At 41.9% G+C, this 72,089-nt stretch overlaps 1 protein-coding gene across 1 annotated transcript; it reads right to left on the bottom strand.

Annotated features, from left to right (window-relative positions):
• Nucleotides 1–15,054: 15,054 nt before the first annotated feature.
• LOC102934045 (glutamate decarboxylase 1) lies at nt 15,055–49,501 on the bottom strand. The gene is made up of 13 exons (XM_007066718.4): nt 49,265–49,501; nt 48,206–48,296; nt 43,617–43,729; nt 42,470–42,585; nt 37,013–37,092; nt 31,263–31,317; nt 27,438–27,554; nt 25,823–25,887; nt 25,167–25,245; nt 22,501–22,650; nt 21,639–21,746; nt 20,172–20,261; nt 15,055–17,717 (listed from the first exon to the last, which is right to left on the bottom strand). Coding segments are annotated over exons 2-13 (1,149 nt in total). The 5' UTR covers nt 48,208–48,296; nt 49,265–49,501; the 3' UTR covers nt 15,055–17,543.
• Between the last annotated feature and the right edge of the window lie 22,588 nt (nt 49,502–72,089).

Genomic DNA, 72,089 nt, shown 5'->3' on the forward strand with positions numbered 1-72,089 from the left:
GGCACAAAGAGCCTGATCCTTCTCTTTTTGGAGTAGTTGGGAGGATTCAGTGCTCAAATGCATTAATAAGAGGCAATTTTGCTGCTAGAAAACATTCTCTGCCCAGGTACAGACAGGTACTGACCATGCCAGGGCTGGAACTTACCTGTAGCTTTACATTTTGAAACTAGTTCAATAACAGGTTCAGTCAGAGGAACAGCAGAGGCAGAAATAGTTCAGATGGTGATAGGGCTTATAACCACCATGCTAAAGGAACAGACCCACCCTCCCCTATACAAACTACAACCATGGTATGCTCAGGTTTCCTGTCAGGATTTCAGCCCATTTCTAATGCTAATTATTGGGGACAGCTGACTACCGTAACACATTTGCTGAATACAATTCTGGCCCTAGAATTGCTTGCTGACTATTGTTGACTATCACTCTGAAAACGTTAGGCTGCTGGATAGTTTTTTAATCCAGCTGTAAGTCTGCTACTAGCAGCTGTGGAGTGCTGCTATATGCAACAGAGTAAAGCTAGCAGTTCTAATGAAAAGAGTTGGATGATAAAAAGGTGGACATTTATGATAAAAAGAAGTCTGTGTGGTTCCCCACCCATCCCCCCATTTAAAGTTTTCAAAACATCCACCAGGTCCATATTTTAACCAAAACAGGAGGGAAAAAATCATCAAAACTAGAGCTGGCCAGACAGTTACTTTTCACAAAAATTTATGAGGTGTCAAAATGGCCATTTGCAGACTGAAAAGGACAGGTTTTCAATTCAGCTGTCTCTGGTCAGAAGCGACCAGAAAGGTCACCCCAGAAATCTTCCTGTTGAAAACTCTGTTGAAACCAAAATGCCTTCACAAAACATTCTGGTTTCAAGGAAATAGCATATTGGGGGTGGGGGGAGAGTTAAAAATGCTCCCGCCAGCTCTAATAAAAAAAATACTAAATTGTGTAAATTTCAAATGTCATAATTAAAAAATGTGAACAATTTTGATCAGCTGGACTAATTAGGGCTTCTGGCTCTGCCTGGCTGGCCAACAGGCCACGTAATGAGGGAGCCAGGTAAAATAAAAAAAACACCCTGGTGCTCGACTTCTTGTAGGCCCTTGTAGGTGTGGCAGCAAAAGCCACCTTTGTGGCCTTGTCTTCCTTCTTGTCCGCTCCTTACCACCCTGAGAAGGGGCAAATACTCCCCTCTTGGCACTTCTCACAAGGGTGAGTGGGGGAGAACAAAAGCCTGTGGTTATCATGGTAATTATTTTTTGTCACCACCCTGCTGATGGGGCTGGTTTCTAGAGAGATTGAGAATTGAAGAGTCTTGCCTGTGGTGCCTGACCCTGGCTAGCTCCCAAGGGAGCTGTAAATGCAGGCCCGGGGAGGTGAAAGAAAAGTGAAATGAAGGATGATAGCGCTTCTTGAGAGAACGCAGTGTCCCCAGCTCTCACAACAGCAACAGCTTAGGGGACTCCGCCTCAACCAGGCAACAATCAGAGCCTGGCAGTATGATTAGTATGATTATTACTGAAATAATGGGCTCTTTCCCACTTGAATTATATGTATTTTCCAAAAGCTGAGAGATGCATGAATACCAATACGTTTGAGCCATAATTATGTCTTAGTTAACCTAGATGACATTTAAATAATATTGTTAACCTTCCGCTAAAGCTGACTCTTTATGTGGTAGCTTATCTTTATCTGACTGACCTTTATTTCCTAGCTGGGATTTTCTGTTCAGTATACGAGGTGTCTGATCAGCTCCATATATACACAGAGCTTGTAATTAAAATAAGTGCCAGTATTCCAGATTAAAACTTTCCCCTTTTATACAGAGTTTTAAAAAAAATGCAATGGGACTTGCGAGCAGTTGGCAGTGTGCAGTCAGTGCCGTACAGGATTGAGACCTCAAAGCACAACATCCACCGTGTGTAGTGATGGCCTGACCCTGCACCCCTGAAGTTAATGGGAGTTTTAGCACTGGCTACAATAGGAGCAGAATCAGTCCCTGAGTGAGGTGGGTGTGCTGTGCTGCTTTTTAAATAATTTATTAGAAGAGACACTTTGGAAGGACAGTGCAGTCTAATGGACAGGGCACTGGGCTAGGAGTCAGGAGACCGGGGTTCCACTCCTAGCTCTGGTCTGTGACCCGAAATAAGTCATTCCCTCCTTTCTTTCCTCTCCCTCCCTTTGTCCTGGCTATTTAGATTGCAAGCTCCTTCAGGCAGGGCCTGTCTCTGCTATGTGTTTGTATAACGCTTAGCACAAATGGCTGATGCTATAATAAGTGAAAAAGGGTTACACACAAAACAATTGCTCTCTGTCTCCCTTTTTATCCTCACTGCTTAATAAGTGCACCCTGCCTCATTCACTGCCCACCGTTCAAGCTGCTCACAAAGAGGCATTTTTTTCTCCATGATAGCCATGTAAATTCAGAATGATGGGTAAAGCTGCATTTCTGCTGTTAAAAGTGGAAAGAGAATTTGGCCCAGAGAGATAGAAAGAGCCCTGCCTTTTTCATTGTTCAGTGACCAATCTGTACACTCATTGTGACTGGCCTCTGCCCGTGTGCAGTGGAGCCTGCGTGTGTGAAGAGCCTCCCCTTATGCATATTGCAAATGAGCTAATCAAGCACAGTCCCTTTGTTCTGAGAACTGGGGCTGCTACCTCTGTGTGCCCTAGAGGGTGCACTTCACTCCACAGGAGGTGGGAGGGTACAGTTGGGATGTAGTCCTGCTTCCCTTCTGCCCTAGCCTGTAAAGTACACTGAAAGCCACCCCCAAACTAGGGATTTCAGAGAGAGACAACGCCTCCTTTGGGGTGAGCAACACCTTAAAGGCTCAATGTAACCGACAGTGTGGTTAGGGTCCTGCAGCAATAGTAGCCTCTGATGAAAGTCAGGAACGCAATGCCTATGAACAAATGGGTGCATGGCTTTGGAATGCTTTACTTTGCAACCTTAAGTTTCTGTTGATGCTGGGTCTTCTATTCTGTTTCCTTTTGGGTTTTTTTTCAATTGTGATTCTGAAAAGAGGAAACTAAATCCAAAAATTACAAGTATCTCCAGTATTTGCCTACACCACATCAGAATTGCAAAAGCAAAACCGGGTTTGCAGGAGATCATGTTGTACGTGTCCTGTACAGAGAGGGTAAAATTCTTGCCCCATGGAAGTCAATGGAAGTTTTACTGTAGACCACAGTGGGGCCAGGATTTCACCCAGACTGGTCAGTCACAAAGGCTCCCAAATTTGCACATGGAAAAAAGGTTGTTTTTACTTCTCAACAGTCCTCCTAACTGTATGCTCTTACTAATATACTTTGGATAGTTACACTGGGCAGAACTCGTAAACAGCCTTGTCTCATTTGCTGCATAGCTACTCGGTGGTGCAGCATCCGGTAAAGAGTATGCTTACTGCTTCCGTGTCTCGGCTTCTTTTAGAAAGCATTATCCTTATGGCTCCGTAAGTACCTTCCAACTGAAGGTACGCAGGTTACATAAACCCCCTTGCTCCTGTAGTTGTTTTCTTGTATAGTTCCAAGCTTTGCAGGAGAGGGAATGCTTTGCATCTGTATATTTTTTTTCTGTATATGTAATCCTTCTACCAGGTGGCGTAAGCAGCAACAAGGGCCAGGTTCAATATCTAGGATTCCTCTTAACAATACAAAACAGAACCGCCTCAAATCCCCACCCAGTAATCTGGGAAAACTAAACAGCAGCCTTGGGCTCCGCTAAGGGACAATACTTCCCCACTCACAAGCACCGAGTCTGTGTATAACAAAGAAAACCGTTATTAAAAGAAGTAATCACAGCATTAATTTGAAGAAACATTGCAGCAATGACTTGAAAGTATGCAATCAATCAGTAAAGCGTCTGTCCCACAGTATATTGGGCAAGGTCCTTTTTCTCAGTTTACCACCGTCCCACTCTTTCTCTCCACTGCATCCCGCTCACAGTTTGTTGTCAGCAACGTCCCGGGAGTTCAGGGATAGATTTGGGTGGGTTTGCCTCACACCCCTGAGAGGAGAGGATAGTTCAGTGATGCCTCTGCTCATCAATGTTGCTGCAGTCTCTGCCATTGCTTGTTGCTGACTGCCTCTGGCTGCAACACTGTGTTCTGAGGTTCTACCACTTAGCCCAGGTCTCAGTGCTGTCAGCTATCTAGTGATTTCACTCCATAGTGGGGAACCTCTACTGCTGCCTCTTCTGCGTTGTCTTTTCATTGCAACACTGTTTCCATACTATGTTCAGTGTTCAGCCTCCTCAGAGCAGCTTCTCAGCCAGTTCAACTCTACGCTGACGAAACCTAGGACTCTCAAATGAGTCTAGCCATCTCAGTCTTTAAACACTAGAGGAAAGCATCAAATAGCACCTAGGACCCTTTAAACAGGTGACCACCACCAGGTAGGACACCTACCCGCACTGCCTCTGATTTTAAGTTGCATTTGGTATCACTATGTCAGAAGTAAAGCTCCTGGCACCATAATGAGCCAGCTAGGCTGCCTGACAGACCACCATGCCTGATTCCTGAAGAAGCTAGCCGGCCAGTTCTTAAGCTCAGCAGTAGCCGTAGCTCACTGGCTGCTCAATGCATGTGCTCATGGAGTCTGTCATATCTCTTGACAAACACTGCTCCTGCTCTATTCCTCACAGCTCCAGCCTAGATCCTGCCCTGCACCAGCCTTGCTCCCATCTTGTCTCAGCCTTGCTCCTGCCTCAGAACCAGCCCTGCTCCTAAAATTCCTTGACTCCTGGTAATGTGGTTCTGATTCCTGACTCTGACTTTGTCTCTGTCTCAACCCTTGGCTCTGGCATTTAGACTCTGACTCCACATCTGACGTTTGGTTCTGTTTTCTGGTTCTGGCCGTCTTGACCTCTGGCTCTAGCATTTGAACTCCAACCACAAGGCCTGACCCCTGACAACCTAGTCTCCTGACACCTTACCCCCTTCTTAGCAAGTGAGGTTCCAGTTGTGACCCCCTCAATCAAGGCAAGCTAAGTACAGTTCTGCTGCCCTTTACTCATACAATAAGAAAAACAATATTTCATTACCCCAGCATTCAACACTGAAAGCCAAATTTGATTACTATGGCATGCAGCTTTGTCTGCTGAACACCTGGGCAGAATAGGTGTGTCTCTGCAAATAGGCACACTGCTCCGGAAGACTTTTCCCCAATTAATCACTAGATGGCAGGGGAGAGTTCATTGTTTATTATGTGTATACACACACACACACCATGTTTATTTGATCTAATTGGGACCAGGGCCAGATCCAGCAGTTAAAAATTTAGATAAGTTGGAGAATGGGAAAGTGCAAGGTTGCATCACCATCTAGTGGTCACATGAGAATATCACCTGCTTCTGGACCTGTGTGCACTGGTTGTTCAGTTAATATGGAAAGCCGGATAATGGAGGGTCAGACAAATGGGGTTCTACTGTGTATATATGTATAGACACACACATACACAGAGAGAAAGAGAGGTTGAAAAAATTATGTCAAATAAAGTTACTTTATGATATAATAGTGGAAAGGTGGCTAAGGAGACTGGTAATGGAATGAAGCACGTGCACAGAGTATTTTACAGTAAGAATTGTATTATCTCATTGTTTCTTTGTACTCCGTGTCTGGTCTGTCTGGATCCACTTTGTGTCTCTTCCACTTAGATTATAAACTCTTGAGAACAGTGACCTGGCTTTTTTCCCTGTTTTTACAGCATCTAGCACAATGGGGTCATGCTCTATGGCTCCTAGACTCTATGGTAATATAACTAATAAATAATAATTGTACTAAAGATAAAATTCAGTAAATAGTGTTTTGCAAATAGTACAAAATATATGGAGATTTTTTAAATCATCACAATTGAAAAAACAGGCTCCACGGAAATAAAAAAATCTTACTAAATAACTCCACTTTTAGGTCCCCTTCCCAGCTGGTAGGATGGATATACAAAACTAGTGACTTGAACAAGAGGAGCTTTCTGTCTCCATTAATGTTTCAATAATATTTACTGCTTTACAGTTACGTTATTTAAGCTTGAGTGCCATACCGTGGCACTATACAGGCTATGCTTTCTAAAGTATTTTAATAATTGTCAAATGTTTATATCACATTACACCAGAACAGTATGACTGCATCAGACTTTATTGCTCATGAACAAGCTGCAGCTAACTACAGAAATTAAATATAGTTCTCTAGAAATCACTCTTGAAAACCTATGGAAATTAACTGAGCATTATAGCCTTAGCATTCTAAATGCTGATTTAAAAAAATTAGGGAAAGTTTATTATGCTCTATTAAATTTTATTACTTTTTCATCAGGGATGGGTAAAATTTCCGTACACCTAGGTGACTTAGGAGCCTAAGTCCCCATGCATTTCAGTGGGATTTAGGCTTCTAAGTAATGTAGGCCATTTTGAAAATTTTATCTAAAAACATTTGGGCCTAATTTTCCACATGCGGCCGCTGATTTTGAGTGCCAAACTTGAGCCACCCAGGGCTTGATTTCCAGAAGTGCTGAACACTTGCAACTTCTTCTTGCAAAGTCAGTGGGAGCTACAGGAACTGATTATTTCTAAAAGATTAAAGGTCGGGCCCCATGCATCTCAAGTTGGGCCTTGGTGCTCATGAAAGGTGCTAACGCACAGTTCTAGAAACTAAAGTCTTCTATTCATCTGGAGGATGTAATGTCAGTTCAAACTTCTCCACAGTTCTGTGCCTCAGCTCTAATCGTGAACCAAGAAAGAGACCATCTTTAGGTGAGAAAAGACCTGCTACAATATCCCTAACTATTTCAGCACAGGTGAAGGGAAAGAACTGGAAACAAGTTTTCCAACAGTTGCAACTTTTCACAAAGAAAAAGACCAAGACCAGCAGATCCTTTCACACAGACCATGGGCTGTTATTATTGTTCTAGGCCAGCATGGAACCAATGACATAGAAGGGAAGAGACTGATTCCCTTATTGATTTCCTTGGCCATCTTTCCATCACTGTTATACTCCAACGTAATTTTATTTGATATAATTTTTCACCAATGGCCTCATTTTTATAAGTACCCAGCCATTCCTATTGAAGTCAATGGGACCTACAGAAATATAAACTTCACTTGGTTAAAGGCAATCAGTTATCAGCACAAGCAAAAATATCCATGTTTAGCTTTTCTTCATGTTTCCTCCCACATATTCAACAATTGCATGGAGCCAGTACCTCTAAACAGATACAAAACACAAAGTTCACACAATTTCTGACTTCTTCCCTTATGCCCAGCAGAAGCTTCTTAAGATGAGGAATGTGAGCAAGGTGACTCAGCTCCCTGTGGATATTATGGAAGGCTGCAGGGTAAATCAGGTATTCTATCTGCTACCCAACATCCATAAACCTGGAAATCCTGGATGCCCCATCATCTCAGGCATTGGCACCCTGACAGCAGGATTGTCTGGCTATGTAGATTCCCTCCTCAGGCCCTACGCTCCCAGCGCTCCCAGCTATCTTCGAGACACCACTGACTTCCTGAGGAAACTACAATCCATCGGTGATCTTCCTGAAAACACCATCCTGGCCACTATGGATGTAGAAGCCCTCTACACCAACATTCCACACAAAGATGGACTACAAGCTGTCAGGAACAGTATCCCTGATAATGTCACGGCAAACCTGGTGGCTGAACTTTGTGACTTTGTCCTCACCCATAACTATTTCACATTTGGGGACAATGTATACCTTCAAATCAGCGGCACTGCTATGGGTACCCGCATGGCCCCACAGTATGCCAACATTTTTATGGCTGACTTAGAAGAATGCTTCCTCACTTCTCATCCCCTAATGCCCCTACTCTACTTGTGCTACATTGATGACATCTTCATCATCATGGAAAAGAAGCCCTGGAGGAATTCCACCATGATTTCAACAATTTCCATCCCACCATCAACCTCAGCCTGGACAGTCCACACAAGAGATCCACTTCCTGGACACTATGGTGCTAATAAGCGATGGTCACATAAACACCACCCTATACCGGAAACCTACTGACTGCTATTCCTACCTACATGCCTCCAGCTTTCATCCAGACCAAACCACACGATCCATTGTCTACAGCCAAGCTCTACGATACAACCGCATTTGCTCCAACCCCTCAGACAGAGACAAACACCTACAAGATCTCTATCAAGCGTTCTTACAACTACAATACCCACCTGCGGAAGTGAACAAACAGATTGACAGAGCCAGAAGAGTACCCAGAAGTCACCTACTACAGGACAGGCCCAACAAAGAAAATAACAGAACGCCACTAGCCATCACCTTCAGCCCCAACTAAAACCTCTCCAACGCATCATCAAGGATCTACAACCTATCCTGAAGGACGACCCATCACTCTCACAAATCTTGGGAGACCAGGCCAGTCCTTGCTTACAGACAGCCCCCCAACCTGAAGCAAATACTCACCAGCAACCACACACCACACAACAGAACCACTAACCCAGGAACCTATCCTTGCAACAAAGCCCGTTGCCAACTGTGTCCACATATCTATTCAGGGACACCATCATAGGACCTAATCACATCAGCCATACTATCAGAGGCTTGTTCACCTGCACATCTACCAATGTGATATATGCCATCATGTGCCAGCAATGCCCCTCTGCCATGTACCTTGGTCAAACTGGACAGTCTCTACGTAAAAGAATAAATGGACACAAATCAGATGTCAAGAATTATAACATTCATAAACCAGTTGGAGAACACTTCAATCTCTCTGGTCACTCGATTACAGACCTAAAAGTTGCAATTCTCCAACAAAAAAGACTTCAAAAACAGACTCCAATGAGAGACTGCTGAATTGGAATTAATTTGCAAACTGGATACAATTAACTTAGGCTTGAATAGAGACTGGGAGTGGACGGGTCATTACACAAAGTAAAACTATTTCCCCATGTTTATTCCCCCCCTCCACCGTTCCTCAGACGTTCTTGTCAACTACCAGAAATGGCCCACCTTGATTATCACTACAAAAGGGTTTTTTTCCTTCCACTCTCCTGCTGGTCATAGCTCACCTTAAGTGATCACTCTTGTTACAGTGTGTATGATAATACCCATTGTTTCATGTTCTCTGTGTATATAAATCTCCCCACTGTATTTTCCACTGAATGCATCCAATGAAGTGAGCTGTAGCTCATGAAAGCTTATGCTCAAATAAATTTGTTAGTCTCTAAGGTGCCACAAGTACTCCTTTTCTTTTTGTTCCACTATAGACACCACAGATGTCTCGCTGGATATCTGAACAAGAATTAATGCTGACCCAAGCAGCAATAGTGCCCAGTAGGTATGCCATCAGGGATGGATGCAACGCCTGTTGAAGTCAGTGGAGAGACTGGAATGGGATCAAGCACTTTGGCCCAGATACTGAAAGGTATTTAGGCATCTAACGCCTCAGGTTTTCCACTTGAAGTCAATAGGATTTAGGTGCCCCCAGATACACAAACATACTTAGATCCTTACTTCCCTAGTACGCAATCAATGGAAGTTAGGAGCCTAAATACCATTATGGATCTGGGCCTAGGTGCCAAAATATCTTTAAGGATCTGGGTCCTCCTGTCCATGTAAGTAGCAACATGGCTCCTGAGAGTGATGTTTGGGCATGGGGAAAAGGGGCCTGGGGAGCTTTGAGGATGCACTGGGTCTCCATGGATATCCTGAGGTTTGTGTGGATCTGCTGGTTTAGGGGGCGTATTCCTGTCTTGTCATTGGGCTGCAAACACCCATGTCCTCCCTTCCAATAGAATGAATGGGAGGAAATTCCATGAGCCGACACTGAGAGTTTCACGCTCCCTGCACTTAGTAGTATAATCATAAATTTTCAAAAGACTAGTGATTCCAGGTGCCTAAACTGAGACACCTGAGAGGAGCCTTATTTTCAGAAAGGGCTGAGTACTCACCCTCTCAAAGTCAGGCCATCTTAGGGTTTCTCAAGTTCCGCTTGGGGCACCCAAAAATCACAAGTTACTTTTAAAAATGTTGACCATAATGTAAGTACAATGATCACCACTGCTAACATTAAATGAGACAGTGGCTCTATTTCCATGACTCTGAATATGGAAAGTGCCAATAGCTAAAAGTGTAGCAGTCCAAATTTTTTCTCCCCTCAGTTTGAGACATTAACTATCAGAAGAACAGAATTAATTTGCCCAAAGGTCACATTGTAACCTCTCATGTAAATGACAAAACAAGAAGAATTATGTTGAAACTCCTGACTGGTAGACAAAGCCTTTCAGACAATTTCAACAGCATGTAGCTCGCCCCAGATCAGGCCCTTTTTTTGGTACTACACTACTGAAATTAATGAGTCTAGCCACAGGTTAGATAAGAGAGAAGCCACTTGCTGCCTTCAAATTGCTGTTCAAGCAGAAAAAAATCTCCTCTGAAGCTACTTCAAGAAATAAAATAATGGCCTGCCGGCCTTTCTCCAGGATTTAAGGATATGTGGTAACACAGTGCACCATGGAAATGATGAGTGCATTAGGTGAGTTTATTTTTTAAACAGGGAGTTCTGTTTAGAGCCTCTCAGGTCCTCAAGAAGCAGTGAATAAAGTTGCTGAAAGATGATGTCCAGATCAAAAGGAAATTGCAGATGAAGACTAAGAGCTTGTCTACACTGCACTTTCCTCGGTAAAACTTTGGTCATTCAGGGGTGTGAAAAAACCACCTCCCTGAACGACAAAAGTTTTATGGAAGAAAAGCGCCGATGTGGACAACGTTGTGTCGGCAGAAGAGCTCTCCTGCTGACAAAGCTACCGCCTCTCGTTGGGGGTGGCTTTATTTTGTCAGCGGGAGAGCTCTCTCCCGCCGACAAAAAACAGCTACACTGCGCAGTTTTTAGCGGCACAGCTGTGTCGCTAAAAGGCGCATAGTGTAGACATAGCCTAAGGCCTGGTCTACACTAGAAAATTGGGTTGGTTTAACTGCCTCCATCAGGTGTGTGAAAAATCCACACCCCTGAGCAGTGCAGTTAAGCTGACCTAAGTCTCCATGGAGACAACACTAGCTACCGCCACTCAGGGAGGTCGATTACCTACACCAATGGGAGACCCTTCCCCTCAGTGTAGGTAGTGTGTACGCTGAAGCCTTTCAGCAGCACAGCTGCAGTGGTGCATCTGTGTGCTGCTGTAGCATTTTAAGTGTAGACAAGCCCTAAGAGGAGGAGAGAAGGCAAGTAGAAAAAGAAGACAGAAACAGCTGAGCCTATCTTTGAAAACCAGAAAACACTAGAATTTAGAAGTCAATCTGATCTGCTGTGAGTAGTCGGGGGAAGAAAAACATTCACTTAAAAAAAATAGAGATTACAATGTTGCTGACAGAAGAGATCATATTTCTGAAGGAATTTATGGGATTTAAAGACATGTTTAGTACATTCTTAATGAGGCAATCGATACATATTTCATACTTGCCAACATGCCAAATATTTCCTGGGGAATAACCTGTTTTGTTTTTTTCAGATTCCCTTTCATTTGCCAAGACCCAAGACCTTTACATCTTGCCTTGAACTGAATGATGGAAAAACTTCAAAGGCTCCTGCCTCACCTTTTTAATAGTATTTCAAGGATCTGTGGGTGAGTAAAGGTGATGTTGTGATTATAATAAAGATTTTTTTCATTCTTTATAGTTCAGCCATCAGCACTCAACACGTTACATCGAGCTACAATGCCACATTCTGCTGACTGACATAGTTAGACTCAGAATTAGGGTGGCTAGCAAGTTGGATTATTAAAGAACCAGACTAATAGAATCACAATGCTGGGATTCTAGACAAATAATTTGCTATTCTATCCCGAGTGTGGCTGTCCAGTTAGTTGGAATTAGGGTGTTTTCCTGGCTTGGCTTCTGACCTTAAATCAGTCGCTTCCCCTCTCAGTGCCTCCGTTTTCTCTCCCACCATTTGTCTGTCTTGTCTAAGTCACTTTGCCCTTTTGTGCCTCTGTTTCTGCTCTTGTCCTTTGACTGTTTTGCTTATATAGACCGTAAAGTCATCGGGCCAGTGACAGTCATTCATCGTGTGTTTGCACAGAGCAACGGAGCTCCAATCTTTGTTGGATCCTCTGAGTGTTACTGTAATACAAATAATAATAAATAACTACAAACAACTCATCCTGAGCAAACTCTGAATTTGAGTAGCTAACCACCCCTTACCTCCCTGGCATGGGGTACTGGAAGACCTGTGCACCCTCTAACTAATGGACATTGAAGATGGTGCGGGAAGAGCTGTGCAGGGGACCAGGGTTGGACACAGAGGGTGGAATAGCAAGGACGAAGAGACATGGGTGGAAGATGGAAGAAATCAGTGGAAGCATGTGGGTGTGTGTATGGAGGGGAAGGTTCTAGGTATCCAAAAGATAAGGACGTACAGTATGGGGTACTGACAGAGATCAGGCTGGGATAAAAAAAGTGGGAAAACTTGAACATATTTACAATTTTATCAATATTAAATTGTAAGCACTTAAAGTTTGCCATGTGGATGAAAGTCTCCCCTGCTTTCCTTCTCAATATTCACCAAGCCACATATCTAACACGTGCTATGAACTTACTAAAAGCTTCAGGATGGGAGTTCTATGTTGGTGGGCCTCATAAAATTAGTCAGGGCAGGGCCACCCTACTGTTGACCGTATACACCACCTTGATTTAAAATGTTGGTGCTCATTCAAAAGACAGGGAAGTTCTTTAAATAACAACTTTTTTAACAAAGAGGGAAGGCTGAAAGTATGCTGTAAAGAAATGCATCTAATATCCCTCCTTCCCACAACATATTACATTTCTTTACAAAATATCTACATTTTCCAAAAAAACCCCAAAACCAAAAAAAACCCCAAAACCTCCCAAAACAAAAACAAAATTTGGAACATTTGGAAATTAGCAGCTAAAGAATTCAGCAGCCTCTTCTCTGTTGTCTTGTAATTCTATATCACTCTTCCTCGCCCCCCTCTAACTCAGGTTACAACACAATATTTTCATTTTCTTTTCTATATTCAATCACCCATATTCACTAGGTAGTGCTTTTTCTGGGGACAAAGAAAACTTGTAAAGTTCCTGCCCACCTTTGTAAGGTAATAGGATTTTGATGGGAGTTTTGTCTGAGTAAGGAATTCAGGATAGGGCCCAGGGCCAGTATAGTGCAGAAAAACCCTTCAAACACTCCTGGGAAACTAGTTTAGGGAACGTGTGCTGTTTGTAAGTTTCAACGTTTTAAAGATTTGATCAGTTTTCTCCAGGCTGTGGGTGATCTGTTCCCTTTATCCAGCTGGCATTTTCTATTGGGAAACTAAATGTAATTAACCTTAAAACACAACTTTGTTGTTCCGGCTAATTTCAGTAAATTTAATTTGTTCTCTTGTTGTTCAAACACAAATAACTACGTTAGTAAAAAAAAAAAAAGTGCCTGGCAGTTTTAAGGATATTGAGTTTACAGTAACCTTGGTGCCATAGCAATCGCACAACACGATCAGGAGAAATATCCTATAAATGAGACCTATTAGATGCTAGCAGAGTGCCCCAGGGGAAGGAATATAAATGCATCAATTTGCTAAATGCATCAATTCGCTAAATTCAAAACAGACTGGCAAGTATGCCTGTAGGACACAATGCTATACAACCCCTGGGGACAGGAGTAGATAATTCCAGGTCAAATGTCTATTATTCATTATCAGCGTTCAAAAGATTTAACAAACACATTTACTGCACGTATACACACCTAGTTTAGGTTATAAAATATACTTCTTCTAAAAGGACGGTCTAGTCATCTCTGAAACACCTTTCCAAGGGAAATAGTGGAAGCTCTATCCCTTCTGATATTTAAAACACAATGAGGCATAGCACTAAAAAAACCTCATCCTTTATTTCTACATATTTTTTTAAAAAGATGACCATAGATTTCTCTCTGACACCTCATATAACCATGTCCATCTACCTGTGTGTCATGGGAACTGGCAGCTGCGGCCCCCCCTTGTTGGTGTCAGTATTGCTGGGGGATACCCAACTTCATCCAGCAGTGCTGCCACAGCATTTCCTGAGGTGAGACTGCAGCAGTGAGGGCTTTACAGAGGGTTTTAAGAAGTGACAACAGCTGTCACTGGTGCACAGGACTCAACCTGCCTTTCACACACATCTTTGCTACAGTGTCCCCAGTCTGAATAGGACCAGATTTTATTATCTTTGCCTGTGCCTGTTAGTGCCCCACTCAACACAATGATCTCTCCCAAATTCCCCGCAACCAAGCACTAATGACTCCTCCCAATTAACCCCCCGAAATAAGCCAATCAAATCCCCATAATGAATTAAACACTGATCCCCCCCCCAACAAAAATCAAATCAACATCCCTCCCCAATGCGAAATATATCCTCCTGCCATTCTCCTTTACACGTTCTTCTTAACAGAGAGCCTGCTGCTCAGCTTCCTGAACTCAGTGCCAACTGCAGAGACAGACTCCTTTTCACCCTCACCAGCGATCTGTCTATCTACCAGACACGCGTCTTCCCAGCAAAGGCAGAAGGTGGCTGTTATTGCCCCTGCTCACCTCCTCGGTCCTTCACTAATGCCTATATGCCTCAGCATTGCTGGCACCAGCAGAGGGAGTCAAGTAGCTGCCAGTTCCTATGCCACACAGGTAGATGTGGGATGTACCTGCCATGTGACAGGATATGAGCATTTTTTAGTTAGGCCCTGAGGAGCTTATTAAGGGGACATATAAACACAGGGGGCCTGACTTATTTCAGTAGGGTTACACCAGCATGAAATCAGAAATCTTCTTTGTTTTGGGAGGAAGTCTATATTTTTAATGGCACAGGTCAGCAATTGTAGGCTTTGCAGATATCCTGAGTTCCGAGACAGAGTTGGAAGTAAGGAAGGCAGGTGTCTGGTACACTGCAGGAAGGAGGGGTTCCCAAGAGTAAGAAGTAAGTAGCAAACTGTGATTCTAGTAACTGGAAAAGCAAAAGAAAGAGACTTATATTATGATTAAAAGTACGGAAGCACTGTGTATGGTTCCTATTGTGGACTCTACTGAAATGAAGGACACTTTCACACAGTAGGCTGAACGTAAGTGCAGTGAATTAGAGCTTTATTCAACATTAGTCTAGACAGTTGCAGTTTTGCTGTAGCTTTGTTACAATGTAGCATAGATCTCCCTTTCTCGCACACATGCACAGGCCAGTGTTTTAACGCACCTTTTTCTCTACTTACCAAAGGGAGCAATTCTCAAAATTATATACACATTTCAGCTACAAATCTAATCTCCTATCGTGTTTCATGGTTTAGTGGATTCCCTGTTCATGTGCATACTTGAAATGCCTAATACCATAGGGCTAAACAAACAAAACAATACAGCACAAAGGTAAATAAATATAAAACAAATGCCACAGACCTTAAAATAGAAAATTTTAAAACTATATCCTTCATAACAAAACCTTTAGAAAAGTTGTCTAAATAACTGAACTTATTACCAATACAACGTACCCTGTGTTAACTTTAGTGTTATCTGTAATGTAAAATGAGAATAAAAATGAGATAGAAATAAAAAAAAACCCTGTTAGGTCATTTATTCTACACAGTGCAGGATAGTTCTCTACAGTATATTCTCCAGAGAGCCTTGTTCAGTTATTACTAAGTAATCCACTTGTTGATCCATGCACCCAAAGGTTCTCAGGAATACATACAGTGGAGGAATTAAATAAATCTATAGCATTCCTTTATATTCACTTGTGACAGAGCCAGAGTCAAAGTCTATGGCTGAATAGATCATAATCGCTAAGGGCTACACTGTGACTTTGCCACAAGCCCTGAGTCATTAGCAGTGTGTAGTTATCTGGTCCCTAGTTGCCCCTTGTTCTAGACCAGAGGTGGGCAAACTACAGCCCGTGGGCCACATCCGGCCCCCGGGACCGTTCTGCCCGCCCCCTGAGCTCCTGGCCTGGGAGGCTAGCCCCCGGCCCCTCCCCTGCAGCCTCAGCTCACTGTGCCACCAGTGCAATGCTCTGGGCGGTGGGGCTGTGAGCTCCTGGGGCAGTGCAGCTGCAGAGTCCGGCCTGACCCGGTGCTCTGTGCTGCATGGTGTGTGGCTGCCTGTTCTGGTGCAGCCGCGCCGCCAGCCACCAGTGCTCCAGGCAGTGTGGTAAAGGGACAGGGAGTGTGTGTGTGTGTGGGGGGGCGGGTTGGATAGAGGGCAGGCGAGTTTGGGGCGTAGTCAGGGGCCGGGGGTGTGGATAGGGGGTGGGGCGGTCAGAGGACGGTGAACAGGGGGGTTGAATGGGGGCAGAGGTCCCAGAGGGGGGCAGTCAGGAAGGAGAGGAGGGGTTGGATGGGGAGGCGGGGGGCAGTCAGGGGCGGAGGTTCCGGGGGTGGTCAGGGAGCATGGGGGGTGGATGGAGCAGGGGTCCTGCGGAGGCAGTCAGGGGTCGAGGGGGGGGGGTCGGATAGGGGGCAGGGCCACGGCTGGCTGTTTGGGGAGGCACAGCCTCCCCTAACCGGCCCTCCATACAATTTCTGAAACCCGATGCGGCCCTCAGGCCAAAAAGTTTGCTCGCCCCTGTTCTAGACAGTGAGCAGGGAGTAATCTTGTGCCAGTCCTATACACTGTGCAGAATACTTCGCTCTTTGCACCAGCTCAGCTGTGCTGGCTGGCACAGTGGGGAGCAAGAGGGTGGAAGGGGGAGTCCAGGCCAAGGCTCTATCCATTTGCACCAGAGGGAGAGTAAGGGCTCCACAGAACAGTCTACGCTATAACAGTAACCAGTACCAGAGAGTAATGCCCTTCATGTTCTTTTATTCCACTGCATGGACACATAGGATGAATTACACTATTACTCTAAACTCGAGATGTCAAATGCAATGTAAAAAGGGGAGAGTGAAGGGAAGCTGCACAGACGTGTTTACTAAACCAAAGCAAAGCGAGTGATAGAAACCAATAAAAGGTGCAAGCATCCAAACAACACTTCCTACTAAGTACTAATGTGGCTTGACAGAAAACAAAAAAAAGCTGTATTCTAGGATAATTTTTGACTGCCACGAGTAGCTATGAAGTTTCACACACACTGTGATGAAGAAAGCTTTGAGCCAAAGGCTCTTCTGGAGCTCCTGCCTCTGTATTCTGCTCTCTTTAACTAATGACAAAAGAGTGCTATATTTATAGGGCTTAAGACCCATCAAAGGAGCCTATGAAAGCAAAGGTAAACCTTAATCTTAGTCCACTCTGCTGCAGCCCAGAAGGCATATGAAGCCCCAATACCGCTCTGCTAGAAAACAAACCGGGGTGGGGGGGGGAGGAGGAGGAAAAAGATACAGTTAAGAAGGTGACTCTCAAGCCCTGTGAAACGATGAGATCTCTTGTCTAAAGGGAGTTCCATTAAAAAAAAGGTTGAGCTTTCATTACTCTAGGTACCTCCAGTAACTGCAGTATCTTCCTATCCTTAGGACAGGAGGTGCCATTATACATTAAACTAACATGGAGTAGCAAATGTAACATTTTTTAATGGTGCCCACTCTGGCAGCACAAAATTGATCCCATTTCAAAGTGCAGCATCAGTTATCACAAGTCCTTGCCAAGCCTTTCAATTTCTTCAAGGAGGAAGTCAACATCTGATTTCCTAGTAGCTGGGTTAGAAAAGACCATTCTGAAAAAATTCACTTTGTCCCCATGCGGCTGGTAGCTAACCATTGTCATTCCTTCTTCTATCATCCGTGCTTTTATTTTTGGAGCAACCTGTATACAAAAAGTCAGCCATCACAATTATTTTCCTTTTACATTTGGAAACTTTACACCCCTCTCATTACAGCCAGTCTTTGCAAGTCACAGAATAACAAAAAAGCTAGCATGATTAAAACTTCATAAGACTGTTGTCATTGACATCAGTGAGAGTTCTGCTTGAATAAGACAGAATTTCAGGACTTGTCCTTTTGTTTTTAATTTTAACATAAGATACAATGTTAACATTACATACAGTAGGACAAATCCTGAAGTCCTTACTCAGCTTTTACTCACTCCCTACACAGGAAAAACTCTCATTGATTTCAGTGACAACATCCTTATAAAATTGCAATCCTGCTCGTTCATTTGTTATCCCTAATTTTGTGCACTTAAAATTTTAGGTGCTTCTATTCTGGGGCTTGTAGATTTTGGTTGGTAATATGTCCGAGATAATGGATGAACAAACATTTTGATTTGCACGCAAACATGTAGCACAGTGTTGACTTGTTACTTGCTTGATTTGTGGATGTTATCAGAGATTCTCAGCACCCAATGGTGGGAACCCAAAATCAGAGGTTAGATTACTTTGAAAATCAGGCCCATTCAGCAAAGTTTCAATTTGCAATAAATAGTGAGTTTTGCATGTGAGCTCTTCTACATCACTTTTTATACCTTAAGTGGAGTTTACTAAAGTTGCCTCCTACTCCTTTTTTCCTTATCAACTTTCATCACTTTTTAAATATGTTGCGATGAGAAAATCAAGGTGGGGTTTTTTTCTGCATCTTCATTATAGTTGGCTGTCTGATTTATGAGTTCCAACTTTCTTCTATTTGCCATCATTGCAGGACTCCTACCATAATATTGGGAAGGCAAAACAACTTTTCAAGGCCACTATCAGTGGCACTTCCTGGAAATCTTGATCATTTAGGAAAGATGAGCCCTGCACACTAACTCTGGATGTTAACATGCCCCCTCCTTATTATAATACATGTGATCTCTGGAGTGGGAATTCTGACTCCAAATCATGTTTTGCATGGCACCCTGCTGCTGCCACAGGGCCAGGCGTTATTTTAGCTGTGTGTAATATACATGTATATGCTACATTGTGCATTTTTATTAAGAGGTTTTCTGTTGGTAGATTGTACATTTACAGAATTGAAAGCAAACATACAGAATCCTCCCATTGGGATTAAAAATGCTTGTTACCTGGACAACATTTCTGAACAGCCCTGCAGCCCAGATGAATGAGATTTGAAAACTGGAATTTGGTAGGAAAATAATCCTTACTGAGGAAGAGTGCAGAACCTTGTTTTGGATGACTGTTTGTTTGATTTGACCAAGATATGAGCATTTTAAAAGCACGTAATGACTGTGCACAGTAGATATTTTTCCCTTTTAAGTGTTCACCTAGGGCAAGTTGTCCTGTGTATCTAGGTGCAATAAAGTTAGCTTTGCTGTCATTAAACACCATAAAATACGTCAATCGCTCCCTATACGAGTGCCTCAACTCCCAGGAATTCTGTAAGCTAAGAAAAGTCAGAGGAGGGCTGACTGACTAGACCTAGGTAAACTATATAAAGTGAACACTTCTTCATGCATCTGAAGAAGTGGTTTTTCACCCTCGAAAGCTTATGCCCAAATAAATCTGTTAGTCTTTAAGGGGCCACCGGACTCCTCGTTGTTTCTGTGGATACAGACTAACATGGCTACCCCTCTGATAAAGTGAACAAGTTATTCAATTAATGTAGCCCTTTTCTCTGCTTACACAGGGACTTGAGCCAAGATTTTGAAGAGTGATAAGTCACTTCGGTGCTTTAGAACCCACCCTCTGAAAAGTTAGGCCCTTTACATTGTCTCAAGTTGGGCACCAAAATATTTAGGTCCACTAGATTATTAGTCATTTTAAAAAAAATCTCAGCCTTCTATTTTTGCATATTTGAAATGATCTGATGAATGGTTTATGCAGACATGTCTCGGACTGGGGATTCTTTGAAAACTATTCACTACGACTATTGATTTAGGTTCCATAATTTAATATTGGTGCTCTATGACTGGTCACTTAAGTCTCATGTCATTGTTTCTGTTTCCTGATGGCATGATTTCCAAGCCCAAAGAGAACATTTAAGGGGGCTGCAGATACACTTGGAATAATGGTCTGTAGTCATTCTTGTGAGTGGTGAGTCACTCCTACAAATAGTCAGAGAAAACTTTTCTCAAACACATTCAAAGGACTCTTTTTATTTGAATGAGTGTTCATAATTTTTAAGAGCTTGCTGTACTCTAATTCTGACACTAAGGCGATGTCCATGACATTAAGTTTTTTCTTGTTTGGATGGAACACAAACTGTAGTATTTGAGTCCTGATTAAACAACAAGGTTGTATGAAAATATGGAATACATGAAGGCTGAGAACTATCAGAGACCTTATTAGTCACAACACCCTCTGAATGTCAATACTAGAAATCTTACCTGATGAAGTAATTTCTCTCGTTCTGGCCCATTTGGTATTCTTCTAAGATTTGGTGGAATGTACCAGAAACACACATTGGTGAGTTCAGGCTTTAAAACAAAGATATTTATTTCTCAGTAAACGATAATCATGATTCTGCTATTGGGTCTGAGGTCAACGAGTTTAATACCAATAGTATCTAAATGACCTAGGCATAAGCCCATTGAACATCAGTCCAATGCTTCTAAGTCACTTTTGAAAACCCTACCTTTTACTTTGAGGTCACTTATTCAAAACTGGCCCAGGCTGATAATTATCACAAAAGGTGTTACTCTGTGATGATTGTCCAGCAGTCAACGCAATATAATTTAGGGCTCACTCCTGCAAGGTGCTGAGCACCCTGGCCTTGATCTAGCAGAGCACTTATTCATGCGCTTAACAGTAAGTACATGAATAGTTCCATGATTAAGTACAGTATGTCACTCCCACAATTTTTGGTGAGTGCCAGGATTTCAGGGGGCCTGGAGCTCATACCGCGATGACATGAGAAGTCCAGATCCCTCATGAAATTAAGCCAGCAGAGTTTCCCCCTCTGATCGCTTTTCCTCACAGGACGGGAGAGGACAGAGCAAAAAGCTCAGCAGATCACTGTAGCTCCACTTCCTCCTCCCCACTTTCCTCCTGTGCACAAGGGAGCAGGATGGGACCTCTGCTCCTTCCCCTTTCCCCTGCATTAAATGGCCTGGGAAAGGAGGGTGAGGGGTGAAGAGCTCCTGGAACTGCATCTCCCACCCCAATCCTGGAAAGGGGGAGAGCCCTGCTGCAGCCCTCTGAGGCTTGGGAGAGAGGGACAGATGTGAGGCTGGGGGGAGGGGAGTGGAACTGATGGGGGTGGGGCTGATGGGACCTATCGGGGACAAGATCAATTGCTGGGCAGGCAATAGGCAGATGTAGGGGTGAGAACTCTTGGCGCCAATACATTTTGGAGAGCAGGCAACACTAATTGGTCACGGACACTGTGGGTGGGCAGAGGGAGGGCAACACTCAAGAGAGAGACCAAAAAAAACCCCCAGTAGAAAAAAAATGTTTAGTCAATTGAGTCACAAATTTTACACACAGCTCTACTCTGCATCTTGCAGAATCAAGTCCCTAATTGCCCAGTTCATTGCTTACAACCATCCATGCTGTCGCAAAAGAAAACCATCACCTAAATTTGGTTTGCCACCTTTGTCTGTTATCCCAGAGGCTGGATGAACACCACAGAGGATTTAAAAATACTCTGTTCATTCAGGAAATGGCTACCATGGCTAGACTCATTTCTACTGTACAATATGAATATACCTGATCTGTGAAGTGCCCATTTCAATTCGACAGGGAAAGTGACAACAGGAAAATATGTTAGCTTTTTATATGGAACATCAAATTAAATGTAAAGTAGAAGGGAATACATACTGAGGAAGAGAACAGAGGGATATTTTTATACTTACTTCAGCATCAAATACAAGCTCAAAGTTCTCTCTTGAATTCAGTTCCTTGTAAAGATACTCTGCAAGTTCAAGGAATTTGTTGATAAGAATCTCAAAGCCTCGAGTGCCCTGTGGCATATCAATGCAAAACATATAGAAAGTGAGCTACAAGAGTGCTTGAGCTGCTTTAGAAAAAGCAAACAACAACTTTATTGTACAGGAATGAGCTTGAAGGGGAGAATCTAGGGTACTGTCCTGAGGAACGGTATTTTATTGTTTTGGGGCACAGAACTTATCGATGCTCATTCTATATAACATACAGAACCTCATTCTAAAAAAGGTACACTTTTAGAAGTATGAATCTACATAACTATTGAGCTTAAACCAACACCACATCAAATGAAGTCTCATTTGTCTGAGTTTTTGCATGCATGGTAGGGACTGCATTTTGACAGATCTCTAAGACCAGTTTAGTTGATAAATTATGCTCCCCCCCACCCTTTTTTCCCTTTACCTTGCCATTGGTAACGTATTTCCTATTTAGGCAATAATGGGGTTTACTCCAGTAGCTAATATAGCACCGTTTCAAACGTTTCAGAATTTGGCTATATTTCTTGTCCTGATCTTTGTTCCATTATTGTTGCAATTCTAACTTGTTTTTGTAAATTATAAATCATAAAATCAGAATTGTATATCACATCACGCTATGGTTTCATGTCTCTTCTACACAAAAAAGACTGAGCATTAGGCACTGACGCTCCTATTTATCATTTAATATTTACTTTGCTTGCAAGAACAGCTATTATTTATGTGCTTTGTTGTTGATGTTGCAAAACATTTTTATTTTTCTGGTTAAAGCTTTATTTCTGTAGACCTTTCCTACCTTAGCTTTCCACATTAGCCAAAGTTTGAAGACATCAACATGCCGGCCACACTGAATGGTCTTGTCTCCTGTGTCGTAAGTTGTATCATACTGTTTGTCTGGTTGGAACAGATACCCAGCACGCATCTGATTACAGGCTTGCAGAAGATCCTAGAGCAGGAATACAACCATCAATATGCATGCTATATTTATGAACAAGATTCATTTTGGAACGTCCACTTCAACTACTGAACTTGGGCTAGAAATGAGCAATACTAGGATAATTACACTGAAATACAAACACAGTCCCATTGAGAATAATGCTACATTTAGGGCTTGTCTACATGAACAAGCACATAGTGAGCAATCGGGAGTGTAAATCTCTCTCTCTCTAGTCGGCCGTGCACTAATCATCCATGTGGACCCTGCTGCTGAGCACTAAAAGTTCATAATCACTTTGATCCAATCTTGTGTCAAAGTGGGGTAGATCAAAGTGCCCTAGGGAACTTTTAGTGTAATGTGGCAAGATCCACACAGACAGCTAGTGTATAGCAGGATAGCGCAAGGTAGATTGATACCCCGGCTTGCCGTGCACTGTGTGTACAGACAAATTCTTAGTCTTGATCTATACAATTTATTAAATAGGTCCTTTATCAGGCATATGATACTGAGCCCCATATCCTGCACATATGCAAAAAAATGCAGAATGAAAAATTGAGTATGTAAAATTTCATCTAATTGCCTCCTTTATTATGCAAGAGTCATAATATTTGTGTGTTTTATGGATACTGTGTGAGCTACCAATGGTTACAACCATTGTTCATAGATTACGGAGTGAGCAAGAATATTGAGAGTACTACGTTCATCTGAACGGGAGAGGTCGTTTACATCTTGGTAATAGACACCCATATAATAATGATTTCTCCATAAGACATCAAGCCCATTTTCCACCTGTTTTTCTTCAAAAAATGCCTTTTCCATTTTTTTTAAAGCACTTTACAGTTTCTTCAGACTTTGTGGTAAAGATCTCTGCACAAAGCACGGCAGAATTTGATTTGTGTGTGTCTGACGAAGCAATACACTTTTTGTTCTCAACCTGAATTTGCAGGCAGACAACTCATGATGCTGCTGAAAGCTATTTCTGCTATGAAAAGAGAATCTACTACAGAGTGAGGAGATAAAAGAAACAACATAATGAAGAAAAATAGAATAAGGGCCTTTAGGTCTTAGAATGAAGGTATCCTACCAAATCCCAACCAAATAAATGCTTAGAAAACTGTGTGTAAATTATACAGTGGTCTATGTTAAACATTTACTTTTTCAATGTATTTGATTTTACTGATGAAATCATGGGGTTTCCTAAGTTGCCATAGAATGGGAAATAAGGCAAATGGGAAATTTAACTGCCAGTTGGTAAATGCTGACTTTTTTGTAAAGCTTCCAATGTGTGTCTGTGAATGTACATACCATGGAAAAACCTTAACAACACAATGTTAAGATTACAAAAAGGTAAAACTCGAGACCAAGAAAACTCAATGGTTAAGGTTCCCACAATAACATCAACTTAGACACATCACATAGTATTGTATGCTGAATTAGGGTATACATTTAACACAAATGGTAATTAATATTCTATTTATTTGCAAAAATAAATTCCACTTGTCAGTCATTAGTGTGACAGATAACCTTTGATATCAAAAGATGGATTGCCTCCAGAGAAGATATTTTTTATGGGAAACAGGAATGAGTGAATTATCTGCTATTCTGATTCAAATATCCAGATAGAGGATGTTCAGAGGAACAGCTCACCAAGGGATGTGATATGATAGGTTCTCCATTGCTTGAAGTCTTTAAATTCAATACTTTTTTTCTAAAAAGCTATGCTCTAGCTCAACAAGAAGTTTGGGGCTTACCAAAGAAACGACTGAGTGAAATGCTATGACCTATGTTATGCAGGAGTACTAATGAGATGGTAAGAATGTCCCCTTCTGCCTCCAAAATCTATGTCTATGTATTTATAAATCCAGATCTGAATATCAGCCAGACTTACCCTTCCCAAAGGGCTATATACTCTTTTCTGGACCCCAGAAAATCCTTCTCCAAAGCTGGCCCAGACACCTCTCTTACTTGTGAAGGCACCTACATGACTATCAGCCAAATAAATACTTAAGATAATGGGCATCATTAAAAAAAAAAAGTCCTTGCTATCGCCTGCTGTCTTTGGGCCCGGATGACCATTAGTCATCTCCTGACACCTTTAGGTGTGGTGGCGTGGCCACTTTCTTCCCATATCTTGCCTCTTTAGAGTGTATATGCCTGGAAGTCATATTGCCACATGATCTTGAAGAGGTTTTATGGGAGTCTGTTTCCTTACTAAGCACCAACAGGATAGGAAAGCTCTTCTTCTGGTGGTTCCATGGTTCTGCGGTCTTAGGATGTGACCTAGAACTACCTGACTGGTAGCTGGGAAACACAGACCCTACAATACAGGGCAAGTCAGGATTTTCAGATCATCAGAAAATTCAAAGGTAAGAGGGGTACAGCAACTGTTGAGGATTGCTGTGCTCTGAGGTTTCTGCTCTTTGCCTTTGTCAACTTTTACAATCACATCAGTTGGCCTTCATGCTAGCACTTTAAGTCATTACCTAAAGCCTGTTTTGACATATGAAAGGCATCATTTACGGTACCTTTTCACAGACCAGGAAGGCAGAACACTGAAGTGGAACGCCCATCAATTTGTGTGGATTCCAGGTGACAGAATTGGCCCTAGGTGATAAACCAAACTATAAGGTAAGGAACATGGCAGGTGTTAAATGTAATAGGTATAAGTCTCCCCAAAGGCCCCTGCACACACATACATATCACTTTCCAGACATAATATGTGTGTCTACCTCTGCTGCTCAAAAGAGCTTACATTCTTACAGGACAATGGCTTAAGATAATAGTTCAGGGTAGGGAAAGTGAAGGAATTATTAATAAAAAGGAGAGGAGAGCTTTAAGGAAAGATTTAGAGGAAGAAAGAGAAGGTAGATTGTGGGGGAGAGGAAAGAAAGGCTGTTCCTTGTGAAGGGAGCCATGTGATAAAGGAATGAAACTCAGAGTGAGAAAAGGAGATTCAGGAAGAGGAAGACAAAAAAGAAATGGGGAGTGTATAAAGTAAAGGAGGAGAGGAGATCAGAAATGGAGGTGGTGGGGCAAGATTATTTAGGGATTTGTAGATGGGGCTGTGTGTTGTGTGGTAATGGAGGGATTCAAGGTATGTAAGGGGTAACATGGCAAGAACAACAGAGAGGGGAGGATGATGACTTACTCTGAATAAAAACACAGAATGCATTATGCTCACCTTTCAATGCCATTAAGTTTAAAGGAATGTTTCCTAGACATCAGCAGCCCACCTCCCCATGCTGCCTGTAAGAAATGAGACAATGACATTATAAAATAAAAACAAGAGAAGAAAAGTTCAATCCTGCATAAGAGAGTTACTAAAATATTTTTCTTCTAAAAGATACAAGCTGTAAAATGAACTCAGGCATTAAATGTTACAAGAAATCTAATCTATAAAGGGAAAAACAGAGCAACACCCAGCCACACCACACAGACAATGGAGGAACAAAGTGCATATATTCAAGAAGGTTTTCTGCTCATTGGTTGGCGTATAATAGAGTATTGTAAAGTGCTGTGCTGCAGCTGTAGTTTTCTATAGCATTCTGCAAATAAGAAGTATGGATAAAAATAAGCCATATTCACTGTGCCTTATTGAACAAATAGTCCATTGGCTTTAATGTGATTTCATGCATGAATAAGAGAATAATCACAGCATTTAATAAGGACAAAGGGTAAATTTCTGTCATGCTGAAGTCCATTCGAACTGCTGTGTGGCAGTCAGGACCTGAGCACTACCTCTGGGCTCAGGTTCAAGGTCTGTGATCCATCACACTTAATTCATTGCATGCTCTTTTAAATGCCTGGACCATCTTCTTTCTTTAGAGTAGCAAACTGAAGCCAGCAATTAGCTTGATCCACAGTGCATACTAACGGCAGGAAGAATTTCTGTGAAAATCCTCTTTATGTTCACTAGAGATTAGACTGCATGGGTAAGGTTCAATATACTGAAACAACTGCATTTATATTTAACCTGGTTATAGTGGCACAGCATTGTACCTACTGAAAGAGCAAACACTTCAAAATTCAACTTATTTTTAACCAAAAATTTCCAACAAAGGTTGCCTAAAGTCAGGCCTAAATTAATATTTAGGCATCTAGATAGAACTGGTTTGATTTTAGGAAGTGCTAAGAAATCACAGCTCTGATCAATTTAAAAATCAGAAAATCAGGCCACCAATTTAGGGATCTAAATATGCACTTAGATGCCAACCTAAAGTTAGGCAACTGCTACTGAGAATTTGAGCTAAAATTCACACATTTTACTTCAGAGTAAAAAAAATAATATGACAAGCTACTTATTCATTCAACTATATCAGAGAGAAGAATTTGGCCTAGTGATTTACATTCGGCTTATCTTGCCAGGAGCTGTACTTATCCCAGTGACTCTGTACTACTAAGGTGGTATTATATGCAGAAGAAATGATTAGTCATAAAAAGAAAAATATTCTTCAAAACGATCATTCATTGTACGCCAGAGAGGTGTATTATGGTATTTTGAGTTGCTCTAGTCTGACATAAAGCGAATGCATTTTGAAGCAGTATTTGTTGTATTATTCCAAGACTTGAATGAACGCTAACAAATGCCATTTACTTAGTTTCCTTTCTAAACAGGCACACCCTTCACTGCAAGATTGTATCTTGTTCGAGTATGTCTATTCATCACAATCCATTCATACACATTAGTTGTACTGGAACCCTTCAAAACAGGTGCTCTTTTCTGTGGTAAAGAAACACGTTCCAGACTTTAATCCCATAAAAAAATAATTGTGAGCAATATTTCTGAAAAGCATTACATCCACATGCATCCAGAGTCCATACTTCTCGCAGATGTCAGCAATGTTGTCAAGAGGATCAAAGGCTCCATACACTGTTGTACCAGCTGTGGCACTGACATAGAGTGGGATATGATCCTGAAAATAATACAAGATAATTCAGGCCATATTAGCTGAAGGGATAACTTAGAGAACGTGTTCTTCTTTCATCTCATATCAGTCACCATTTCTATAATTAATGTTGCAATACATTTCCATCATCACCCCTTTTCTTCCCATTAACAACTTTCCCCAAATCCCTATTTGAGACTGAAATTTTTCATGTTTAGTTTTTGCCTGAAGGTGGTGAATGTTATGGAAAGTTTGGTCAGTATCATCATATGAACCCAGAAAAGATGTACCTTTAGGAAGAGATGTTTGTTCACTGACTCATCAAATTAGTGAAAAGTGATTTGAACGAGGTTCAAAAGGAGCAGGTGACATAAGTCCACAGGTAAGTATCAAAAAAGTGATCTTAACAGAAGGCTGAATGTTGGAGGGGGGAGGGGCACAGCATGGAAAATTATAATAGATTCATAGGAACAATACGAGGAAAATCAGTGGGGGAATTTGCTCAACATGTCTATACTCAGATGCAAGGAGTATGGGGAATAAACAGGAAGAACTGAAAGTATTAGTACATAAGATAAATTATGACTTAATTGGCGTCACAGAGACTTGATGGAACAAATCTTATCACTGGAATATTGATATAGAGGGGTACAGCTTGTTCAGGAAGAACAGGCAGGGCAGAAAGAGAGGAGGTGTTGCATTCTACATCAAGATTATATATACTAGTTTTGAGGTCCCGAAGGAGGTGAAAAGCAGACGAGTTGAAAGCCTCCGGATAAAATAGAAGGGGTAATGTCATGGTAAGGATCTAGTATAGGCCACCAAATCAGTAAGAGGAGGTGGAGGATGCACTTCTAGAACATATAAGAGAAATATCCAAAACACAAGAGCTGATAGTAATGGGGGACTTTAGCTACACAGACATCTGTTGGAAAAGTAATGCAGCAAAACACAAAATTTCCAGTAAGTTCTTGGAATGTAATGGGAACAACTTCTTGTTTCAGAAAGTAGAGGACATAGCCAGGGGGACATCCATTTTAAACCTGATTCTGACTAATAGGGAGGAATTGATAGCAAATCTGAAAGAGGAAGGCAATTTGAGTGAAAGTGACCAAGAAATGATAGATTTCATGAGTCTAAGAAAAGGAAAGAGTGGGAATAGAAGAATAAGGACAATGGACTTCAAGAAATGCAGACTTCAACAGTCTCAGAGAACTGATAGATAAGGTCCATGGGAAGAAAATCAAAGGGAAAAAGGAGTTCAGAGGAGCTTGAAGTTTCTCAAGGAGGCAATATCAAAGGCACAACTGCAAGCTATCCCGATGCAAAGGAAAGATAGGAAAAATAGGAAGAGGTCAATACGGCTCCGTCAAGAGTTCTCTGATGAACTGAGAGTCAAAAAGGAATCCTACAAAAAGTGGAAACAAGTTGCTAAGGACAAGTGTAACACCAACAGACCCCGGTCATCAGTGGGTGGGACTGAATCTGGGACCTCTGGAGCTTAGTGCATGAGCCTCTACATTAGCTAAAAGCTAACTGGCTGTTAGCTAAGGCTATAGAGCAGACTCATTTTATCTCTCTCTCTCAGTGGTCTCAGTGCCACTAGATGAGACACAACACCACACCCTGAAGGTGTGTGGGTTACACAAGCACAAAGGACTAGCCTAAGCATGTAGGGACAAAATCTGAAAGGCTAAGACACAAAATCAGTTATACTTCACAAGGGACATAAAAGGTAATAAGAAGAGGTTCTCTAAATATATTAGGAGCAAGAGAAAGACAAAGGAAAGTATAGGTCCTCTACATAGGAGGGAAGGAGAGCTAATAACTGATGACATCTAGAAGGCTGAAGTGTTTAATACCTATTTTGCTTCAGTTAATAGTGACCAGACATTCAATACAATTAATATTAACAATAAGGGGGAAGGAAGCCAAGCCAAAACAGGGAAAGAACAGGTTCAAGAATATTTAAATAACTTAGATGTATTCAAGTTGGCAGGGCATGATGAAATTCATCCTACGGTACTCAGAAAACTAACTGGATCTCGGAGAACTCATGGAGGACAGGTGAGGTCCCAGAGGACTGGAAAAGGGCAAACACAGTACCTATTTTTAACAAGGGGAACAAAGATGTCACAGGGAATTATAAACCAGTCAGCCTAACTTTGATATCTGGAAAGATACTGGAACAAATTATTAAACAATCAGTTTGTAAGCACCTAGAGGATACTAGGGTTGTAAGGAATAGCCAGCGTGTATTTGTCAAAAAAAAAGAAAATCGTCATGTGAAACCAACCTAAATTCTTTCTTTGACAGGATTACTGGCCTAATGGATGGTGGGGAAGCAGTAGATGTGCTATGTCATGATTTTAGTAAGTCTTTTGATATATTCTCACATGACAGTCTCATAAACAAACTAGGAAAACATGGTCTAGAGGAAATTGCTCTAATGCAGGTGCACAACTGATTGAAAGACCACACTCAAAGTAATTATCAATGATTCACTGTCAAACTGGGAGAGTGTATTTGTGGGGTCCCACAGAGGCTAGTCCTGGGTCAGATACTATTCAATATTTTCATTAATGGCTTGGATAATGGAGTGGAGAGCATCCTTATAAAATTTGTAGATGACACCAAGTTGGGAAGGGTTGCAATCATTTTGGAGGGCAGGATTAGAATTCATAACAATCTTGACAAATCAGAGAATTGGTCTGAAATCAACAAAATGAAATTCAATAAAGACAAGTGCAAAATACTACACTTGGGGAAAAAAATCAAATGCACAACTACAAAAGGGGTAATAATTGCCTCGGTGGAAGTACTGTTGGAAAGGATCTGTGGGTTATAGTGGATCACAAATTGCTTATGAATGAATGTGATGCAGTTGGGGAAAAAGGCTAATGTCATTCTGGGGTTTATTAATGGGAATGTTGTATGTAAGACATGGGAAGTAATTGTCCAGTTCTTTTTGGTACTGATGAGGCCTCAGCTGGAGTATCATGTCCAACTGTGAGCACTGTACTTTAGGAAAGAGGTGGATAAATTAGAGAGAGTCCAGAGGAGAGTAACAAAACCTGACCTGTGAGCAAAGGTTAAAAGAACTGGGCACATTCAGGCTTAAGAAAAGAAGACCGATAGCCATCTTCAGATACGTGAAAGGCTGTTATAAAGAAGACAGGGATCCATTGTTCTCCGTGTCCACGGAAGGTAGGACAAGAAGTAATGGGCTTAATCTGAAGCAAGGAAGATTTAGCTTAGATACTAGGAAATGCTTTCTAACTCTAAGGTTGGTTAAACTCTGGAATAGGCTTCCAAGGGAGGTTGAGGCATTTCCATCACTGGAGGTCTCTAAGAACAGGTTGGACAAACACCTGTCAGGGATAGTTTAGGTTTACTTGGTTCCACCTCAGTGCAGGGGGCTGGATTTAATGACCATTCAAGGTTCCTTCCAGCCCTACATGTCCATGATACTATGACTCTCTACTTTTAATTGTAAGACAATTTTGTAACTTAAAAGATGTCTTCTCTATAATCCAGGCAAATACTGCAGTCCTCACTCTGCCAAAACTCCCATTAATTTAAATGAGATTGCATTTGGAGCTCTAGGTGCTAAATACTTTTGAAAACGTGGTTCCTACTATTAACTTCCTTGGGAATTTCACATGAGTGAGGACTGACAGACTTAGCTCAATATTAATATCACAAGGCTACAAACAAACAAACAAACAAACAAACCTGTCTCTTGACTTTGAGTATTTTTGCCTCCAAATCTGATGGAATCATCTTCCCCCTAGATGATTGTAGAATGTTGGGAGGGAAAAAAAGGGGAAAATTTAAGTTATTTGTCCTGCTACTCTTGAGAATATGCAGTAGATCAAAGCCCAGTTGGGGGGAGGGATCTTTCCTTGACATTTATCATACTGTTCAGTTGACTCTCTCCAGTGAGGTTTACTTATATTTTGCTGCAAAATATTTTCAGCCTATATAAAACAGTGGCCAAAAGACAAGGAGCCTTATCTCCCACTACCCTGCATCTTTGCAAGGTCTGTGTAAAGTGGTGTAAAGCCTTGGCAAATGAGAATGGTAGCATTTTAGACCTACTTTGCACAAAGTAAATGGCAGCATGAGGTGCAGGGCAGTTGTGGATCACTCCCAATGCTCTAACTGATGCATTTGTGGCCCTTATCACATCCAAATAAAGCGATCATTAATGTAAACAAACTCACTGAAGATTAATGTTATGTTATGATATGGGGCCATGAGTAAGAAAACTGACAATAGCAGTTTCTACCCACTTCTCACCATGTGTATGATGGCAGGATTTGGCCCATTACATTTTGAAAAATTTGGTAATACACATATTGTATGTGAGCATAATATATGCCAATTATATGCCTGTTAATAGTTTTCCCCCCTCACATACTAGCCATATTTCTATTGTGCTGCTAATGTGTTATCCTTTTTCGTATCCATCTTATTGCACTGCATACTAATATACTGAAATGCTGGCTTGTTCTACCTGAATTGTTGCAAGCTTTTCTCTTCCTGTACTGCAAAATATTTCCTTTTACTCTTGCAGATTTTGCATTTCAAGTCTACAGAAATGAAGGAAGTCTTTGTAACACTGTACTCCATGAAAGAATTAGGACCAATTTTCAAACTTGGGTGCCCACTGTTAGGCTCTTAAATGCATACTTATGTTCCTAAAGAAAAGTGGCCTAATATGCAGAGGTATTGAGTAGATCAGGTCACGAAATGGGGATTTTTCCCTTACAAAATTGTGACCCAACTGGCAAGGGAGTTACAAGAATAACCTTACCCTGGAATGTACATTCTGGTCCACCAAAGACTGTCACGTGAGGTTTTACATAAGAGCTTGGGTCACAACATTAATACTATTGATTGCGTAAAGAGCTATCTGAAGTCTGTGTCAAGGAAGACTTGGCAAACAGGTTTTTTGTCAGACGAATAATGTTTATTCACCTGTATCTCTGCCAGCATATAATTAAACATTGTAAGCCAACACAATGGAAGCCTAATTTTCATACGTAGTCAACAGGGTGGGAAATGTGAAGTCATCAAACCACAAGAGAACGAACTATAGGGGCAGGGAGTGTTATCCTGACTCTGCGTACAAACAAAGTACTTGGGGATATTAAGGAGAAGGCAAGGAAGACACTCCTTTATCCTGCACCTAGGAATTGACTGGTCAGTGCGATTACATTCATGACAATGGATCACAACCTGCCCTGGTTGAAATGCTGCAAAGGACATTTGGGGTGAGATGATCCTCTTTAGACAGAAGGCTAGCCAGTTAAGTTATGTTTAATCTCTAGAAATCATGTTATGCTTTTATGTGTAATACTGTTGTTTCCATTATCCTCTCTCTTGAGGATATCCTAACCTCTTGAATCTTTGATAATAAAAAGGTTGTTTTCACTACAAATCTTTCTAAGTGCCATGGTACTATACAAGGAGCTGACCCAGAGTTGAATCATTCAAGCAGAAGTAAAAGCGACAAAGAGTCCTGTGGCACCTTATAGACTAACAGATGTATTGGAGCATAAGCTTTTGTGGGTGAAAGCTTTCGTGGGTATAAGCATAAGCTTCCGTGGGTATTCGTGGGTGAATACCCACGTCTTCCGATGCATGATGACATGGTGCCACAGGACTCTTTGCCACTTTTACAGATCCAGACTAACACGGCTACCCCTGATACTCAAGCAGAAGAGTACACTATTCCATGGAGAACAGAAGACCTGGTATTCCTGTGAGCGTTCAATGAAAAACTATAAAGGGGGATGCTTCAAAATGGCTTTGAGCCTGGGGCTCACCTATTGTTAACCTGCAAGGCACAGTAAGGGCTGACATAGTGCAAAAAAGACCGTTTGGGTGGCTAACAGACTGGTGGTGTCAGGAAGCTGACAGGGAAAACAGGCAAGTCTCCCTCTCACTGGAGGGGTGTGGGAGTAGGGCTGGGGGAGGGGGGTTAACAAGGTGACTCACAGTCCTTGATACCCCGAGAAGCATACCAAAAAAATATTTAAAACCAAAAAAAAAATCATTTTTGTCAAAATTTTCTTGTTTTTGCCAAAAATGAAAGGGAAAAAAATGTTCTTGAAAAAGGACAGATCCCATGAAAATATCTTCAAAATGTCTATAAAAAAATGTCATTTGGTTCTAGTAGTGAGGACCTGTAGCTCCCAGTGATTTTAGCTGGAGTAGTGACAAACACTCAGTATCTCTGGAGATCAGCCCACTTTTACTTAGGCTTTTACATTTCTGTGTATACTCCTAACTTTAGGCAACCCGATTTGAGAATCTTGGCCTTTACATACTTTTTGTTCAGGGAAATAAAAACACTTTTCTGTTTTTGAATCTGCCACAGTTGCTGAATTATGACTACATCTGTATTCAGATATACGTGTGCAAATCACACTGAACTCAGTGAGCTGTAGCTCACAAAAGCTTATGCTCAAATAAATTTGTTAGTCTCTAAGGTGCCACAAGTCCTCCTTTTCTTTTTTCAGTGGGAACTGTGGTTTTAGCTAAGGATCCATCTGGATTTATAGCATCATAGAAAGGAAGCTACAGAGATCTAAATGGGTCTTCTACAGATTTTCTGAACAAACAAACAATTTTCAGAGAAAGGCATCAAACCAATTTAGACAGTGATGTAATTTTTGTGGAGTTGTCATGGTTTACCTATTGCCTGTAACAACAAAAACAGGTGTGTTTTAAAGACTCGTACGAACAACATATAGATTTCTGAAAATCAGGTACTTTCAGAGATATGCTATTATATAATCATGCACTTTTATGTGCCTTGACACATTTCCTTTGAACTCACTTAACATCTCGTTATCACATGTATATTGTTTACTGTTTGAAATTTCTCAATCTTTAAACTATGTAGAATAATCTTCCGCTGTATAAAAAGAAAGATTACAGCTTGGGTGCCTGTAGCTTTTAGGAGACACTGCAATAACCAGTAAAAGAAACATGAAAACAACAACAACTCCCCCCCCCCCACAACATTGAAGCTTAAACTTAACTCTCCCTTTGCATCCATTATGTAACAGGTATCTTTTAAAAACTCCATTACCAATCTGATACTATAGTATATCAATTATTACACAGCATTATTACAGTAAAGATAATGGGTTTTCTCTTCCACATCACCATACTACAATGTTACAGTACTCCTAAGTAATAAAGAAATCAATTTTAATTTCTCAACACCAATACCTGAGGCCCAGAGGCCTCTTAACAAGAATGTATCAGACACAGAATTACAGAAATGCCCTCATACATGCCTTCATTTAGTCCCAGAGCAAAATATGGAAAAGAAACATAATTACAAACTCCTACATAGTCCTCTTCCCAAACACTAGCAAAAAAAAAAAAAAAAAATGCAACAGCCTTGCTCCCCAAGTAAACAAATAAAATGAAAGCTATTCAGGTGAAGAGACGATGGCATTAGAAAGAATAAGTTTAAAGGTGGACCAAGTTGTGGTCTAGGCCAGGGCTTCTCAACCTTTTTCTCTCTGAGGCCCCCTCGACATACTATAAAAGCTCCAGAGCCCAGTGTGGGAAGAGGGGCCTTGGGGCAGGGGCCTTTGGCATAGGTGTAGTTTGACTTCTATTGCCCCGAGGGGGGGAGGGGGGGAATAGGGGCCAGCGGGTCTTGAGCCACGTCCGCATGGTGGGGTCCAGGGAGGGAGTGCCACCTCCATCCCAACTCACCTCAACAGGCCACCCAGACTGTCTGGGTTGGTGCGGGGTTCAACCAAAAATAGTAACTCAAAGGTGAGGGGCTTAGCTCAGAAAGTTAAAAAACAGGTCAGTATGCAGGGAGGGGGATAGCTAGGGGCTGTGTTCAGACAGGAGGTAGCCCAATGTGCAGGGAGGGGGTAGCTGGGTGCAGGCAGTGTGGTAGCTCAGGGTGCAGGGAGGGGGTGGCTAGGGGCTGTGTGCCAGCAGGAGGCGGCTCAGGGTGCAGGGAGCGAGGTGGCTAGGGGCTGTCTTCGGGCAGGGGGTAGCTCAGGGTGCATGGAGGGGGGTGGCTAGTGGCTGTGTGCAGGCAGGGGGCAGCTCAGGGTGCAGGGAGGGGGTATTGGGGCTGTGCGTAGGGAGGGAGGTAGTTCAGGGTGCAGGGAGAGGGCTACTATGAGCTGTGTGCAGGCAGGGGATAGCTAGGGGCTGTGTGCAGGCCGGGGGGTAGCTCAGGGTGCAGGGAGAGGGGGGTTCTTACCGGCTGCCTCTGCGGGAACAAATGGGGCTGGGAGCTGAGCAGCAGCTTCAATCTGGGGCACCAGCAGGAGAGGAGGGAACGCTGCTGCTGCTAACTGCTCCATGGCACCAGCCAGAGCAGCAGCTGCCCCACATTGCCCGGCTCCGGCTCCCGCCTCTGACCTGGCCAGGAGCCGGGGAGGGGAGATGGGGGCGGGGGGGGCTGCCATGATCTTGCGCTGCAATTTGGCCGGCGGGAGGGTGGGAGGCAATGCCCTCCATGTCCCCAACTCTGCCCATGGGCTCAGGGCTTCTGCCCCACAGGGAGCATCAGGGCTCAGGGCTCCAGGATTCAGCGCTGTGGGGGGATGCCAGGTTTGGGGCTTCAGCCCCACTGCGGGCCCCACGGCCACCTTGAAAGGGATCATGGACCCCTAGGGGGCGGGGAACCCCCAGTTGAGAACTGCTGGTCGTGGCAACACAGGTATGAAAGGGAGTCGGATCTATCTGCCACTATATACAAGCCCTTGCACTTGGTACTAAGCATGCGGGGAAAGCCTGTTACCCCACTTCCCCCAAGCAGATAGGTGGGAAATGGGCAGAGAAGGAAGGAATGTGTGGACACTTGGCTCCACCCCACAGTATATTGGCCAGCATAGCTCAGCTGGCATTCATTTGTTACTGGCATGGGCCAGTAGCAAATTACTATACTTTTATGAAGTTAGGTACAATAAGGGAAGGAATTATGCCTCTCTGAGGTCCAATTTCCTTCCCTGCAAGGTGGTGGCTCAGCATGTCTTGCTCCTTAAACAGGGTTAATAGTAAAACCTCAGTCTAACCTTACATCTGGGCCCCATCTTGAAATTTTTACTTAGAGACAGGCTCAGCCACCTTTACCCGTGTTAAATAGTATGTTACTTGGCAACTAGTCAAGTAGTATTACTATTGGAATGAAGTTTGTAGAACTGGCCCTTTAGTTTTACTCCATGGGTTACTCAGGCACAACTCCCACTGACATCAGTGAGAGTTTTGTCTAAATAGAGACCGAGTAAATACTGAATAAGGACCTACAAATTTGGCTCTGTATTCGTAAATGACCCATACTTTTGCATCTAATCAATTCTGCTTTAGCTGTAGATCAAGATCATTTTATAAAGTACAGTTCACCTTAAGCAATAGACACAAGAGCAATTGGCACAAGAGAAGGTTAAATTCAGAAAAAAACATTTACTGGAAGACATTAAGGGGCTTACCTTTCATCACACTTTACTGCAATTACATTATCTGTCCCAATTCCAAGGACTGCTGCAGCTTTCTTAACTGAATAATGGCTCTTAAAAAATAAAAAAGAAAAAGTTTATAAGGGAGTTTTGTTGGATACTGTGTACACAAAAAGAAAAGGAGGACTTGTGGCACCTTAGAGACTAACAAATTTATTTGAGCATAAGCTTTTGTAGGCTACAGCTCACTTCATCGGATGCATTCAGTGGAAAATACAGTGGGGAGATTTATATACATAGAGAACATGAAACAATGGGAGTTACCATACACACTGTAACCAGAGTGATCACTTAAGGTGAGCTATTACCAGCAGGAGAGCGGGGAGGAAAAAAACCTTTTGGAGTGATAATCAAGGTGGGCCATTTCCAGCAGTTGACAAGAACGTCTGAGGTGAGCTATTACCAGCAGACCGTTATTCCTACCTACATGCCTCCAGCTTTCATCCAGACCACACCACACGATCCATTGTCTACAGCCAAGCTCTACGATACAACCGCATTTGCTCCAACCCCTCAGACAGAGACAAACACCTACAAGATCTCTATCAAGCATTCTTACAACTACAGTACCCACCTGCTGAAGTGAAGAAACAGATTGACAGAGCCAGAAGTCACCTACTACAGGACAGGCCCAACAAAGAAAATAACAGAACGCCACTAGCCATCACCTTCAGCCCCCAACTAAAACCTCTCCAACGCATCATCAAGGATCTACAACCTATCCTGAAGGACGACCCATCACTCTCACAGATCTTGGGAGACAGGCCAGTCCTTGCCTACAGACAGCCCCCCAACCTGAAGCAAATACTCACCAGCAACCACACGCCACACAACAGAACCACTAACCCAGGAACCTATCCTTGCAAGAAAGCCCGTTGCCAACTGTGTCCACATATCTATTCAGGGGACACCATCATAGGACCTAATCACATCAGCCACACTATCAGAGGCTCATTCACCTGCACATCTACCAATGTGATATATGCCATCATGTGCCAGCAATGCCTCTCTGCCATGTACATTGGCCAAACTGGACAGTCTCTACGTAAAAGAATAAATGGACACAAATCAGACGTCAAGAATTATAACATTCAAAATCCAGTTGGAGAACACTTCAATCTCTTTGGTCACTCGATTACAGACTTAAAAGTTGCAATTCTCCAACAAAAAAACTTCAAAAACAGACTCCAATGAGAGACTGCTGAATTGGAATTAATTTGCAAACTGCATACAATTAACTTAGGCTTAAATAGAGACTGGGAGTGGATGGATCATTACACAAAGTAAAACTATTTCCCCATGTTTATTCCCCCCCCTCCACCCTCCACTGTTCCTCAGACGTTCTTGTCAACTACTGGAAATGGCCCACCTTGATTATCACTACAAAAGCCCCCCCCCCCCCCGCTCTCCTGCTGGTCATAGCTCACCTTAAATGATCACTCTCCTTACAGTGTGTATGGTAACACCCATTGTTTCATGTTCTCTGTGTATATAAATCTCCCCACTGTATTTTCCACTGAATGCATCCGATGAAGTGAGCTGTAGCTCACGAAAGCTTATGCTCTAATAAATCTGTTAGTCTCTAAGGTGCCACAAGTCCTCCTTTTCTTTTTGCGAATACAGACTAACACGGCTGCTACTCCGAAACCTGTGTATACAAAGTACATAAAATTTATGGGTGGCACCATTATTTTTTCTGCCCTAGGAAAATATAAAGTATGTTATGGCTCAGGTGTTGTGATGACACTTAAGAGTATAAGAATGGGCATGCTGAAATTTACCAAGAGTCCATCAAATCCTGTCTAATCCTCCCATCATGCTCCTAATTATGCTATGCTGTATAGGGAGTTTATTTCCTGATCCGAGTGGAGATAATTATTTGCCCTGACTGCTGATAGTCTGTACATTTTTTAAAATCCTAGCTAGTGTCGTTAGACATGATATTCAGTAATTTACTAAGCAACTATTCTCTGTTAGACATAAGAATGGCCCTACTAGGTCAGACCAAAGGTCCATCTAGCCCAGTATCCTGTCTTCTGACAGTGGCCAATGCCAGGTGCCCCAGAGGGAATGAACAGAACAGGTAATCATCAAGTGATCCATCCCCTGTTGCTCATTCCCAGCTTCTGGCAAACAAAGCTTTAGGAATGTGTACAATATGCTTGAGATTATTTATTAGATTTATGGCAGTTATGTTAATCATTAGGAGAATCATGTGCTTATATGATCATTGATTATTTAAGTTATGGGCTGCATGGTAAATATATTTAATTACAGGGTAAATAGTGGATTATTTTTGTACTATTTTGCTGCCTGACCTCAAGTTTACTATTAAATAGGAAACACAAATCTGAACCAACATACAGCTACAATGATAAACAGCATTTGGAATTTCACATGTCCCATTTTTTGCATAATATTTCTGCATTGTTAAATAAAGGTTTAAAAATAATCTAGACTGTCCTCTGTTAACATCCATGTAACAGATTATTTTTATGAGAAAAATGAATGAGATTTTAAAAAACACTGAAAGCTCTACTGATTTCACTCTGTACTGCCACAGTAGCAGAGTGAACAACTTTTGCAACTGTGGAACACTCCAAATGAAATAACACAAAGCCACACCTAAGTAACCAACATCAATATTCTGCATTTACATTATGCCTCAGTTCCACAAACAATAGTGTAAATATAAATGCAGCTGAAGTTTCATACTGGGCATGTACAATGACAATATTCAAACTCTTATTTTTAAATTGTATGTATGCACATTTGTCTGCAGACTAATCAGGGAAGAGCAGGCATCCGAGGCCTGATCCAAAGCCCATTGAGGTCCATGGAAACACTTCCATTGATATCAATCATCAGACCCCTAGAAAGTTTCACTTGGAAAAGTGCCACTGTTTTGGAGTTATACACATGGGGAAAAAAATTCCAAGGACCAGATTGTGACTTGTACAATGCACCTGCATAAGGGAGTAGGAAGGAGTGAACTTCTTCCAGATACCACCTGGGTGTGAAATCTGAACTTTATGTACGCACATAGCAGTGAATGGGTGGTGTTTGTCCAGTTACTTGCCCATCCTCACACCAAAAGCAGTGGGTTGGAATAGGTAAGGCCGTGGCTCCATCACCCCAAAGTGCCAGTGCAGGGAGTGTGTTAAATTACTGCTGGTGCAGGTCAGCAGGAAATTACTATCCCTTCTTCTAAAGCTAGAGGATAACAGGGGAGGAACTGTGACTGAGAGATACATTTCTGAGTCACAATGTCTATGTCCACACTGCACTTAGACATCCCCAGCTGGCCCATACCAAATGACTAGGGCTTGAAGGGCTGTTTAATTGCAGTGCGCCACAACGCCATCCAGAACTGCCTGGTGAAAGCCATCGAACCACGCCTGGGGGAGGTCGCCATGAACTGCGCCATCCCTGGTACCGACAGCCAGCTGCAATCTGACGTCATCGTCACCGACGAGGCCCAGAAAAAGATCATCCTCATCGACGTCACGGTCTCCTTTGAGAACAGGACCCTGGCCTTTTGTGAAGCCCGAGCTCGTAAGTTGGAAAAGTATGCTCCCCTGACTGATACCCTGAGAGCGAAGGGCTACGAGGTGCAGATGGGCGCCCTGATCGTCGGAGCCCTGGGCGCCTGGGACCCCTGCAACGAGCTTGTGCTGCGGACCTGTGGGATCGGTTGACGCTACGCACGGCTCATGCGGCGCCTCATGGTCTCAGACACCATCTGATGGTCCAGGGACATTTACGTCGAACACATCATCGGCCACAGACAGTACCAGGAGGCGTGAGCCAGAGCGACACTGTGCATCGACTACGAGAAAGGGACTGAGAGACTTTTTCGGTTGGACTATATGAACTGGAACCAGAAACTCACTAAACGTTAAATCTCACCAAATGATGGTCAATCCATCCTCATCATCATATCCACTCATTATACTCCACACCTGAACATAGCCATTATATGAACAACATACCCTCATATCTCAATGTCTATACTTTGACCTGTTAACCTTTCACCCCCAATCTGGGATATTGCAGATCATGTATTCCTTATGCCATCTGATCTTAAACTGAACTTCGCACCTGTCATAAATATAAAAGGAAGGGTAAACACCTTTAAATTCCTCCTGGCCAGAGGAACCTTTTCACCTGTACAGGGTTAAGAAGCTAAGATAACTTCGCTGGCAACTGACCAAAATGACCAATGAGGAGACAAGATACTTTCAAAGCTGGCAGTGGGGGGAACAAAGGGTTCTCTCTGTCTGTGTGTTGCTTTTGCCGGGACCAGAGCAGGAATGCAGGTCAGAACTCCTGTAAAGAGTTAGTAAGCAATCTAGTTAGATATGTGTTAGATTCTGTTTTGTTTAAACAGCTGATAAAATAAGTTGTGCTGAATGGAATGTATATTCCTGTTTTGGTGTCTTTTTGTAACTTAAGATTTAGCCTAGAGGGATTCTCTATGTTTTGAATCTGATTACCCTGTAAGGTATTTACCATCCTGATTTTACAGAGGTGATTCTTTTACTTTTTCTTTAATTAAAATTCTTCTTTTAAGAACCTGATTGTTTTTATATTGTTCTTAAGATCTAAGGGTTTGGGTCTGTGTTCACCTATTCCAATTGGTGAGGATTTTTATGAAGCCTTCCCCAGGAAAGGGGGTGTAGGGCTTGGGCGGATTTTGGGGGGAAATATGTTTCCAAGTGGGCTCTTTCCCTGTTATTTTTGTTAGACACTTGGTGGTGGCAGCAATAAGGTCCAGGGACAAAAGGTAAAACAGTTTGTACCTTGCGCAAGTTTTAACCTAAGCTGGTAAAAATAAGCTTAGGGGGTTTTTCATGCAGGTCCCCACATCTGTATCCTAGATTTCAGAGTGGGGAAGGAACCTTGACAGTACCCCTTGATAATGTGTACATTATTCCCTGACAACCAGAAACTTCTACGCTTAAACTCTGTACCATTCACTTTTTTTTAAACATCATCTTAATAAAATTTTTAAATTTGGGCTTGAGCTGCAGCTCGAACTCTGGGACCCTTCCACCACACATGAGCCAGCTGGGGGTTTTTAATTGCTGTGTAGACAAACCCAGTGATTTCCAGGACTAGTCCTGGTGCAGCTTACACCATACCACTTCCTCAGAGCTGTGCCTAAAGTCACAAGAGGGGATTTTCAAAAGAGCCTGTGTGACTTAGAATGTAAAAACAAGCACTAGTGACTTGCAATGGGACAGGTGCTCCTAAATCACGTAGGCACTTTTGAAAATCTCACTCAAACTTCCTCCAGAAGTATTTCATTTCATTTCCAGCTCATTTATTTCAGTAGTCTGAATATTTAAATACTGATTTTCAAGATTCAGTACTGAATCTAGCACAGACAAGCTATTTTACACAGACATATTATAATTCTGTACTTACATGTTCAGAAACAAACAGTGCAATGTGTGGAAGTGCTGCCATGCCTTTGGTTTTAATCTCAGGAAACCGCTTATAACGAGCCACAAGAACACTGTAGAGGTTTGATATGGTCCCACCTAACAGCATGAAAAGGAAACAAATATTTCTGCTTTGGATTGAATAGCTTATTCCTCCTGGGAATTTAAATTTTACATCATTGCATCATAGGGCCAGATACGCAACTGGTATGAACTAGCATACCTCCATTGGCTTAATTTTGATTCCTTAATGACCCAGCAATTTGCAATCCACCAGCTGACTGCCCATTTTGACTGCAGGATATGTGTATAGAATACCAGTCAAATCTTGGCCATAGAATTTTCTCCCCACCATTTAATCCCTTGTGCACTTCTCCAGGCTTCCACAGATTTGATGAGATTCACCATTAGGCGTCCCAGTTTGATGGACCTCTTAAGATTCGTGCTTGTCAGGCAAATTTGATTGCAAATCTCCTTTTCTTTCCCTCAACCCACCATGTCCTAGTCCCGAACAGAAACAGAGGGAATTAAAAAGAAAAGGAGTACTTGTGGCACCTTAGAGACTAACCAATTTATTTGAGCATAAGCTTTCGTGAGCTACAGCTCAATTCATCGAATTAAGGAGCTTGATTCAGAATTGTCCAAATTCTCATTTCTGAGAGGTTCATTTCTTTCTCTATTCTTATTGTATCACTTCACCGGAGGGTGCTTTCTGAGAATTAGCTTGATGTAAAATTGAATTCGGAGAAGCTTTGTGGATTTTTATTCTGAGAAAGTTTTCACTGTCCTATAACATTGCAGTAACCTTCTTCTTCTTCTTTATCCTGTCATTTTTTATTTACATGATTGCTATTAACAATATTTTGAAATTATAAATAGTGTTTTAAATAATTTAACCATATTATTACAAACTGCAAAAAAGTTCAGTTCAAGTTTGCTTTTAGATTAAAGGGAAGGTTCAAGTTGCTGCCTATTTTATTTAAGCTACTTTGCTCATCCCTAAAACAAACTTAATGCAGTTTTCATATGGAGCCTGATCCAAAAGTGAGTGAACTTAATGGAAAGACTCTCACTGATTTGCTTGGGCTTCAGATCAGGCCCATGGCAAGGGTATTTTCCTGTCTACTTACCAGGAGAAAATATACCATCTGCTTCCATTTCTCCCCATCCAACCATTTCATGCATTTTCTTGAGAAGCATCTCCTCCATGACAACGAACACTGGAGCTATTTCATATGTAAACCTAAAATATGTTTTAAAAAAATAGCAAGAGGCTGTGTTCAGAAATATATTTCTATTACACAAAAGAGGCACAAAAGGAAATGAGACAACAACTTGATTTAGGAATGATCTAAGGGGTGAGATTAGACTAGCGGCCTCCTTTCCTTTTTTCTTCCCCATTACCTTCTTCTTTCTCATCCCACATAATACCCATTATCTGACTATACATTTAGGATGTGAAAATGTTCAGAGAGGATATATTTTATCTACCCTGAGATTATATGTAAAAAGTAAATATATGAGCCAGTTCTCCTCAAGTCTCTCATAAAGTTATTTTGCATGTTACTATGGTGTGAAACTGAAATACCTATCATTTTACACACCCATCTTTTCTACATTTGCCTTAAATCAGTGGGGAATGCCATATTTAAAGTTGTTCCCAAATTCTAGAAAGCAATATGCAGTGGGTGTTACTAAACACTCAGCATGTGCCATTCTGCAGCAATTGTGTTTTCCTGCTAAGCCAAACACAGAAGGATACTGTGATTACTGTAGATACCTGAGGTGGTGAAAGTAGAGTCTTTAATTGTGCCCACTGAATCTAGAAACAGTGTTCTAGATTCTGTCTCACTTACATTTCTGTAACTGTTGACTTCACGGGATTTATCTGTTGTTTGCACTGGGATGGCCCAAAAAATCACAGCTCAGCTGATTAAAAGATTCCAACATTTCAGGGTCATTCCTCAAGTGAATTTTGCTTGAAACTATAACATGAGACTATGTTACACTGTCTGTTTATTATTACAGCACATCTCAGGGGTACTTTCTAATGTCATGTCCTGAGCACAGAGTGAGACAAAGCATTTAGAAGATTCCCCAGAACCATGTATAGATGTAGAGCCAAATCATGGCCCTGTTAGATACTAGGGAGCTGCTGCGGTGGAGAGCTAAAGGAAAATATTTGTAGATGGAGTCGGAGAAGGCTCTCAAACCAAAGCGACCAGATTGTGTGCAGACAGTCAGGAAGCCAGTGCTACAAGAGCAGACAAAGGACTAGAGAGAGACACAAAGGTCGCTTATTACTCACGCGCTCTCACCCGAATTCACAATTTATACATGACTCCAAACCAATTTAAAAGAAGTCCATTCCCAAAACTTCCTAGTCACTCATGTGAGCATTTATATGACTCTTAAAAATACAAAGGAAGGGAGGAAGAGCTATAATTGACTTAATTTTGGAGTGGCACAATTTTTATCTGGAAAAACTGAATTACCTAACAAGCTTAAACAAAACAAAACAAAACAAAAAAATCTGGTGGTGTAGCTCCACTATTCACTATAGACCTATTAGACCTCCAGCTAAAACAGAAACAATTTTGACTGAACCAATTTTGACAGCTCTTAAATTTAGTTCAAAATGTCCAAGTGAAAGACTATCATCTGCAGTAACCAGCCAGGATAATTTTACCAAACTACTCACAGCTGTCTAAGCAGTTTCCACTCAAGCATCTCCATAAACACCCCAGCTTTGTTGTAATAGAAAACAACAGCAGGAATTTACTTTGGGTGAAAGAAAACTGGGCTTACACTTTCCAAAAAAACAAACAAAACTAAAACTGCAGACAGAGTTCTACATGCCTACTTTTAACATGTGCAATGCTCCATGCACGAACAAGTTTGACTGAAGTACACAAATTTAGGCTAATGAATGTAAACTACATTTGCATACCAGACTATCAAAGTGACAAGCCAGTTAATAATAAATTAGTGCTTGTCTAGACCGTGATCCAGCAAAACACGTAAGCACATATTTAACCACATAAGTAGTACCATTCCAGTTGGGCTACTCACATAGGTAACGTTAAGCAAATGTAAGTGTTTTACTGGATTGCATCCATAGTGTTTTTCCTAGGCAGATCTGAAAGTACTTTCCAAAGATGGGTAAGCATTATCATCCCCATTTTTTAGACTATCAGATACATACATTCTACTGTATGTGATTAAATATATTTGTAAGCTGCAAAGGGTTAGGATGTTACTTACACTGTCATTCTGCACACTGTCTCCAGCTAATCTTTCCTAAGGAGTTATACAATGCATGTTTTTCTGAAATTTCTCCACAGAGATGTGTTCCAATGTTCTTGTGGATAGTAAAAATCTGCTAGGACATTTTATTTGGGAAATAGAGACAGAAATACAGTGTGGCTGAAAGCTGTTTAGGTGCATTGTTCATCTCTATGGACACTAGTCTCTGTTCCAGTGTTTTTAATAATGTTGTCCTTTCAGAAAAGAAAAGTTTGATTATTTTCCCTCATTACATTAGGAACTGCACTGAGCTGCATCCCTTAGAATGTATGACAGGAAATTATGAGTGTAGGACACTTGGTTTTAGGCACATGAAAGGTACATTGGCTAACTCTACCACCTCCATTCTTCCTTTCTAACCTCCCTACACTCAGTCTCCATGAGGTGCTCCCCCGTTGGCTTTGTGATGTCTTTTCAGTAAGTACATGCACTTTATGGCTTAAACCTAGTGCTTTTCAACCTCTCCTGTCTATCAAGACCACACAATCTACTCCACATATTCTCCACAGATAAAGCATCTTCAGTAATCCCCTGAAGGCCTCTGCTTCCACCTCTCATTCTCAAAAACTGTCCCCTAGGTCCCAAAGCTGAACAAAACTTTTTTGTCAAAACTTTTTTTTTTAACACGAAAATGATTTTTCAAACTAAATTAATTTTCATTTTGGTCCAAATTATTGTTAAAAAAAAATAGAAACTGATTTTTTTATATATATATGCTGAAAACTGGTGTTGCTTTTTAAAACCAAAACCATTTTTTAACAGATTTTTATTTGGGGGTATTGATTTTTGTTGAAAAAAACCTAAACTTCCCCCCCTTCCTCCACCCACAGAAAATTTGTGATGGTGAGGGTAGGGGGTAGAATTTTTCAAAATTCACTGTGGCAAATAGATATATATTTCAGTCAACTCCACTAGATCCTTTATCTCTTCCAGGAAGTATCCAGTTCTCAAATTCATTTTCTTAGCCAAGTCTCTCTCTCTCTCTCTCTCTCTACCTTCCTTTATCTCAAACACTCACCCTTAATCATTTACACTCCTTGCAGAGTAATATACAAAATTCTTACTAGGATTATTAAATGATACAACAAAAATAAAACAAATTAGAGTTTTAAAAGTTCACTATAATTGTTACAAAGTCTTATTTTATTGGAAAACATGTGGCCAGATGTCCAGGTTGAAAATCTTGGAAGTATATGAATCAAATTTTCCAAAAACCACTTCTTAGTTTGCAGCTGCAACTTGATGCACTAAAAGCTTTGTCCGTGCTTTCCACTCCCAACATGTAGCATGCTCAATCCATATAGTTACATTTATAAACCAGGGAGTTGAGCATCTAATTACCCATTATGCAAGTGCCAATTTAAGGTTTTGTGTTCACTAAGACGTCTTGGGTGTGCCAAAAATATTTGAGGGAACAGAATTGTACATGCCAATCCAGAAGTCTGGTTTGAGGTCCCTTTGAAAATATGGCAGCATGTGCCAAAATGAAGGATTGAATGTCCAAAATGAACAAGTTTCACAAAAAAAAGGAAGATTTTGCTGTGTTATGGTTATGTTGAACATTTTGCATAGACTTAATTTCATTGTGTTTTATTTCAGAAATTCTTCTAGTGAGAATCTGACAGCTCTGAAATTTTGTTTTATTTTGTTTAATTCTAATAGAATCAATCAGCTTTAAGTTGCGGTTGAGATTTCCTGGGAACCCCTCTGGTAGAGGCTGTGGCAGAGAATCAGTTCATCCTTTGGTTGACCTAGTCGTGTTCTCTCCTCAACAGTCATTTTGGGGCTATATTAGTCAGCTATGAGCTCCCTAGTGGAGCAGGGGATGTGTCCAGACTGTGTCCTAAAGTCCTGCTCCGGAAATTTTCCAACACCAGGGGCCTTGCACCGTTGGTCACGTTGCTGTAACCTGGGACTGAATCTAGTTCTGTAACATTAACAGGGATTTAGTGATTTTGAGTTCCCATTGTTCAGTGCTAATGTGTTTTCCAACCAGGGAGTTGCATTTGCAAGTGAACAATATTATTCCCTCTACTCAGTACATCTGTGTATGTTTTATCCCAAAATAAGCCTGGATAATGATTAGGGGCTCTTAAATTAATTGGCTGATAGTTTTAAGACTGGTGTCTGCAGTATGCTCTGCTTGAAAACAACCAATGAGTTTACATCCAGTGCAGGCATTGTGACTTTGCTGTGCAACATGGTATATCTACCTCAGTTGTCTGTAGTGCACAGATCCCTGATACATAGCCAACACTATTTATTCAGGTGTTCACTCACTTGTTTCAAAAATGGGCAGTTTGTGCTTGTTTGTTTTCAAATAGGTACTTTGCATTCCAGAAAAGTAGTAAAAAGTGGCTGGCTTTTGTTAGTATTTAACTTGTAACCAAAGACTGGGATTTAAAGTACATACATGTTTGTATTTGCAGTAGCTGACAGCCATTCACCAGCTAGTCCAACAATGTCAAGGCCACTGGAGAGTTGGTTGAAGTAGCGAGGATGTCCTAAAATGAAATAAAAATAAACCAGAATTTGTGTAAGAGACAGGAATACATTGTTCTTCAGCTCAGTCCCCAGTTAACTTGTGTTGATAAGAACAGTGAAATCAGTATGGAGAATAAGAGTGTCTCTTTATGTTAATGTTGGGGAAAGAAGCCGTCCTTAAAAATGGGTCTGAAGTTAAACCTAGGACATTCAAGTCTTTATTGAGCAAATTAAATAAACTACATTTCCCAGTTAAGTAGCTTACTTTCTATTAACACCAGAATTCAAATAATTCAAGACAACTGGTCCCTTATATTGGAATGTGGGTAACATTTTCAAAAGCATGTAGGTCAATAAGATTTATGTGCTTTAGAGCATTTTTCCATTTGTGATCAAAACCCTTTTACTATTCTGAACCAACTGTCTAAATCTGAGGATATTTTTGAACTCAATGTGCTATCCCTTAAACCTCTGTACATGCCAAGTCAATTCACATCTAAAAAGGTGTTAAAAATAAATGTACACAGTTGGAAAAATTGGCTAAATATTTTAGAAACCTCCCTAGTGTCATGCACTGCAAAAAACAGAAGAACAAACAAAAATATTCAGCCCTGTCTAAAATGTTGTCAGTTCCTGTACATAACCCTCTTTAATGAATAATTACATTAAATTATTTAAATAAAGAATTACATCAGTGAATAATTCATGAAAGTGTTAACTGGTTCTCTTGTGGAAGTGAATTCTCACCCCCTTGTTTCTTACTGTATCAAAACAAGTTGAGAACAGAACAATACGCACCCTCCCACCCCCCACTGGAAATGCAGGGTAAGGAAAAAAAATATTTAAGGAGTTCTACGAATCCGGCAAAACTAAGAGTCCTGGACAAATAGATTCTAGTATGGAGAAATATCAGATCCTTAAACAATGCTTTATATGCCTGTGAAGATATGAGACAGATACATTTTTGCTGTGGGGGACACTATGTTACCTGTTTTAACTCCGTATTTTAAGGCATCCCTACAGTCAACAAGTATCTGTTCCAAAGGCTCTGGCTGATCACGCAGCTCCAAGCTGAACCCTTCCAAGCCTTCCAGAAGCTGATGCGGGTGATGAAAGTCCAGAACTTTACTGTTCCCATCATAGGTTTTTTTAATATAATTCAGGAGAATTTCTACCACTTCAAGCAGGAACTGATCTGTCAATTCCTCACCATTCCTAGCAGGCAACAAGTCTAGGAAGAAATCAAGGGAACATCAGTGTAATGTTAACAAGTACTCAGGAGTCAGGTTGGTTGGAGACACTGCTTTTATTGACTTCACAAATCCTCTGTTCAGTCTCACCCTGCACAGGCTTCTGGGAATATCCAGTTCCCACTGAACATGCTCAGATCTAGTTGCTTCCATCGTTGTAACACGTTGTGGTGTTCAGTGAGCATTCAGACCCAGATCCTCCAAGGTATTTAAGAGATTAATTGCCACTGAAATTACGGAAGTCTTAATTGTTTATTTTGAGGAAGTGAATCCTCACCGCACTGGAAAATCAGTAGAAGTTAAGCTCTTAAATACCTTTGAGGATGTGGGCTTAAGTGCATAAGGTGCTTGGGAAAGTTCTGCTTTATTCGGTGACCATTTCCAACTGACTGTGCATAACAACAACAACATGAACTTTTAGGGAGCGCCCCACCCAGACTCTTTTTCTAGGAAGCTCAGCCCTTAAAGGCACAGTCCCCATTACCGTATTACGTATCCCTACTATTATCATACAAGGGCTTAGCACATTAACCCTTTTGTAGCATTCACGGTATGCTGCACTTCTATAGCACCTTTCATGTGTGGAGCTCAGCACATAGATGCAGATAGTGGGAAAACAGACATTTTGCTCAGTGACCCAGCTCTCTAACAAGATGTTGAAGGGCCAATTCAGATTGGAAGAGGCTAGAAGGGCAGGGATGATTTCCTACTGGTACAGAAAGGAGATTTACTATGTTACTGTTTTCAGTTTGATTCTCAGATCGAGAAGACCACAACTCCCTCACAGTCTACTAGTGACAATGCAACTGATAGGATCAACATTTCCCTCATTCTCTTCCCCCTGGAAAGGAGGGGCAAGATCATCCATAAATCCTTGGGTCTCTGCCTCACCACCATGATGAAAATACCCCTTGAACCCATTCCCTTTTACTCAGTGGCCTGTGAAGTACGAAGAGAGAAAACCCTAGGTCTTCATGGGAGGGATAGCTCAGTGGTTTGAGCTTTGGCCTGCTAAACCCAGGGTTGTGAGTTCAATCCTTGAGGGGGCCATTTAGGGATATGGGGCAAAAATTGGGGATTGGCCCTGCTTTGAGCAGGGGGTTGGACTAGATGACCTCCTGAGGTCCCTTCCAACCCTGATATTCTATGATTCATTGAGCATGGGCAAAAATCCTAGTGGCTTAGCTACCCCTCCTTTGATCTATGGGTGGGGGCTACAGGAACCCTTGGTTCCCCCTCAGGGTGCATGTGTGTGTGGTAGGGTTGCCAGGCATCTAGTTTTCAACAGGAACACCTGGTCAAAAAGGGACCCTGGCGGCTCCGGTCAGCACCACCGATCAGGCTGTTAAAAGTCCAGTTGCTGGTGCTGCAGGTCTAAGGCAGGCTAGTCCCTAAGTGTTCTAGCACCACATGCTGCCCCCGGCCCGAGCACTGGCTGAGGGGGCTGTGCCTGTGGGTGAGAGCAGCGTGCAGAGTGTCCTGGCTCCACCGCCTAGAAGCCAGACCTGCTGGCCACTTCCAGGGCCCAGCGTGGAGTCAGGATAGGCAGGGAACCTGCCTTAGCCCTACTGTGCTGCTGACTGGGAGCTTTCCGAGGTAAACCCGTGCCCTAACCCCGAGTCCCACCCACCCCCCGCCACAGCCCTGAGCACCCCCCAAACTCAAAGCCCCCTCCTGCACCCCAAACCCCTCATCCCTGGCTCCACCAAAGAGCCTGCACCTGCAGCCCAGAGCACATAGCCCCTCCTGCACCCCTGCCCCAGCCTGTAGCCCCCTCCCGCACCCTGAACCCCTCATTTCTGGCCCCACCCCAGAGCCTGCACCCCTAGTTAGAGCCCTCACCCCCTCCCACACTCCAACCCCCTGCCCCAGCACAGTGAAAGTGAGTGAGGGTGGGGGAGAGCAAGCCACCAGGGAGGGGGAGGGAGTGGGGGGCGGGCCCTGGCGAAAGGGTGGGGGGGCCTCAGGGAAGGGGCGGGGCTAGGGTGTTCAGTTTTGTGCGATTAGGAAGTTGGCAACCCGTGGGGCGGGGGGGAATTGCTGGTTCTTGGCTTATCAATCTGGTGGAGGGAGGAAAAAAAAAGGGGGGGGGACTTCTACTACCAGTTTTGCCTGCTGGCTTTATTTAGGAGATATGTTACCAGATTTATGAAGATTAGAGAGAATGAGGAGTAGAGAGGGAGAGATTGGGAACAGAAAAGAGAGGACACTTCATCTTCATTGTCCTCCACCTTTCCCCACTGGTCATATAAAATGTGGTCATCAAGCTGAACCATGACACATCTCCACAACAGGCTGTTTAGAAACAGGGAATTGCCCCAAGAGAAACACCAGACAGGATTTGTTGCCAACAAAAGGAACAATTATTGGAAGGGTTGGCTGTTCTGTTGTTTTGGTTTTTCATATTATACTTACCTGATGCATAGATATTTGAAAAATTAGCCACAAGTCTCTCAGATTTAGTGTCCTTTTCCTTCTCTTCGCCTTCTTCCTGAAAGCTAGAGATATGTTTCTCTCTCAGCTGAGAAGGTTCAAGATGGACCTGTTCATCTGGGAAAATGACACCAGATTTAAAAAAGAAAATGGCTTTAAAGGATTATTTGCAATATAGGAATTGCCAGACCAGATCAGACCATAGTCCATCCGCTAGTCTAGTATTCAGTCTGTGACAGTTGCCAGAGTCAGGGTTTCAGGGTAACTGCACCTGTATCCCCACTCCAAGGTCCACTCAAGGAGTGTCCAGTCAGTCATCATCAGCCCAGTAGGGGCCCTAGTAGGTCCAAGTCTTCTGCAAGGTGTAAGGCCTCCATTTGACAGAATATCCTGTCTATTTACTGGATCAGAAAGAAGACCCTAAGTAAATTTAAATGCAGTCTTTTTGTATCATAAACCCTTCTCTGTTGATCTCTGGAAAACCCAGTTTGAACAAGTATACACAAGCCTCCCCAGGGGGTGGTACTTTGAAGTATTAGCAAATTGAGTGATTCACCTTAATTCTCTCATGGCCACACACTATTTTTGGTTCCTGCAGGAGTTGTGATAACCCTTCCCCACCCAAGTTACATAAAATGCCTGGCCCACAAAAATACATAAACCATTCATAAACTTGTATTGGTTTGCAGTATCTGGCACAGTCATAAGCAGGTGCATCAGAGGAAAGTACAAGAAGCCCAGAGAGGAAATTTCCTCCTACAATAATCTCCATCAAATAGTGGCTGGATTATTCTCTGAAACATTTATCCATTATATTTTATGCTATCTAATAAAACTGGATTTTCTCATTATCCTTATAAACATCTAATCCTTTTCTGAACCCCACTAAACCCTTGGGTTGGGTTCAATAATATCTGGTGACAAGGAGTTCCATGGATCCCTTTACAAGTCTCTTTAAATCCCTCTTTCTACCTGTGTGATTTATCTGTCCCCCTATGAATATATTGTTCTGCCTATCTACTGTCAAGGATGGCACATTAACATAGAGATTTACTCTTTCTAATACATATAGAATAGAGGTGGACACCCTTCCAAATCATCCTGGCAGCTTATCTTTTGGGGCCAACTTTGATACAAGGGGATGACTTGTGGGATAATGTGCTAATCAACGTGAGAAACGATCTAAATGTGGCCTCTAGCTATTCACCTACTATTTTTTAAACATTTAACAAAAATTTAACTTCCTTTGACAAATGCTTCATACAGCCCTTCAAGCTATTACTTCTGGTCACCATAATTTCAAATTCTGACAGATGCTTACCTAGCACATTTCCCCTGTTCCTGAGGTTTTCCTAACAGAACTTCTAAAAAGCATTTCCAAAGTATCTAAATCCTTATGCTGCATCCCAAGGGTAAGATTCATGTCAAAAGTTGTGCCAGTGCAAGCCAAACAAAATAGTTGACTTATGAAGGAATTTGCCCAGGGGAAAAAAAGGAGGGAGGCCCACACGATTTAACCTATCTGACTATAAAGCTAATTTTTCTTTTGACTTCTGTCTGCACACACTCTGGAAAGAATCTGGACTTGGAGATGGATTTTAAAAATCTCTGATTGCCAATGAGGTGTGTCACAGGAGTTAATTTGACATTTAACATCTTACTTAGGTAAACTGCCACCACAGCTTAGCAACTTTGGCTGTAGCATAATTAACAATTGTCACTGCGCTAAGGCACTTATTTATTCTTTTTAAAGTACAAAAGCTAAGTCCTAGACTCTGTTTAATTATCAGACTGAGCTAATGCTTAAAACAGCGATCCAGAGAGGCAATTAAATTACAACAAACCTTATATTAATCAAATAACCATCTGTTTAGTTTAATAAAAGGAGGTTGTCAAGGTTCCTTCCCCACTCTGAAATCTAGGGTACAGATGTGGGGACCTGCATGAAAAACCCCCTAAGCTTATTTTTACCAGCTTAGGTTAAAAACTTCCCGAAGGTACAAACTATTTTACCTTTTGTCCCTGGACCTTATTGCTGCCACCACCAAGCATCTAAGAAAAATAACAGGGAAAGAACCCACTTGGAAACATCTTTCCCCCCAAAATCCTCCCAAGCCCTACACCCCCTTTCCTGGGAAAGGCTTGATAAAAATCCTCACCAATTTGCATAGGTGAACACAGACCCAAACCGTTAGATCTTAAGAACAATGAAAAAGCAATTAGGTTCTTAAAAGAAGAATTTTAATTAAAGAAAAAGTAAAAGAATCACCTCTGTAAAATCGGGATGGTAAATACCTTCCAGGGTAATCAGATTCAAAACATAGAGAATCCCTCTAAGCTAAACCTTAAGTTATAAAAAGACACCAAAACAGGAATATACATTCCATTCAGCACAACTTATTTTATCAGCCATTTAAACAAAACAGAATCTAACGCATATCTAACTAGATTGCTTACTAACTCTTTACAGTAGTTCTGACTTGCATTCCTGCTCTGGTCCCGGCAAAAGCATCACACAGACAGAGAGAACCCTTTGTTCCCCCGGCCCCCACTCCAGCTTTGAAAGTACCTTGTCTCCTCATTGGTCATTTTGGTCAGGTACCAGCGAGGTTATCTTAGCTTCTTAACCCTTTACAGGTGAAAGGGTTTTTTCTCTGCCCAGGAGGGATTTAAAGGTGTTTACCCTTCCCTTTATATTTATGACAGAGGTGCTTTCTTATTTTGGTTGTTGGAATGAAATGACTGATTTACCTAGGCTTTTATTAAATTAATTTTCTTTTATGTGATTTGGGATTAATAATTGAGGGGAGCACAAAATACAAGGATCCATGTTTGGTTTTTTTTTTAAAGATAGAAATAATTGAAGCAAATACACCACTTTTCTCTCATTGCCCTAGTGCAGTATGGTATAGGCACAATGGGCACCACAGCTCTTGCTCACACACGTTGGATCGCCTTTGCCCTCAGTGTTCTCTGGTTATGTGTTTCAAACGACAACATTAATAATAATAATCAGACATTTGTTTAACCAGAACAGCAAAACCAAGGCAAGAAATACAACTTTGAAATGCTGTTGTTTACATGCAAAAAGAGGTCAACAGGTGTAGTCCTTGGAGACCCATACACACAGTGTCCCTAAAATGGATATGGGAATTTCCTCCACTCACAAAGGCAATACATACTAGTCATTGGGACTACAGGGAACAAATTAATATGAGCTGGACTGCACATAGTCACTGACTGGACAACCATCAGACAGTAATTTACAGTCATGCTGGAGGGAATTTTTAATTCTTGTTTTTCCTTTTCAGTTCAGAAGCAGACTCTCGTTATTATTTTAATTCCATGTTTCGTATTTAAACAAAAAAATGTACTTACATCAAATACAGTTATAAGACTTGATATTTGAACAACAACTTCTAATTTTGCAGTGCTGTTTTGCATGTACAAACAACAGTCACATGTCTAACTGCACTATTGTGCCTAAAATTAGACAGTACCAGGTAAACAGCTAACAATTTAAGTGTTCAAAATGCACCTGCAAAACTGAAGGCTGGGATGAGGCCTCTATTAAGGTTGTGCCCAGTACGGTACTCCTTACTCCGTTACTACCAACGTCTTATGATGTGAAAGGCTCATAAGGCTCACCTGAGTGAAGACTCATAAAATATAAACCTATCTGTATTTTGTGGAGTATTTTTTCACTTAAACCACAGCCTAAAGACTAAAAGTAGCAGACATAATTTTACTTGTACAATTGACTGCTCAGTAACTATGCAGTGTTCTAGTCACCGTCGATCCCAGGATATTAGAGAGACAAGGTGGGTGAGGTAATATCTTTTATTGGACCAAGTTCTGTTGGTGAGAGAGACAAGCTTTCCAGCTTACACAGAGCTCTTCAGGTCTGGAAAACTTACTCAGAGTGCCACAGCTCAATACAAGCTGGAAAAGATAGTTTAGCATAAGTAATTAGCACATTTCAAGGTGAAGTTGGCACAACTAACCACCCCCAACAAGCAGTGGTAGCTATATCAGCGAGAGAGCGTCTTCCGCCAACATAGCGCTTTCCACGCCAGCACTTCTGTTGGTGAAGCTTATGTCAGTCAGGGGTGTGGTTTTTTAACATCCCTGACTGATAAATATTTTACCAACAAAAGTGCTAATGTAGACATAGCCTCAGTTTCCAGGACCTGAAGAAGAGCTCTGTGTAAGCTCTCTCTCTCACCAACAAAATCTGGTCCAATGAAAGATATTACTTCACCCACCTTTTCTTACTAAGTAACTACAGAGATAACATATTTTCCAGTGGGTGTCTAACAATGTGCCAATTTTACTTATGATGGAAATGCACCAATTGTTCTAGTTAACTAAAATAAGTATTAGCAATTTATATAACTTCAATATCTGTAGTATTCCCTTGATAATTCCTATACATACAGTATTTTAGGTGATACCAGGACTCCAATAATTGCAGAATTTGCAGTGTTTAAAGAGCAAATATTAGACATAATGAGAAAATAGCATGCGTACTTTCAGTCTGAATAACTGTTTCAACACAGGTAAAATCAAATCTTCATTTTAACTTAATTAAATAATAAAACACCCTGTTGTTTTTCTTTATACTAATGTAAAATGATAAAAGATCACTGTGTTCTGCTACTGAATCCTCCACAGAACTTAACTGTTCTCTCTAATGAATAAGAAAATATTAATGGGATTCCATTCGCTTAAACTATGACTGTCCTTTTGATACAAGCCAAAGCAAAGCAGTTCAAAAGTCTGACCCATTTGCTTTTCTGTGTTATCTCTCCATCGTTTACACCAATATTGGGGCAGGGACTATCTTTTTGTTTTGGTAATAGAGGATTAAGCTCTATATACTCTATATGTATTTTGAGAAGATAGCTTTCTTCTTATACCCATTTTATACCAGTGCAACTACATTGAGTTCACAGATACTACTCCCAATTTGCACTGGTGCAAATGCCACCAGAATCAGTCGCAGCAACTATGCCTCTGAGTTTACGGGATATTTTCTCAGTACATATTTTGAATGTGATCGTTAGTGTGGAATGGGCTGCTGTACGGCATTATCTTCTGAAACACTCCTGATTTTTTCTTTTAAATATGATTAACCATTAGACAACTAAAGAGAATGAATGTCAGGAGAGAAAGCAAAGATACAGAGTATAAGTAGAGACTTAATGCTGATTCGTTCTCTTCTATAAGCAGTAAAGTTTAACATCCTAATGAACTGAACACTACTTTGGGAAAGAGGGGTAGAAATTGTTTGGTTTTGCCTCAACATATCAAGCATGTAATAGCTTTACAAAAAACACCTCTAATTTTTACTATCCTTTCTTCAGATACAAAAACACTGCTAGTTACCAGCTTCCCCCTCCTACCCCCTTTTTGGCATGAACAAATAATATATCAAACTCTATCACTGAAATGTAGTCATCCCTCTTCTACATTCTCTTCTTCCTCATCATTTCATTGTATCACATCAGACAGCTATAAATCAGACAATTAAAGGCATGATTCTAAACTCACTGAAGTCAGCTGGAGTCTTTCCACTGACCTCTAAGGGGTATGAAACAGATCCATATTTGTATTCTTTCCCAGAGAAGGCTATGCAGTGATAGTTCCATTTCCCTGTGTATAGCTAAAGTCATATCAAAGACCGTCTCACTTTTTAAATTGGTTACCTAAACAAACTTTATTCTGATTTTTAAAATTTATATGTATATATAATTTCATACTCAGCCGTTCAGTGAAGAGATTATTTAATGTCATCTTTGCACTTACTTGTCTTGTTAGCACCTGTCCTGAAATCCATGTCTATGCTTCTCTGAAGAACAGCACAAGAAAATACACGGAGCAATAAAAAGTACAATTTCGCAAAAAAAAACCAAACAACAAAACAAAAGCAAAATATGTGTGTTCGTCAAACTATGTGCAGCTGAACTGATTTGTCACAGATACAGATTTATCTGGTGTTTATATTCTATGTATTGCTCAGAGTTTCTGGGCGTTCCTACTAGTTAAACTAAATGGGAGGGGCGGTATGATTTTTCTCCCCCTCTCTCTCTTTTTTTAAAGTAGCTAGCACCAGTTTGTTTTTAAAGCAATAACCATCTTTTTCAAGGCTTCCTTGGAAACCTCTAATATAATTAAAGTAGTTTGCATGCCTGCCAAAATTTCCCTTTAATATTTTCAACTACTTTGTGTATCTGTGGCCCAATCTTGAAAGGTGCTAAGTACCCTTAGCTTCCATTGACTTCAATAGGAATCAAGGGTACTCAGGAACTTGCAGGATCAATTCCTTGCTCTGCGGGACTTATGGGACTCTCTCGTTGATTTTGCTGTGTGGGGGGAAGAGAAACTGAAGCAATGTGTGTGCAGTCCAGTATTAGAGCTGCCATTGAAGATGGAATTTGTTTTTTTAATTTTCACCTGAAAATGCTAACCTGTTACTCAGATGTGACCATTCTCACCAGCTGTTTGCACTTCTTCCTTGTGGTTTCCTCTTTCTTCAACTCAAAAGCTTAGAGCATGAGTTTCTCTTTTAAAACGAAGCAGAGAAAGACCGGAGTTACTATTCATCTTATTTGAAAGTGCTCTTGGTGCTTTGAAAAGTCTTTAATCTAACATAATTGAGGGCTGAAATCTTGCATTAATCTAGTCAAGCCGCACCCCATTTTACTTACCTGTAGGCTTATGAAACTGTGGTGGGTGTCTCTCAGTCTTCTCTCTGGCTAGCCGCTTTCTCTTCTTGCCAAGCTAGGACTTCTCTGAGGACAAGCTGTGTGCTTAATTGGGACTGGGGGATGGTTTTCGTAGGGTATAACTCGTTTAATGCTGGTGGAGATTTGTACCACAATGAGTCCTGCAGCAGAGGGACTCTATCATCAGGGGATGGAGGTAAGCGGGTCTCCAAGTGTGGAGGCTCCAAAAATGACAACAGATTTGATGCAGAGGGAGAAGAGTTGATGCATGCTCGGGCTGCAGAGCCAAAGTTTCCTCCCCTGACTTTCTGCTTTATTGGAAATTGAGACTCAGCTCCTGGTAGTGGTCTCAAACTAGGCTCCACCTAACTGAAAGCTTGCAGGCAGGCTGTTTAAGTAACAAAAAAACCCACTTTTTTAAAAATGAAAAATCCTGGCGTTGTCCATCCCAGAGCAGATCCCATCTACTACCTCTCATGATTCTACATGTGACTCTCCTGTTATTGTCATGGTGGATTGTCCAGGCAATTGTGGATATTAGTAACATACAGAGCCCTACCAAATTCACGGCCATGAAAAATACATCACGGACAGTGAAATCTGGTCTCCTCCCATGAAATATGGTCTTTTCTGTGCTTTTACCCTATACTATACAGATTCTACAGGGGCAATCAATGTTTTTCAAATTGGGGGTCCTGACCCAAAAGGGATTTGCAGGGGGGTGGTAAGGTTATTTTTTGGGGGGGTCACAGTATTGCCACCCTTACTTCTGTGCTGCCTTCAGAGCTGGGTAGCCAGCCAACAGCCGCCACTCTCTGCCAAGCACCCAGATCTGAAGGCAGCACCCCACCAGCAGCAGTGCCAAAGTAAGCATGGCAATACCATACCATGCCACCGAGGGTCCAGCTCAGAAGGCAGCAGCACAGAAGTGAAAGTGGCCATACCATGCTATGTCATCCTTACTTCTGCGCTGCTGCTGGTGGCAGGTCTGCCTTCAGAGCTGGGCTCCTGGCCAGCAGCCGCTGCTCTCCAGCTGCCCAGCTCTGAAGGCAGACCTGCCGCCAGCAACAGGATAGAAATAAGGGTAGCCATACCGCAACCCCCCCTACAATAACCTTGCAACCTCCCCCAACTCCTTTTTGCGTCAGGACCCCTACAATTACAACACTGTGAAATTTCAGATTTTAATATCTGAAATCATGAAATTTATGATTTTTAAAATCCTATGACTGTGATATTGACCAAAATATACTATGAATTTGGTAGGGCTCTACTAATGTATGATGATAGACCTCTTCAGTTATTACCTTACGAATGCTTTATTGATACTGGTGAGCGAGACTAAAGGGCTGTGCATGAATGACCAGGGCAGTCTCATTACTGGCTTTATTTAACTCCATTCTGTTGAACCTGTATACCTGCTATATTTGCTTATATCAGCTATATGTAAGAATATAACAAGTGGGATTAAGGGAGTTTCATATATTCCATTTTCTAAGGTGGCTGGCAGGCAGCAATTTCTATTGCCTCAAATGGACATCCACAAATTCACAGGAAGCTGCTAGACATTCTAGTTCAGTATAATGGTATACCACATTTTTTAATTCTTGCTGAAATATCTTCCACAGACAATATAATGGTCAAAGTTCATATTTATTAGGTTTGATGTCTTTGAGAGGTGCTTTTGTTCTGTCATAGTTTCTGTTTCCTGTATTGGGCAATGTCTTGAACACAGTAGAACCTCAGAGTTACGATTTACGAACCAGATTTACGAACTGACCGGTCAACCACACACCTTATTTGGAACTGGAAGTATGCAATCAGGCAGCAGTAGAAACAAACAAAAAGGCAAATACAGTACAGTATTGTGTTAAACAAAAACTATTGAAAAAATAACGGGAAAGTTTTTTTTAAAAAATTGACAAGGTAAGGAAATTGTTTTTGTGTTTTGTTTAATTAAAATTAAGATGGTTAAAAGCAGCATTTTTCTTCTGCATAGTAAAGTTTCAAAGCTGTATTAAGTCAATGTTCAGCTCTAAACTTTAGAAAGAACAACCATAACGTTGTGTTCTGAGTTATCAACATTTCAGAGTTATGAACAACCTCCATTCCCAAGGTGTTCATAGCTCTGAGGTTCTACTGTATGTAGTCAGTGGTGTATTAATGCCTAGGCCAACAAATGTGCAGGGGCAGCAAATTTATAATAGCAGCCAGAGGCTGCTTCCCCTGGTGCAGGTTCGTGCCCTCTGCCCCCGGCCCTGCCCCAACTCCACCCCTTCCCCTCCCCCATTCCCCGCCTCCTCCCTGCCCCTATTGGTCCCCTTCCCCAAATCCCTGCCCTGGCCCCTCCTCCTCTCCTGAGCGCACTGCGTTCCCCCACTTCCCCTCTCCTTCGCGAAGCTGTTTCGTGCACAAGCACTGGCAGGGAGCGGGGAGAAGCAGGATCCGGAGGTGCGCTCAGGGGAGGAGGCGGAGGCGAAGTGGAGGTGAGCTGGGGCGGGAAGCTGCTGGGGTGGGGGGGGAGCGGCAATTATTTCAGGGCCTAGGAGCGGCAAAATCATTAATCCGCCACTGTATGCAGTAGTATACAAAAGATACAAGGACAGCATGCCCTTGTGGCAGGGTTCATTTTATTTCATCATTACAGATAAGTTTAACTAATCATACTAGCTAATGCTGGCCCAAGGATAGAGTTGGAATCGTGCAGAAAACATTTGCGAGGTTGTGGTTTGGTGACTGCTCAAAGTAGAGTGTGTTCGGGGTTTAGGGTTTTTTGTTTGTTTGTTTGTTGCTATGCTGAAGAGATCTTTTTTAGAAGTGATGTGAAAAAGTTCCCTGCAGTTTCCACTTTACAAAATGGTGTTTGAAGAATCACGGTGTCCAGCCACACTTCTCACACTGTTTGAATGAAGAGCACCCACATTTGAGTGGTTTGTATGTGGCACCCTCAATTTTCATGTTCCTTGCACTTGGAAGAAAAAGCTACTCTAACTCCTATGCTGTAGGAGGAGAGGAAGTAAGGTCAAATGTCAAATCAATGTATAGTACCTGGCATAAGCTTTGCTCTTGTTGTCTGTGTTCTGTCCTAGTGCTGGTTTTGTTTCACAACCTGTTCCTGTTACACTTGGGGAAAAAAAAAGTTCCTGGTTGATTTTTTGTTATTGTTCACTTTACCCTAATTTTAATTAGGTAAGATACAGGTTCTATAGTTTTTGTTTCCAATAAAGGGTACAGATTATTGAGAATTTTAGTTGCTGCATTCAGTCATGTCTTCATATTTAAATATCAGCTTCATTGAACATGTCTACACTGCACTGGAATCTATAGTACAAACTAAGTTTACAAGATCCTATCTCAACATACAATGTGGCTAGTGTAAATTGTGGATGGATTCTTTGGGAGTGGGCCTCTTGTCAGTTGTTTTCGAGTGAAGTTCAGCAATCTGGAGAGGATCAACATAGAACAGATAACTCATAAAAAAGTGGCAATCCTTGTCTTACTTCCTGGCCACCTTCCTGTCAACTTCCTTCTGTTACTTCATATAAAACCAAGAGAGGAGCCAGGGAAAGAGGAAGCCTATTTCTTAATTAGCTCAATTGATTGCTGCTGGGCCACACAGTGTGTTCTTTTCCACCTTTTATTGCTCTGGGAAAGGAGAAGAAGACTAGCTAGATTTTCTGCACAACTATATAGACCTGCTGGGTGGGTTACCAGACAGGCTTCTCAAGGTCATTTTGAATGCTTTTGTACTTAATTGAGGCAGGTTGTGCAAGATCCAATGAAAAAAATGTGATAAAGTGTGGCAAAAAGAGGTAGACAGACCAGTATGGTTTGATCTCACTGGCTTTTAGGAATATGTTTAACGAGGTTGAGGCAGTCTCTGAAGGTAGTGAAAGAGAGCAAGAATGACTGGATGGAAGATTTGTTTCTGAGATCACATTTGAGACCACCTAAAGAAGCTACGCAAGTATTGTCATGAAATCTACCATAAGAATGGGGAGGTAGTCAAACAGTCTTTCTGTAACATGAAAATTGGAGTCCAGAATCCAGGACTTTCAGATCTGTAAATGCAAGCGTTTCTGATAAAGGGAAGCTGAAAATGACATTCTGCTATTTAGATATTTCTTCATAGTGAGACAGGTTGATTCTGAATATCTCTGAGTAAGCAGGATATGTAGGTATTGCAGAATAAGTATTAATGACTACCCTGTGTGCTTATGGCTACATGAATAATAAATCTGGTGGGAAACAAAAATACTGAAAATAACTACTTTGCAGTATATGAATATAATTAGTTTTCTGCTTCTGTTTCTGCACCTTAACAAAGTGTCTAAAAGGGTTAACAGGCCAGTGTAGCTCAAATTGTGAATGTGTCAAAATAATCACACTTTTTCAGTAGATCTGAATAAAATGAATGATGATTACTAATTCATATTTTCTGCCCTAATGCATATTCTTGGATTGCAACCTTTAAAAGATATTGCTGAAAGCCCTGTAGCTAGGACATCAACATGGGGGCAGGGCGGATGGGTTAGACTGCATGACAAGAGGGGCAGTTGTGCTTGCCTTCAGAAGTTCATGTAGTTAGTGAAAAACAGTCTCAGCCAGAAGCCTCTTTAAAAACTTTATAGTTGTGAAATCAGGAAAAATAAGTTACACATTTGTGATCATTCAGTATAAACCTATACAAGCATTCAAAACATTCAAACATTCAGAAATATAAAAGTATAGCTCTTAACATGAAATTGCTGTTATGAAAAGATTGTTCATAGAAACTTGAAGTCTTCTTGGATAACAATATCTGAATTCTTCTTCAAAGATTACTAGGTCCAGTTTTAAAGTCACTTTTGTATGACAGGAGAATTAGTTTTCTCTTACTTTCATTGAATTGATTGCTCTTGCTCATCCTTTGGTGAGGCAAAATTATTTTCAAACAAGAAAAGGAAATCTCACAAGCTGCAGTTAATGCTCCAAACAACAAGACTGTAACTGACACTTCAGAAACAAATTGGAAAGACTCTTTTCCTTGGAAGCATCTAGAACAGTGGTGGGCAACCAGCGGCCTGTCAGGGTAATCTGCTGGCAAGCCGCGAGACAGTTTGCTTACATTGACTGTCCGCAGGCACGGCCGCCCGCAGCTCCCAGTGGCCGCGATTCGCCGTTCCCGGCCAATGGGAGCTGCGGGTGGCCTGCTCCTGGTAAGTGGATCTGATTTTGAGAATTGCTGAAGCAAGTTGTTGGGGGCAGGAGGGTTGCAGAAAGCAGGCTTGTCTCCCACCACATGCCTAGTCTGAGCGACAGAAGAGGCTGTTGATAGACTCCCTCACTTCACATGAATCTCCCTCAGAGATCTCCAGGAAACTCTCGCGGAGATACTGGGCAATCTGCTCCTGCAGGTTCCTCAGCAGAGCTGCTTTGTTACTTGTCCCATTAATGATAACTTTCCCACGCCACTTTGCTATCATGGAGGGGGAGACCATTGCTGCACACAGGCGAGCTGCATAGGGGCTGGGGAGGAGGCCGCTGGCTTGGAGAAGACCCTCCCTTGATTCCCTGTTCACCCTCTGCAGTGAGATCTTCCATAATGATCACATCCTGTAGAAAGTGTGGGGACAGGAATGATTATCAGGCCCCATCTACAGTGATGGCTCTCCCCAAGAGTCGTGTGCCCAGTGCACAGCAGGGTCCGGGAAGAGTGATTTACCCTGCCCCTGCAGCTACTCACCATTTTGGGGGTCTTGTGGCTCATGTGTGCTTGCCTGGGGTTAGCCAATTAGTGACAGGTGTGTGAGTACTGGCTGTGTTTTAAAGCACTGAATCAGTGTTGTCTGTGTTGCAAACAATACTGCTCCTATAAAATGTTGCATTTAAACTTCACAGAGATGACCTTGGGAGCCCAGCCTCCCTCTTTGTTAGCGGTGGCAGAACGGCTGCGGAGAATTAGAAAGCGGCCAAGGAGAACTAAGGAGGACTTTCTCTGTGAGGTTATGATGCACTCCGCTGCCGAGAAACAGCAGTTGAAGGAGTGGCGGGACAGTGAGAAGAGGGACCAAAAGGAGAGTGTGGCACACCAGAAAGAAGTCACAGAGCAGCTCTTAAACATTATGGAGTGCCAAGTGGACACGTTCCAGGAGATACTAGCTCTTCAAACCAAGCAAAAAACTCTTTCCCATGTGCCCCCCCACATACACACACTGCCAACACACTCTTATCAACCTCTTGGCTCCAGTCTCTACCCGCATCATTCCACTCTGCCCCCCGCACAGTCCAGCACTGCAGACTCCCACTACCCACTGCACTCAAAGACCCATCCCTCTGCAGTTTGACCCTGCTGAAGTACAGCACCTGCTGCACTGTACTCCAAAGGAGAAGGTTGGGTATGATCCCTGGACATAAACAAATCTGTAGCTGTCCCTGGACCCCTCCTCCTCTTGAGACCTTCCCTTCCCTCTTCCCCTCCCTGCTGATGAGTTTTTTTTACTTGACTCTCTCCTCCAGTTGTTGTCTTTTAATAAAAAGAATTGTGGTGGTTTGAAAGCAATCTTTATTCTATTAAGTGAAAGCAAAAGGAGCACTGCAAAGCAACATACAATTATGTTAAGGCCCCTTCTTGCATCATGTGCACCAATCACCTCCTAGCATTACAAGCACTGCAATCTCAAGCACAGCAACAAATATTAGTCGCTTACAGCTTCAAATTGCTGCCTCAAGGCATCCCTGATCCTTATGGCCCTGCACTGTGCCCCTCTAATAGCCCTGCTCTCTGGCTGTTCAAACTCAGCCTCCAGGCACTGAGATTCTGCAGTCCAGCCCTGAGTGAAGCTTTCACCCTTCCCATCACAAATATTATGGAGCGTACACCACGCTGCTATAAGCATAGGGATATTGTCATCAGCAAGGTCCAGCTTCCCATACAGGCATTGCCAGTGGGCTTTTAAGGAGCCATATGCACACTCAGTCATTCTGCACTTGCTCAGCCTGTTGCTGAACCGCTCGTTGCTGCTGTCAAGTTGCCCAGTTAATGGCTTAATGAGCCACGGCATTAAGGGGTAGGTGGGGTCTCCCAGGATCACAATGGGCATTTCAACTTCCCCGGTGATCTTCTGGTCCAGGAAGAAAGTCCCTGCTTGCAACTTCTTGAACAGGCCAATGTTCTGAAAGATGCGTGCGTCGTGCACCTTTCCAGACCAGCCTGCATTAATATCTGTGAAATGCCCATGGTGATCCACAAGCACCTGGAGAACCATTGAGAAATGTAGTTGGTGGCTAGGTAGTCTGGTGCCAGAATTGCAATGTGTGTGCCATCTATCGCCCCTCCGCAGTTAGGGAAGCCCATTTGTGCAAAGCCATCCACAATGTCAAGCACTTTGCCCAGAGTCATGGTCTTTTGGAGCAGGATGCAATTAATAGCCCTGCACACTTCCATCAACACGACTCCAACGGTCAACTTTCCCACTCCAAACTGGTTAGCGACCAGTAGTCACCACACACTTCTCCTGCAACAGGGCAGCTCTCATTCTCATGTCCTTGCGCTGCAGGGCTGGAGCTAGCTCATCACACAGTCCCATGAATATGGCTTTCCTCATGCAAAAGTTCAGAAAGCCACTGCTCGTCATCCCAGATGTGCACCACAATGTGATCCCACCACTCAGAACTTGTTTCCCAAGCCCAAAAGCGGCGTTCCACTGTGGTCAGCACCTCCGTGAATGCCACAAGCAATCTTGTGTCATAGCTACTACATGTGGCAAAATCAATGTCGCACTCCTCTTGCCTTTGTAGTTTAAGGAATAACTCCACTGCCACTCATGCATGACGTGTTGGTCAGAGCGAGCAGCATACTGGTCAGCCGTTCGGGATCCATTCCTGCTGCCCGAAAGAGGCAGGGTGTGCAGTAGACAAACCGCTGAAAGATGGCCCCAAATACGGACGGCAACACAGGGATTGCTGGGATGCGAAGCAATGCATCATGGGGCATTGGGACAGGACCCAGGATGCCCTGAGACCCACCCCCCATGCCTTCCCACAAGTCTTAGTGGCAAAAGAGAAAGAGGTGCTCTGTGGGATAGCTGCCCAGAGTGCACCGCACCAAATACTGTTGCAAGTGCCACAAGTGTGAACACACTATTGCGCAGGCAGCTGTCAGTGTGAACACACAACAGCCATTTCCCTTCTGTGCTCTCTGAGTGGTGCTGTAACTGCCCGGCGCTGTAACTTTGCCAGTGTAAACATTCCCTAAGTTTCTCTGTAAAAGGTGGATGATAATAATTCCCTACTTCATGGGGTATTGTGAGGTTGTTAGGCCCTCAGGTAATCTGAGCTGTATAAGTACCTAAGATAGATATCACCACCAAGCACCATCAAAACTTTTTGGGTGTGTTCCGTGTGGTTTTACTTTCCCATTTTCTAAATAACAACAAATTTCACTTCAAGTTATGATTGAAAACTAAACAGAAAACTGAAAACAAAAATCTAGCCAAAACTGGTCCACTTACATGCAAAACTGCAGAGCTTGTTTGGCTTGGGAGTGAAGCTATCAGTTAGTCCAAGTTTGCCAGAAATATTCTTTAACTTTTCAACTAAAGTGACCTGAGTTCCAAATTTGTAATGAAATCTGAAACGGGGTGAATTTTGCAGGCCCTCATCGCCTGGTGAAAACATTTTCCAGAGCTCTAATATCAACCAGCTTAAGAACAGACTTTTTTTTAAAAAGGCTTTTTAAAATTTAGATTTGTTACTGACACCTTAAATCTGTTATAACAACATTGCCCCCTTTTGACCCAGAATATTAAAAACACAAAGAACAAAGATCCCTAAGTAATACATTGTTGTAAGAGAAACATATCATTTACTTGTGAAAGGTTCTGGGAGGGATATTTTGGGGTGTGTGCAGGAACTGCAAGTCTCCAATTTAATATTAAGTGTAGGAAATACAAGAATACTTGCCAATAATCCATAAGCTTTTTCACAAGTTGTTTCTGGTTTGCAACAGACAAACAGTACAGTAAACTTCCTAATAATAGTGCACTGTTACTCAAAAGATGAAAGGTAGAGCATACACTTAGCAATTAAAGCTTGTTTGTGAACAGCTCCCATTGATTTCAGTGGGATTTGTGGGTGCTCACCACTTCTGAAGAGTGGGCCACTTTTATTTAGATATCTAAATGTGGCTTTCAGAGCCTAATGTTTAGATACCCAAGTTAATAAATTCTGGCTGTTGGGCTCATAGATAGCTTATTTTGGAGATGGAAGATTGTCTTCTATGATGCACTTAATCCATCTGGGGCCCATAGAGGAAAAAGAGGACATGAGGCAATCAAACTACAGCACCCACAAATTTCCATTTTGTTGAAAACCCAATATTGCATGAAAAAAGAGTTTAAAAATTAAAAATATTTGACCAGCCCTACTGAGGATGATATAGATTATGTGACTATGGCATTTGCTGAATACAGCGTTGTTTGTACCCGTAAGGGTCTGCTCACAGAAGTTGGCACTGAACCTATTGGAAAGGTGTTTGTATATGTTTCTTGGGCTAAGATTTGGTGAAATGTATCAACTCCAGTTTGGAAAAAGGTTCCAAACCTGAAATAAGGTTCCCATATAAAGTGAACCCATCTTAATTTTTGGTGAGTTTGGGTTTTGTACGAACCTATTGCACAGCCATGGGTGTATTAGATCTCTCTCTGCTAACTAGATTGTGGCACATTTGAGTGAGAGGACCACGTACAAAAATGCACATGAATTAAACTTCTACGGTTACATAAATTATTTCATCTTCACAGGCATTTCCATCAATTTCACCCTCAAATGAAGATATGTAAGTGTATGTAAGTTTTTCACCTTTTGTCCATAATTTGACTCAAAGGGCTACGTTTTCATCATGTACAAAACGTGACTGCAATTACGACAACACACCGCAGTTGAACATAGATATTAGTTTTAAGATGTCCACATACTTGCCTGTGCACGTACTGTGGTAAATGTATGTGCATTTGCAGGAAGTGTGCATGCAATTGCAAGCCTATATATTGTAGACATGCTGATTTTTACAGACTTATTGTTTTTTCAACTTCCATTACCACTCATAGGAGTTATGCTTATTTATCTGAATATGGAATTTTGCCCTTATTGTCTGTATGAAATGCGTGAAACTAAAAACATGAACATTTACTAACTTCTAGAATTAAACCGTTAGTCACTTATTTCACTAACTTGACTCACAGCTACTCCACCTTCTAATGCTAGCTTTATATTAGGAAAGTACAGGTAGGTCAGTCTGAACCCCACATTTGCATTTGTTGTGTGAAAAGACAAAGTGAAAAGCCAGCTCTCCTTGAGTAAAAAAACTAGCATTTGGATGCCAGCTGCCAATTTTGGTTTTAAAATGGATGGCTGCTGAGTGGCAAATATCAGCAAGAAGAGATCCTGGACACATTTTGAAATAGTATCAGATTTTAGCCAGCTAAATGACAAAATACATATATCTTATAATTTGTTAATTATGAATGTATTAGTTAAATTACTTTATAGGTTATTAGCAGTTGAAGGTTATGCCTTATCTCACCAGAAGGGCAAATAATTTTCCCCTAAATTTGCAATAAATCTAAGATTTTATCTGCAAAAAGAAAAGGAGTACTTGTGGCACCTTAGAGACTAACAAATTTATTTGAGCATAAGCTTTTGTGAGCTACAGCTCACTTCATCTGTCACTTTTAAGATTTGATAAACAACTTCAAAAGATTAGGCTTGAACATCCCAAACCACCAGGAGCTGAAAGTTGTGCCATCTCTCTTTGTAAACTTAGTTTTCCCTAGATTTGCATTTTTAATCAACTTTTTCCTCAGCCAGGTACCTCTACTAGTCTATAGCCAATACAGTCTGAACAAAAGATGCCCAGCTCTGCATCAGTGTGTATGTCGTTGCACACCCGCATCCAATGGTGATGCAGCAGCCACATTTCTGTAGGCCCCAGAAGGTGTTGTGTTACTACTATGCACTACTCAAAGCTTCCAGTGGGTTTATGACTCTATATCACAGGGCTGTGTCTTCAAGGCTCAGTTAAGCTTGGTACTCTTGAGGAAAATCATTAGTAGTATGTCAGATTTTGCTCAAACAACAGGCTATACTTCTGGCAGAAAAATGAAGCAACTGTGAAGCCAAGAGGTCACATTTTGCCCTCACTTAAACCCATACAACCCCATTGAAGTCAGTGGGGTTGAAGAGGTGAAATGTATCCAAAGTGTTCATTTTTGATGTGATTACAGATCATTCCTGAAGCACAAACTGACACACTGTTAATGATAGCACTATGATATAGAAAAAATCAGAAAGGTTCTTAAAGCAGCTGCTTGCATTCTCTCCTTTCATGGAGGGAATTCAAGATGAGGACCATAATAAAGCCTGCCACAACAATTCTGGAAGATGTAAAAGCTTCATTTGCCTTTCAAACAGCTCTTTGAGCATTGTGTGTTCTCCAGATATATAAATTTGAAGACAAAATTAATCTTACACATCTTTTAAATTGGTCACCTGTATTTACAGATTAAGGACAGTGACCTGGTGAATCCAGCCTCTCTTGAACTGCAACCAGTCAGAAGGTAGCAAATTAATAAAAGTGCTCTTCTGTCCTTATTATAGTACCCAATTTCTTAAAGCAGATTGTCTCAGAGAGGCTAACTGAGATAAGTATTTATCTACTTTAACAGTCATTGGTAAGTTATTTTATGATGTGTTAACATTCTGTCTCAATTTCTCCACTGTAGTGCAGCAATCTAGCGCTGTACCATAAGCTGAATTGATGACATAAAATTAACATAGCTGACGGCAGGAGGACCCCTCATAGAAAAATCCTCTGGTTGTGTGGCAGCCATTGGAGCACTTATGACAGCCCCTTCCTGGATCTGAAAGTAGGGGTCATGTGGGAGAGTGGGGGAGGAGAAGGGAGGAGAAAGAGAATGGAGCATGGCTGGGACTGTTAAAAAAAGAGTGCCATATAAAAAGATATATGTGTGTTCATACACAGATGTGTGCACACACACAGTGCAGATAGTTATGATTTACAGAGCAAAAATAACAGAAGGGAAAAAAATTGGATCTGACATGAGGAAGTCAGAGTAACTGAATTTGGACAATGTGTGCTGTGGCCTATAGACTAGACCTTCTAACTTGGCATTTGAGTTATCACTCTCAGAGTGTGTGTGTGTGTGTGTGTGTGTGTGTGTGTGTGTGTGTGTGTGTGTGTGTGTGTGTGTGTGTGAGACCAGCTCTGCCAGGTGCCTTGATGATTCCCAGATGCTCTATAAAGGCCTTATCCAAAGCCCACTGAAGTCAACAGAAAGACTCCCATTCATTTCGGACTTTGGATCAGAGCCTAACCCTCTTGGGGAAGTTGTACCTTATACTTGTCTGAGGGGACTGGCTTACACACAATTCTCCTAGGATCAGGACAGTACAAAGAACACTTAAAAGTTAAAACCAGACTTTGCAAATCCTTCCATACGCATCCTGATTTGCATGATACACTACTCACCCTTAGCTTATGGATGCATTTCATAACACTGACAGAATAGTATTTATTCAGTTCAACACCCATAGGAAGTTGTTTTTTCTGCAATGCTTCCGTGCTTGCGCAAAAGCAGCTGATTTACTTATTGAGGAGCTTCTATTTGCTGATAACTGTGCACGGTGTTGCTCACTCGACCAATTTATAACTAATCACTTTGCTTGTGCAGTTAACAACTTTGGTTTCACAATTACCCTAAAGAAAACTGAAAAATTGTACTATCCTCTGCCAGAAGATGCACACGTCCACCTAATTATTAAGATCAACAATGTTCCACTCAAGTCCATGGAGAAGTTTTGTTATCTAGGGAGCCATGCTCTCACAGAATGCCAAGGCGAGCTCCGCATTTGGCATGTTGTCACACTGCCTCTGGAATGATAGGGGTTTCAAAATAAAACACTCTGCTAAATGTCTATTGGGCGGCTATGGTAACAACACTTCTATATGGTTGTGAGACATGGACAACACATCGCCCCCATATCAGGAAACATCATCAGTTCCATATGTGAGGTTTCCCGGCAGTTTGTACAGTCAAATCGTGGGACAAGATTCCTAATGTCAAAATCCTTACTTGTTGGATGTCTGCACCCAAAGCATGCTCATAAAATTTCAGCTGCATTGGTCTGGTCACCTCATTCATATGCAGACTCGAGACCATCCAGCACCATATTTTACCGTCAGTTAAAGCAAGGCACCGAATCTCATGGTGGTCAGTACGAATTATACAAAGACACAATGAAGTCAAGCTTGAAAGCATTTCAGGTCAATCCAAGTATCTGGGAAGCAACAGCCCAGGACAGAGCTAGGTGGCAGCAGATTTGTCCTGTTGCTATTAACAGC

Source organism: Chelonia mydas, chromosome 2 (assembly GCF_015237465.2).
Source record: "Chelonia mydas isolate rCheMyd1 chromosome 2, rCheMyd1.pri.v2, whole genome shotgun sequence".
In the NCBI taxonomy this organism is placed as follows: Eukaryota; Metazoa; Chordata; order Testudines; family Cheloniidae; genus Chelonia; species Chelonia mydas.

What these genes read in the sequence shown, in the direction of transcription:
- LOC102934045 (XM_007066718.4), bottom strand. An exon ending in TACTCAAAGTCAAGAGACAG is followed by an intron (nt 27,555 to 31,262) that starts GTTTGTTTGTTT and finishes TATTATTTTCAG; the next exon opens with GATCATATCCCACTCTATGT. An exon ending in AAACTTAATGGCATTGAAAG is followed by an intron (nt 25,246 to 25,822) that starts GTGAGCATAATG and finishes TTTATCACCTAG; the next exon opens with GGCCAATTCTGTCACCTGGA.